At 33.2% G+C, this 71,022-nt stretch overlaps 3 protein-coding genes and 1 long non-coding RNA gene across 5 annotated transcripts; 1 reads left to right on the plus strand and 3 right to left on the minus strand.

Moving 5' to 3' along the window:
- The first annotated feature begins 14,800 nt into the window (after window positions 1–14,800).
- LOC131169692 (uncharacterized) lies at window positions 14,801–16,106 on the plus strand. The gene is made up of 2 exons (XR_009140583.1): window positions 14,801–15,424; window positions 15,493–16,106. It is a non-coding gene; the product is annotated as an uncharacterized LOC131169692 (long non-coding RNA).
- A 305-nt stretch (window positions 16,107–16,411) lies between these two features.
- On the minus strand, window positions 16,412–17,282 carry LOC110650099 (uncharacterized). Its single transcript, XM_021804913.2, has one exon. The coding sequence runs from the start codon at window positions 17,280–17,282 to the stop codon at window positions 16,662–16,664; it is 621 nt and encodes a 206-aa protein (XP_021660605.1). The 3' UTR covers window positions 16,412–16,661.
- LOC110650101 (uncharacterized) lies at window positions 16,412–31,781 on the minus strand. The gene is made up of 18 exons (XM_058128782.1): window positions 31,155–31,781; window positions 30,885–30,933; window positions 29,827–30,225; window positions 27,181–27,569; window positions 26,908–27,102; window positions 26,636–26,833; window positions 26,342–26,416; window positions 26,197–26,263; window positions 25,012–26,074; window positions 24,878–24,934; window positions 22,739–22,850; window positions 22,619–22,633; window positions 20,588–20,719; window positions 20,165–20,508; window positions 19,803–20,055; window positions 18,949–19,719; window positions 18,441–18,687; window positions 16,412–18,105 (listed from the first exon to the last, which is right to left on the minus strand). The coding sequence occupies exons 1-18, from the start codon at window positions 31,599–31,601 to the stop codon at window positions 17,675–17,677; spliced, it is 5,244 nt and encodes a 1,747-aa protein (XP_057984765.1). The 5' UTR covers window positions 31,602–31,781; the 3' UTR covers window positions 16,412–17,674.
- A 383-nt stretch (window positions 31,782–32,164) lies between these two features.
- LOC110650100 (ABC transporter B family member 26, chloroplastic) lies at window positions 32,165–39,753 on the minus strand. Of its 2 annotated transcripts, none has more exons than XM_058128956.1 (18): window positions 39,158–39,753; window positions 38,548–38,675; window positions 38,124–38,166; window positions 37,832–37,876; window positions 37,588–37,710; window positions 37,403–37,506; window positions 36,872–36,926; window positions 36,703–36,773; window positions 36,455–36,557; window positions 35,415–35,625; window positions 34,749–34,822; window positions 34,294–34,350; window positions 34,130–34,204; window positions 33,832–33,906; window positions 33,470–33,751; window positions 33,265–33,329; window positions 33,134–33,194; window positions 32,165–32,627 (listed from the first exon to the last, which is right to left on the minus strand). In XM_058128956.1, exons 1-18 carry the CDS (start codon window positions 39,611–39,613, stop codon window positions 32,547–32,549), a joined length of 2,109 nt encoding a protein of 702 aa, XP_057984939.1. In that variant the 5' UTR covers window positions 39,614–39,753; the 3' UTR covers window positions 32,165–32,546. The 2 variants fall into 2 exon arrangements, with proteins under 2 accessions (XP_057984939.1, XP_057984940.1); XM_058128957.1 differs by having other exon boundaries at window positions 38,537–38,675; window positions 39,158–39,300.
- Between the last annotated feature and the right edge of the window lie 31,269 nt (window positions 39,754–71,022).

Here is a 71,022-nt window from a genome sequence, read left to right on the forward strand (position 1 = left end):
ATGATGATGAATGTTAAACTATGATTTCTTGCTATCATTCATTCTGGATGATTCATGTGGATTTCTTTCAACACTAGCTATTTAGTAAGAATCGGATATTGTTTCTTTTCCATCAAGAATATGAATGGCTTGTTGGACCACAATACAAACCAATGAGTTGGCTAAGTCCGATCGGGTTGCAATCGTAAAATCTCCACCATGGGCCATTGATTCTGGGGTTTGGGTAAGACTGCAGCTTGTCTTTTGTTTTGGTGTAAATGGGTAGCATATCTTTCCATGAAACTAAAATTGCTGCCTCTCTCATATTTGGTTGAGGAAAGATTATATAAGTTCAATTGAGTATTCTTAAAATTTATTGGCTGATAGGGCATTAAATTTATGGAGTATTGTATTCTTTTTCTTAACTTCTTCCATAGAGGGCACAATGTAGAATCTAATTTGCCTTTTCTTTTTTGGATGTAATTCGTAGGTTGTTTTATACATGAAATCTTTTCTGGTATCAAGTTGGGTAAAACAGAGGAGTTGCGCAACACTAGTTCCATTCCAAAGGTTTTATCTGTATTTGAAACAATGATATTATTAAATTCTTTCTGGTTTTTGTGTGGGGTTTACTGCTTTTTTGTTGGTTGCTTTGAATTCATCTCAGGACTCATTTCTATTACATGTGTGTTTCCTTTAGTCATTGCTTCAGGATTACCAGCGGCTCTTGAGTTCTATGCCCTCTCGCAGGATGAATACATCAAAGCTTATAGAAAATAGTGGTGAGTTCTTATTTTGGGTCTATTGTATATTTGTATTTCTTTTCATTTTAGGAACTTCATAGCAGTACCAAGAGTTACTATGAGATGGGGTTTTTTGTCCATGTGTTTGTCTATTATAGTCTTTGTTATATATGGATTGCTTTGTATTTGTAAGATCAAAGGCATTGGTCATTGTTAGATTGTTATGTTATTTGCTACTTTCTAGGTTTCATAAATTCTCTCATTAATTATATGAGTTGTCTGATATTTGAACATTGTTTCAAGTGTTGTTTCTATTGTTTATAAAGGTTCTCCTAAGAAGTCTAAAGAATGCTCGTGAAACTATGAAAAACATTGGCTCAGCTTTTGGTGTGCTACACAGCCATACCAAACCACATGTGCGATCAAAGGGAAGGAAGTTTGAGAGAGTTAGAGGGACGAGGAATAGCAAGGGATTTAGTGTTTGAGCTATTTTTAGTTCCAAATGTCAGGCAATTATTTTATTTTTTATTATTATGTCCTAAATTTTGTTAGACGCTATGTTCTAATGAAAATTGTTTATGTTATTAATAATTCCTAGCTTGAATTGTTTATGTTATTTTATTCTTATAATATTTTATTTTTCTATATAGTACATTACCGTCATAATTCTTTACTATGTTATCTATATATAATATTGATTGATATCTAATATCTGATACCCCTATATTGTAAATATTGTGATATTGAGCATTATTATATGCTTCAATATAAGAAATAATATATTAAAAAAATATAAAAAAAAATTTACAATAATTTAAAATGGATTGCATTTGGTTTTAAAATAGAAAGGATTTTTCTTTTTATGTTTAGAAACGGATTTGAAACGAAACTTCCGATTCTATTTAGAAACCGAATGTATTTCGGTTTTAAAAATGTTTGATTTTTGTTTTATTAATATTACAAGTTAGAAACCGATTAGAAACGAAAATCCATTTCAGGTCAATAGAAACCAAAAAGTGTCAGTTTCTAACTTGAAACAGATTTAGAAACCAAATTAATTCGGTTTCTAATTTTAAAACGGAAATATCTGTTTTAAAATGGTTTCAGAATTTGAAACGGATTTCATAATCCGTTTTTAATTTATTTAGAAACCAGCAGATTGTAAACCGAATATTTCGGTTTCAAATCGGTTTCTAATTGCAATTAGAAACCGATTTTCATTGATTTAAAACCGATTTTTCGGTTTCAAATTCCCTTTTTTCTTGTAGTGTGAAAATTCTGCTTGAGTTGAACTCATTGGCGGGTCTTAGATTAAGAGAGTTGGATAGAAGATCAACTCCCATAGTTATGTGTGAAAATGCTATTATGAGTGCGTACATAGCTCTAAATTATCTTCTTGTGCAAGAATTAGGTGAATTTCTTGATATAAGTGCTTGGTGTGCATTTCATATTTAGGAATGCATCAGTCTTAGATAGTAATAAAAATTATAATTATAATCAATAGCTAAATTCTCTAAGTTAAACGCTCACCCTTATTCAATTATTTTTTTCTAAGTGATAGGTGAATGTTATTTTTGAGTTAACCTACTTTTTTTCTCATAGAAAACTTGAAATAGTTAATGTAGTAATTGTTAATTTTATTATTCAAATCTAGAACTCTGTAGTGACTGTAATGGTATTCTTGTATTGTAAAAATAATATATTTGACTTATGATGCTTTTGTGATATTGGATTTAGAGTAAGTTGAGCTCCCCATTTTGATATTGGATGTTGATTTGATTTGTGAGGGTGAGCTGAGTTTTTCAATTGTGGTTTTGTTTGTAATACAGGTCAGGTGAGTTTTCTCTTTGTTGGATTGTTCATTTTATAGCCGGACTTTGTCCGTTTGTTTTCTTGATGTTGGGCCTTCCTTTTTAGGTTTTTGTTATTGGGTTATAAACTGCTTAGACTTACTACGAGTTTCGGGAGCCTTATGCCGACCCAAGTCCTAGTGCCAATCCAGCTCAGAAATTAAATCGTGACAAAACTATTATCTTATCTTACTATACTTTACTTTACTATACCTTATTTTACTAAACATTCCTTCATTCCAAACAAAGTGTAAGTGTTTCTAGCATAATTCAATTTTATTTCCAAGAGGAGAACCATGACTATGTAGGTGGGGCTATTATAATAGGTGTCAATATATGATTGGATATGGATGGTTGTAATTTATGAAAAATAACATAATAGGTTAATGTCTTCTTCTTCAGTCTTCACCATGAGTATTGGATTATACATTACTGGAGTGCCCTGTGGTCCCTTTTGTATGGAGAAGTGTAAGATCTTGAGACTACCAAAGAAGTTGTAGTGTGTAAGCTTGGCCCTATCTATCAGTGCACTGGTCTTTTGAAATCTTATATTCATCGTGGATGAATGAATGTAAACTTATCAAAATAAAAAATTATCATAATTTTATTAAAAAAATATATTCCTTCTCTGAATCTATATGCATATTGTTACGCCCTACTCCTTCGTAAGGCATAACATGATCCCGTAGTACACCTAATGAATTATCATACTTCGCCTGAAGGAACGGAAGCGTGAAAAACACAAGTTTATACCATTGAATTCAAAAATTTTTACCTAGGGTCACTTGCATCATGCAAGATTTATTTTTATCTATTTGATTTCAATGATAAACAACATATTAAAACTCTTTTAATATGTTTTTGGATCTGTATTTGCCATTTAAGATTTTAAAATTAATCAGATTAATTTTAGAACCCTAGATTAAATCAAGAATGATTACACTAACCTCTTGATGCAATCGCGCGTTCTGCGCTTTGAGATTCGTCTTCAGGACACCAGATGTTGTCCCTCTAGCTTGTCCACACCAAGAACACCTATGGCAACCCTTGAACAGCTTCTAAAGTTTTTTCTATTAATTAGAAATTCAAGTTCTGCCTTTTAAGAGATTAAAGATGTAAACAGGACACTAGAAACAATTTCTAGTGTTCTTAATTCAAGAGATTGATGGCTAATCTCTTTGAATTGATGAGAGATGAAGAAGAATAGATGAAGAGCCACAAAATGGCGTGACAAAGGAGAGGAGTGGCTGCTGGTTGTTTTTCTTTTTCATAACAACACTTATATAGGTAGGTTAACACATTAAACCCTTGCCACATGTCACCCTTTGATTAGCTTTAGGTTTAAGTGACCCAATCACATTGTGCCAAGTGTCAAACCTATATTTAATCTTGATTTTAATCATCTTACATGATTAAAAAACATTTGGCAAGCTTATGTGTAATCCCATGTGTTACCATCTCATGGTCCCACGTGTCACACTGTGAAATGACCAAAATGCCCCTGTGTCTTAATTTTGAGTTCTCAACCCAAAATAATTATTTCTCTTCTTCAAATCAATTTATATCAAATATAAATTAATTAATTAATCTCTATTAATTAATTTCTCATTAATTAAATTCATATTTAAACACTTTAAATATAAATTTAACTTATACTACACATCCAATAATCTAGATTTGGTTTCAAGTCATGCTATGACTTTGCAATTTAATTGCAAATCAAACCCATTTAATTAATCAATTAAACTCTTTAATTAATTAACTAAATCATATTTAAATAGGTGATAACTTGTGTATGTGTGTGACTTACTAAGCTCATCACTAATTGGCAATGAGACATGATGTCAACTCTTAATATCATCAAAACTCTTTCTTACCATAAATGATTTCTCTAAATCATTTTATGAACCTCATAAACCATGGTTAACACCTAGCATAGCATGCCATGGCCACCCAATTAGTAATAAGGTTTACCTTAAATGAACCTATAATCATATGTTACCATGCACTAGAATCTCTTTGTTACAAAATCCCAACTCAAGCTGGAGTCATGGTTTATGTCAAACTCCATTTGCTATGAATATTATGTTCTCTTTTAATTCCAGTTCTTGATTAAAAAGAATTTTCTCATCAGAAACTCTTTTCTGAATAAATCTATCTGTCCTGGCCAGGAACTTGAAACATCAAGAACAATTAAATGAACATAGGATTTTATCTCTATTTACTTAGAGGAACAGATTCCATCTTGATCAACACCTACCTTCATATATAACTAGTAGGAGCCAACAGATGCCCATATACCCATACATAGTATAAGTATGAAAGTAGTATCAAACTCAAACTACCTATATACAAGATAATTGTGCTATCTCAGGTCTAAAGATTATATACACTGATATGATTTATGACAAAACATTGACAAGAGTAAACTCCATGTGCTTGTCATAAGTGTCACTGGTTCGGCCTATTTATCATTTATAAGTGCCTATCATGTTTGTTATATGGCATGAGACTCACCATTCCATCTTATTTATATCTCCTCATATAAATAACTTGGGAACAAACATGAATACAATCTTTCTGGATAAGTCATGTCCTTATTATGAAGTATCATCGATTGTGAACCTATTTATGATACTTTGTGCTAGAAATATTATCACTCATATTCTTAACAACTTAAAAATAATATTTCTAACAAAATATCAATGGAACTTTTCTATTACACATAAATATATTATGTAAACGGAAAAGTGGAAATGCCTTTTATTAATAAAAATATGTACAAGATATATACTAAATGATATGCTCTAAGGCATATTACTAACATCGCCTACCGGTAACCTATTAAATATACAACAAGGGATTTTAAAATAATTTCCGAAACATTTTTATAGTAGTGGAACGTTGAATATTTATTAAAAATTCTTTATTTGAAATTTTGGTCATGGATCAAATCCTCTATTAAAATCTGGTGTTACGAATTTTTTTCAAAATTTCGGCAGAGTGCCAACTGTATTTTGAGAAAATAGTTCTTCAAACCTGAAAGAAAAAATACTTCCAATATATTTTCTCAACCACAACTCCAATACAGATCATTTTCATATCCTAATTCCATAGAAGAACGCAGTTCGCAATCAAACGCAATTTATTTTAAACCAATACTGAAACATCTCATTTCAGTCTCACAATGTTAAATGTAAAAGAAATAATTGATCATTCACAAATACAAAAATTTAAATAATCACATTCATTGGGTATTAAAATTGGTATAATAAAACTTTGTAGGGGAAATAAAATCTCAAATTAATATTACAATAATTTTCATTCCATTACATATCAAAATAATATTATAAGAATTTTTTTGTACAACTGCTTAAATAATTTATATACATATAATTACATGCATACATCAAAATCTAATGTACAAGGGTATACCTCTAATATACTCGAAACTAATCCCAATAGGTCTTCAAGGTGTAGTAACCGAAAATCTCACTCAGCTGCTTTATCTTTACTTTCACCTGCGACAGCATACAAAGCTATCGCTGAGTGGTGAACTCAGTAGTGCACAATTATAATTTAAAATATAATATGCAATACCTTGCCAAAATTTTAGCAAAGAATTTGGAAATCTTTAAATTCAATCAAAATTTCAAAAATCAAAATATTCGTTGCTAATAAAATAAATCATTTGTTAAAATGACTCTACTCAAGAATTTTAATTTATCAAATCATAACTGAATATTTAAAGTAATTCCAGTAATTTATGGAAACAAATCTTAATTTTAATAAAATTAATTATGCATAAATCTCATTTGAAGCCACAATTCTTAATATTTAAAATCCATTCTTTATCTCACTAACTATGCAAGACTAATCCGTAATGGCCATCTTCGAGGCGATTCTAACTCCCTATGGTCAGAGAGATTGAATCGAGATTCTAATTCTCTATGGTCGGGGAGGTCGAATCATCGTGCACAATACACACCACAATAATGAAACTTCCGAAAGGGCCAATGAAAAACTTAGATCTAACCTCTAATAAGAGAAGAATCTAAGTCTGTGCACGTACCATGGTAATCAAAACAAAGCTAACTCCATTGTCTCCTCAACAAATGAGAGAGACGGGTAATAACCTAGTTAAGCATCTATAGTGAGATATAAAACAATATCATGAATCTGTTTGTCCTTTTTGTGAGCATAAATCACAATACAATTCCATTTAAAGTCAATTACAATATCCAATAATTTTTTTTATGCCCATCACAATTCAAAATATAAATCCGCAGTTTTTTCTAGGACTGCGGTGTCACAATGTCCCGTACAAAATTAGGATTTCAGTTGACTTCGCAGTCACTTCTCGGTGCGGTCACCCATCATATTGACCTCCGGCTCATTTAACTTTTTATGCTTTATTTTTCTTATTTATATTTTTTCTTCTTATAATTGTTATTTATTTTTATCTATGACTTTTCCGGATGTCACAGATATAGCTCCAGATGTCTTAACTGTCCGGATAGACATTAAGTGTCGGAACAATAGACTATACAGGAGTATCAAATGTGAGGGCTTTACACATATTATCTTTAATAAAACAAAATGTGTAAGCTTAGGAAATATCCTAACAGATTCTCTTGCATTTTTTTAAAAGGAAATTTTGAGTCAAGCCATGTCACCTCAATTTTTGTTTTTTGTTTTTTTTTTTTAATTAGAGAAACAATGTTAAGATATTTTATTAATCTTCACACTCTTATTTTTCCATTTTCCATTGAGAAAAATGAGGTTGTGGTCCAAACATCTCCTAGCTAATATCCATAATTTCTCTTGGAGACTAAAAAAAAAGAATTACAATATTTTTAAGTTTTGTTAATTCTGAATTTGTTTGTGATTTTTAACTCTTTTACTTATTATATTAATTCAATTTTTAATAAATAAAACATTTTTCTAGCATAAATAATATATATATATATATATATATATATATATATATATATATATATATATATATATATATATATACACACATAGTGTTGCTAGAATTGATGCAGTTATAAATTTAGGTTTTGAGTTGAAGTGTTTATGGTGGGGATTTGGGATTCTTTCAAATATGGTTGAACATAATGGAAGTAATTTTTTTGTCACAAGTACTATCTCATTTTATTTAATTAAAATAATATTTTGAAAAATAATAGTTTTTATAAAGTCTATTTATTGAGTGAAATCCCCACAATTTGTTTAAAAGAAATTCACTTATATCTTTATGAGATTCAACATAATTTATAAATTACTAAAACCCCTATTTATAGCTTTAAATTCAAGATCCTATATGAATTTTCTAAATTAATTTAATTATATATATATATATATATATACAAGATGTAAATAAATTTGTTTCTCAAAACTTGTCCACTATTGATAACAATTACATTCAACTTAAACATTTCATTATGCAACTTTCATTGGCTAAGATTGAGAATTTGTTTTCATTTTATTAGAATATTAAATAAGTTGCATGTGCAAGGGATATGTTTTTGTTTTCTTTTCCTGTAACGCTTCACATCTTATAATTAAGTGTCATATTTTTAAATATAGAGTAAAACCAACCGATACTTACTGTATAGTCCATCATATATAGAATTATCAAACCGAGTCTGAAGTGGGTTGAATCTAGGGACGAGTTTATCAAAATTTGATGATCTGGCCTCAGGCACATTTGATCATTATTGAGCTCAAAGAGATTGAGATCGGTTGGTCAAACTACAATTTGGATGATGTTAAATCAATTAAGATAGAGTTTGGCATGATGTTAACTTGACGAGACTGAATTTGATATGATGTAATTTAAAACCAAAAGCAATTGACAATGTTAAGTATAATTTCCATCAAAAAATACACTGACACAGTATAGTTCGATTAGCATAGAAGGATGTGTGTATGAGTATGGAAGCGAGCAGGAGTTTTGTTAGTAGTGTAACAATCAGAAAAAAAAAAAAAAGATGTGACTTTGGCCTGTGACAGTGGATTTCCACTGTCACTGCCAACTTAAAAAAAAAAAAAAAAAGTCAAAAATCGGGAGGATTCCCCCCCCCCCCCAATTTCTCTTATCTCCTCTCCTCCCCTCTTCTTCTTCTTTCTTTCTCCGGTGACTAGCCGGTGACCTCTAAGTGGCTCCCCACCCGGCCGGCGACCCTCCGGCGACGGCCAGACACCAGAAACGGTGACAAGAGAGGGAGAAGAGAGAGAAAATGCGCGCACAGTGGGCAGCGGCTTTCCGGCGCGATTCCGGCTTCATCCAACGTCCGTTCGAGGCGATTTAGGTGGCATTGGAAAGCTTGTTCCGAGAGCTTTCTTGTGATACCAATTTTGCAGCAAATGGAGGTCGGATGAGTGAGATATGAAGGAGAGAAGTTTTGGGTTTTTCAAGCTTTTTTCATCAGATCTAGGACAATCCGACCGTTGGATCGACGATCCGAGACCACCTATGGACTGAGGAAAAGGAGAGGAACATGGTGGTATGATTGGATCCGACAAATGTCGCCGGTGACCGGCCACCGTGCGCGGTGGCTCCGGTGGGCTACGGAGATGATTCAACTTCCAGAGGCTTCCTCATAAATTTTTGGAATTTTTGAGACACAGATAAACTTCGGGTAAGACAATTTTTATTATTTCTCTGTCTGTGGAGCATAAATACAGTGTTTCTTAAACAGGAAAAATTGGAGAAAAATTCTAAGAAAAATATATGATGAAAGTAAAATTATTTGGAGATATTCTATGGTGTTTGTTGAATTTTTGAGTGATAGTAGAATATTTTTGAAAAAAAATATAGATGGATTTTGGTTAGATTTTTAGCATATGAGCATATAAGATTATTTGAAATTAAGATATTTAAATTTTATATAATTGGTTGAAGATTGAGGATGGAGGTTTAAATATGTGAATATTGAATTGGGTTGAATTAAGAATATGTTAGCTGTTGGAAACTTATGGAATCGAGTAAAATTCTTGAATAAAATATTCATTGGTGATTAAAAAATTACAATTAATCTTGCAATAGCCTTATAATATTATTGAGGACCACAGGACAAAATTTTAGAATTTTTAGAGAATGTTTGAGTGAATTTTTACAAAATGTCAATTATAGGGACTAAAACGTAATTTTTAAGATTTTTTTGTATTGCTTGGTTTGGAGAGCCCAGGAGGGGCCATATAATGATAATGAGATATGAGTTGAATTTAGAAGTGTTATTTGAGCCTTTTTGCAGGTTAGGTAGGTCCCAGGTATAGAGGAAATTCTGCCGAATTTCTGGCATAAATTAGGCTGTCTATTGCCTCTCTAGAGTTTTATTCTTTCTTAGTACTAATAAATTTATAATTTAATTATTAGGTGATCGAGATCAGCTATTTTTCTGCATCCAGCAGCCACAATAGTCATCGATGTACTGTGAGTAAAATATTAATTTTAATTGTAATTTCGATATTATTATATATTCAAGCATACCCATGCATCACTTATATGTATATATTTATGTAGTTAAACTCTAGGCACGTTTCATGTTGTATTCACAACTATTAAAGTGCCATGTATGTTGTTGTGGTAATTTGGAGCAGTGTGCGTGCGTTGGTGTGTGTGTGATGTGGTGTTGACTATGGATAGGACGGGTAGACACGGCTTGAGATCTTCGCTGGGACCCGGTCCTTCGGGGTAGACACGGCTTGAGTTCTTCGCTGGGACCCCGATTTGGTTTATTAAGCGAAAGTCCGGCTTGAGTTCTTCGCTGGCACAGGTTGGATTTAAGAGAGTCAGATAGGGATCGGCTCCATATATTATGATTGATATTATTGGGTGTGTGAGTGCTCCAAATTACCTTTTTGATGTTATGATGTGAAATTATTACTGATGTTATATTTCACTCTACAGGGTACATTAGTTTTAGATAGTTATAGAGATTATGGTTAAAATTGATATTTTGCTCTCTGAGTCGAACGCTCACTCCTATTCACCATATTTTTCCAGGCTACAGGAGAAGACATTTTTCAGAATAACCTGTCCCTTTCCTCTCAGGTTATGAAAAGATTACTTAATTGTATTATTATTCTCCAAATTTGTAAATTAGGACTCCGCATGTCCTAGTAGTAGTATTAATCCTGTCAGGGACTGCGTGAATTTAAGTTTTTGCATTAATAAATGAAAATTTTTTTATGAGTTTTAAATAGTTTGTAAATGATGTAACAGGGTTGAGCTGGGCTCTCCTAATTTCAGTTTCTGATAATTACTGGATTAAGTTGGCCCAAAATGAAATCATAACAGTTTGATTTAAATTATTTTATATGCATGTTGGGCCTAAATTGTGGGCCTGGTTATGGATTTGAGAACAGTAAGGCTTACTACGGGTCTCGGGGGCTTTATGCCGGCCCAGGTTCTAGTGCCGGTCCGGCCCATAGGTTGGGTTGTGACAAGTAGAATCTCTAAAATAGTGTTAACGGTTTCTACAGCAATATAAATAAGTCAGATATGGGTGGCAATTCAGGTTGATCAGTCGTATTCGTATCGTGTCAACATACAATACGAATATGACTAAAATTGACACAAACACGACAGATTAATAAATCGTATAAAAAATTTAAACACGAATACGATCATTCTATTTTACGGGTTACACAGTACGACATGATTAATATTAAATTGTTTTAGGTGTATTCAACACGACATGGTCCATTTAACATGAAATAATCCATTTAACATGGTTTGACACGACTTAACCCATTTAACAAGTTATATAAGTAGGTTCATGAGTCATAATGAGTCAAATAGGTTAGTGGATCATGGATCAATGCATGACACGAATATTAAATCATGTCATAAACGTGCTAAGTCGAATTAGCATGTTAACCCGTAACACGACACGATTATAACCGTGTTATAAATGGGTCGATACGAATTTGACACAAACACGAATAAGCCTAATCCAAATTCAATATTTTTGTATCGTGTTCGCATCATGATCGCTTGTCATATCTAAAATTGTCATCCCTAAAGTTAGAGATGCTTATCAAGATATATTTTTTATACTTTGAAGCACTCTATTTTTTTTGTTTTAATTACTTTGAATTTTTAAAATATTCTCTAACTTGAGCGTTGAAATGGCTGTTAACATGCTGACAATCTCACTATTGCTTTGGTTTTAGACAATTCGTGATTTATCTAGAGGTTTGAGAACTCACGGACTTACATCAAAATATTAAACAAATTACATACTAATGATCAAAGCACACATAGCCACTCTTTCCATCTTATCACCAAAGAAAATTTAATGTGTGATTTTTAATGTAAATTTAAGCTTTTGTAGTTAATTGAATGTAGATGGAGATTTAAATCAGTAATTTTATAATTTTAAAAGTAATTAAAATATCATTGAGGCAAAGACTCTTGGCAAAAGATATTCAAGAATCTTATCGCTTGGTTGTTCCTCAAACTAAATATATCAGCGGCTAAGTTGAGCATTTGAAGAATGACAATAGCTATTAATTAAAGGAATTGTTATCATCATATTATAGCCACTAAGTAGCTGTGTCACCAATCCTTAATTATATCAATTATTATAAAACTATTAAATATATAACTATATATAAAAAGTTTGCTAAATCACAATCAAGGTTCCATGCATCTGATGACTAAAATCAATATACTTGGTGGAGGGATTTTGTTTAATGATGATCTCTAGCTGCCTTTTAAGGATACTTCCGCAGTCTGGAGGAGGTTAGGCAAAGCTAATGTAAGATAAGCTAAGCATCCACTTAATTTTTGTCGTTATTGGTAAGGCTATGTAATCAAATAATCCCAAGAGAAAGAAAGTACCTGCGCGCGCTGCCTGTGTGAAGAAGGCCATTCGGGTCCTACATTTTGGTTCAATTAAAAGCTGGGCTGCATATCCCAAAATTGTCTGTATTGTAATTTTCAAAAGGTGATGAACATGCCAAGCTTTATCTCCTTATCCTTTTGATGAGAGAATCATGCTTTTTTTTTTTTATTTTTTATTCGGAGGTATATCTCAATTATTAGTGAATGGAACTAATCACTTCTTAAATCTTCATAATAACTTAAAAATTATAAAAATTAAATAATAAATTATAAGATTTTAAATTAAATAATACACTTAAAATCCCTAAACTCGAATATCAAATCTCTCCTAAATCCACTAGGCCAATGAATCATTAGTCTCTTTGCTTGGTTCACGCACAATACATATGTCATCTCCGTATATGGAGCTTCATTATATGGAGTACTATACTAGTATTTTTGTAGGTCACATATTGGCAAAAAGGAAATATCCTACCACGTGGGTGTATTTTCTTGTGAATTTTTTAGTTTTGATATAATATTAAAACAGTCTTTTTAATTTAACAAATATAATAAAATAATTTAAAAAAATTATAAAAAATTTATATCGAATATATAATATGTATGAGTGTAAATTATATATTTATTAACAAAAAGAAAAAAAGATTTTTTACATGCTCATTTTAACAAATATTTTTTACCTTTTTACCGTACTTAAGGGTTGAATATGCGCTTACAGATTTAAATTTAAGACTTCATTTTTCTTATTTTTTTATAAAAAAAAATGGATATTTGATTAAAATACTGACCACATAATCTGCTTTCCACGTGGCATGAACCCAACTCGTCAACTTGCAACAGAAGATGAGGAGGCCTATTCTGTCCAACACGCAACCGCGCAAATTGGCTTGCTAAAGAAGAAGAGGGTCGGTTGTCGTTTTGTGGTATTTTTCAAGAGCGTGCGATGCTACACGTGTCAACACAAAGGCCAAGTTATCTTCGATTCAGGTATACTTTTGGGAATTCATGGTCATGCAAAAGTGGGGCCCTGTGTGGTGGAAATATAATGTATGAATTGGAGGTACCGAAACATTTGGTGTGCGACACAAATTGTCCCCACATGTCCCACTTTCTTCTACTGCTGCCTTACCTTCCACATGACTCTTGCCGTGGCTGGCTGGTTTGAGTTGGACGTCCCATCACCGTCCGATTTGGATACCTTAACTGGGAGTGTCTTTATCATTGATCAAGTCCTACATAGCTATACGTTTCAAAGTGGCTATATATGGTTCAACGAAATTGGCTTTGAAACAAGGGCATTTTAGTTGTGGAGGAAATTAGAAGATTGTTGCTTGGTTGAATCATATGAGAGAAAGAACAAGCTAGACTAGGTCTTGTGGGGGCACTTTGGATCTTATTTTTAATTTTCATACAAATGGAATGAGATTGTTGGGTAAGGAAAATGAAACAATTCAATTCAATTGATTTTTTCATCTTATTGGAGATGTGGACACTGATGGGATTGAGACAGGCCCAATCTCTCATGGATGTGAAAATGGGCAGGATGGACCTCTATTCCATTGGTTGAGACTTTAATAGGCTTCATTAAAATGGAGCCCTTTTTATAGATTCATAAACAAAATAGAATAAGGTTTAATTTATTCTCTGTATTTATTGAAGAAATTAAATTTAATTTTTTTTAATTTTTAATTTAATTTAATTTATAAATTTTAATTTATATTTAAATTAATTTAATTAATAAAAATATTATTTTTTTAATTTTAAAATATAATATAAAAATAATATTTTAATATCATTTTTAAAATATTTAATTATTTTGTTTAAATAATATTAAAAAATGAATTTTTTAATATTAAAATATAATTTTTATATTGTATAATTAATTAATTAATTTGTTTATATATCAAATAATTTATTTAAATAAATTATTTAATATTTAATTATTTTTTAATATTAGAATATTATTTTTACATTGTATAATTAATTAAATAAAAATATTATTTTTATTATTTAATATTATTAATTAGAATAGTAATAATTTTTACTTTTAATTAATTATATGAAAATATAAAAATATTTAATATTGAATAATAAAAATAATATTTTTATTAATTAATTATATAATATAAAAATAATATTTTAATATTTTAAAAAATAATTAAATAATTACACATTCTTATTAATTTAACTAATTTAAATATAAATTAAAATTTATAAATTAAATTAAATTAAAAAATTAAAAATAAATTAAATTGAATATCTCCGATGAATACCGAGCAAATTGAACCTTATCCCTCAACAAAATGGGGACAAAAGTTGCCCATTGGGAGAGTTTCTTGAATTGAAGACTGGCGATGGTCAACCAACCGATCGAGCACTAGCACGGACTTGTGAATTTTCAGTGCTTTGATGGTGAGAAAGTCGAATATTTTGACCATAACGTGGGAAACACGTTGAAACCTTTTTCATTTGGACCAGAATTCAAAATTTTGAATTAGACTTTAGGCCCAAATTATAAAGGGAATGTACATGTATGGACTTTAGGATTCAATTCTCTATAGAATTTCTTACAATGCCGTGTCCGGCAATCATCAAACACAGGATAAAGCTTTCCTTCCATCATAACAACAACATTGGCTGCGATCCAGATCGATCTTCGCAGAGTCCGTTCACCCAGTTGCTGAAAATAAAATTCTGCTATGATTTTGTACTGAAAATACAATTACTTCCGATTTGCTTGTGAGAAAGCTGCAAGTTTTGATTCCTCCCTCAATGCTCCTTTCCTTCTCTACACATTTTATGTTGTGCTCAAAATATACATCTTATAACTCTCCATAGGAATTTCATAAGGTTCTTTTCTTTTAAATATTTAATACTCTTGTGTGCTTGGATTAGGCAGGAGGTCTCCAGTCATTGGGATGCTTGCTCTGTGGCAGGATTTTTCTTTTAAGTGGCTTGAGCTTGAAATCCTGAGTGCCTATCGGCTGTAACATGTATTCTTACTTGATTTTAATCCTATTACATCATGTTCTAGGACTAAGACACATGTCATAATCCACAGGAACAATGGACCTCGGCTCAATGTGGGATATGGATAGGTTTTGTGAAGGATGTGCATATGCAGCGTTCAGCAATTACCAAAAGAGGGATGGAATTTGGCATTGTTGCAATTGAAAAGAGGCCAAAGTACTGGCTTGATGAATAGTTGATAGGAATTGAAGAATTGGCAAGTCCAAAGCCGGGACTAGTGCTGTTTTCAGGTCGAATAGAGAAGATAAAAGATGCAGAAAAGAATTTTGCTGCAGCATCTGTGGTTTTATTTGCGTCGAAGCTGGGACTACCTATTTCAGCAACACACACTTTGGTGGGTACAGTCATGGGGGTAGGGTTTGCAAGGCGACTAAACAGTGTTGGAGCAGAGACTGCGAGAGGCATTGTAGCTTCATGGCTTGTGACAATTCCAGCTGGTGCTATGTTTGCAGTTATCTATACATGGATCTTGACCAAGCTTTTGTCTTCCATATTATGAGTGTACATTTACATGATTAAAATGAAACCGTTTGATTCAGAATCACTCATTTTTTTTCAAAAGAATTCTTGTAATGTTTGCAACTTTTTGAGCTAATGTGATTTTCATCGAGTGGAATTCATAATATGGAAGTGAGATTTCAAATATTGCTCGTTTTTTATGGCAACAGAAAAAAAAGGAAAGAGAAAAGATTCCCTAGTCTTCTCTTATCCCTGAATTCCTGAAACTGCCACACATTTCTTGCTTCCATTAGTGGATGGGGCTACTGTAAATTCTGTAAAGCAAGAGGACAGTAGAATTCATCCACAAAGTCTTAAATTATACTGTAGCAGTAAATTTGTTACAGAAACTAATGTGAAGCTATGACCAAGAAAACTGCGGTCACAAGGCAATTCTGAGTAATTTTATAGAGATCAGTGTTTGAGCAAGTTCGTTCTATTGACAGCCAATATTCAAAATTCATACGTAATAACATAGAGAATATTCAAATTCAGGAGTCTGAGATTATGGAAGAGATACAAATGAATTGTTCATGCAGCTTCCACAATCATGAAAAAGGGTTTTGAAACTTGGGAGCAGAACGCTAATCCATTTGTCTTGTACGACTAAACACTACTGTTCATAATAAAGCGCAAAAATAACTCTGGAAGGACCACATACCAGAATACACAATGATACAAGCCATAAGGTAGATCAAATTGTCATGGAGAGAGTTCTCGTACAGATGTCAAACTCGGTTCCCACCCAGGTCCCCGCAAAATCCTTGCCTTTGGGAGAGGGGGTACAAAAGGCTTCCTTGGTCTAAAACTCCTCCTTGCTGAACATTTTGAGTCTCTTGACCACCTGCCCTTGGAGGTATAAAATTCTTTTGCAGAAGAAATAGATTCCTCTGAAATGTCTCTACCCGCCTCCCAAGTGATATTTACATCTAACATCTCATCTTTACCTTCAGCATATCCTGTGACTTTTGCCTTCTCCATTTGCTTACCTTTCAATTTCTGAGCAGTGGTAGATGGGATTATAAGATATTTGTGACCAGGCAACAAATTCTCATCCGGCCACAGCAGGGACTGTCGTGGATTTCTGAAAACTTCTGGCCTGGCAACACACATCCCAGGATATTTTTCCATCAAGTGAGATGCAGGAACTGCATGTTGATACAACTCCTCTCGCCCACCAGCATGAACTATCCTGACAGAAAAATCCTTCGACTGTGAGCACATGCCAAATGATAAAGGAGATTTTCCAAATTCCTTTTTCCTTCCAGACTCTTTGTGAGAGCCTCGACCTTGGCCTAAAAAAAGAACACAGGCCTTCAGCATGGCCAGCAATCAAAAGCTGTTAGATGCAAATATAGGGGATTATTGTGCCGGCCAGAGGTATTTCAATATTATTATCTGTTGCCAAGGTGGATATCTTTTGTTTTTCATGGCCGGCTCTTTCTAATTTAGTATTCTCCCATTGAAACCAAGATTAAATCGAGGCTTAGGATACTCAATAACATAGAAGAAGGGAATAAGTTCTTCTCTTCTCATCCACGAGAAAACCAAGGTTACCCATGGATAGAAGACAATAAAATATCAACAAAACAGTGAAAAGATCTCAAAGACACCTAGTTAATTCAGCACTGTGCTACCTCTGCAACCAAAGTTACCCATGGACAGAAGACAAGAAAATATCAAAAAAACAGAGAAAAGATCTCAAATACACCTAGTTAATTCAGCACTGTGCTACCTCTGCAGCAAATTCTTTTGCTACTATCATACTCCCATAAACCTGACAAAACCTGGCGTTCCAGCTTCTTTGCCCTTCCACTAATCCAATTGTTATGAAGAATGAGACAGCCCTTCTTTGCACAGGCCTTTTTCACATTTTTCTTCTGCCATAGGTCTAAGTATGCACCATTAGGGAAGAGGTTTCTATCCAAGAAATGAACAGTCAAATTTGTTTCAGGTTCCACACATCTATCATCACCAATGCGATTGGACCCACCTTCCCCACATAATGTGTCATAGAAGCTTGGCTGTTCAGACAGGCCAGAAGTTGTAGCATGCTTCACCACCTTCTCCATAGCAGCAATTGTTGAACCATCAGAATGAGCAAAGTAAAAGCCAGAGTTCAAACGCCTAGGCAAGTTCACTGGACCTGCAGATGCGAAAATGGCATAAAAGAGTTAAGGGATCAATGTTATATTATTAATAAGTAATCTGACTGAGTGGAGTTGAGAAACACTAAATTATCCTTTTTTTTCCTCCCCTAGAAAAAGAAAAAAAAAGCAGCATAGCCTTTCTTTTACAAATACCAAAAACAGAACAGGATTGTGGGAAAGACATAATGAACTAGTAAATTGCACCAAACTTCAACAAGATATTCTTATAATTTAATCTACTGTTTTGATTGTGATCATTGATCACAGGTGGAATCCATAATTCCTTGCCATTGGGAATTAGTCATTAATAGCTTCATTCTTAGAGTAACACCTGTTTTATTGTATTCATCAGACTGTGCCACAAGAACAGCTGGACCAAAAGAACAAAGTATTGGCAATGGATTTGCAAACCAATACACATCTACATCACTCAGAAGCACATTGTACCCCAGCTTCAATATCTTCAGAACCATTCTGGACTTAACTTTGGTTACCCTCTGAAAGCATTTGGTTCCAAAGTGGCAATCATCAAAGCTAATGTTACTTAGGGCTGATGGATCACGGAAAACAGGCAAGCCCTAGCAGAAAAAGGAAATGTTTTAGTTCAAAGACAGAGACAGCCCACTGGGGGAGAGGGAGTCCCAAAATCTTTAAGATCATCCCATAAAATTACAAATTACCAAAACCTTCAATAAATCTGAAATACACATATAGGACTCTATTATTTAATTCATTAATTGTGCATGTTCCTATTATACAACCGAGAATAACCCAAATTTTATAGCAATTGGGATAGAAAATGAGACTCAAAAGAAACAGAAAGCAATAATGCAAAATACCTGTAAGACGGAGAACTCGTATGTTTCATGGTCAAGAGCACAAATCAAGAAGTTCGTAACCTGGAGGTGGCGCAATCTGCACACCCAACTCATTAGCATGTCCTTGTAACTATATCCAGCAACAGCAAGCACAATTGTTTTATTCTCATCTGCAGTTCCTGAAAGGAGTGATTCTAAGGAAAATGGAAATTCTAATGGTGCCAAGTCCTTTAACTGATCTCTAAGTGAGCAATTTAACACTCTTTCTTGAGATTTGATATAGTTAACACAAGCCATATTTTTCTTCTTTGTACTGGAATGCAGAACTCTTCTATTCCACGGGTTCAGTCCCTGGTCCATAAATGTATAAGCAATATCTTCTGTTATGTCAACAAATAGATATTTCCCACCACACTTTACCAGTTTTACTAGGCTAGAATAATTAATTTCATGAAAAAACAATGACCCATATGTAGCACCTAGATGGGAATTGCCAACATTCTCCCAGCTTTTATTTTTAGCATCTGAAAAACTTGAGCTTTTCACTGACAGAATAGACTGATGTTCGTCATCGTTCGGATAGAAACTTGAGATGGTCAAACTTGCATCAAACACAAACCTGAATTCGGATGACACAGCCTCATTTATGACCCAGTGGTTGTGAATCCCCTTGCCGTACAAGAAAGGAGGAAGCACTGCATTATGTAAAGGCACGTTCCTGCTGTTCCATGCCATAAGCATTCTATCATCACAATGATTCCACAGCAAATTCTGACTAAGCATCTCCTGCAACTGATGAAATTAAGAATGATGTCAATGCTATCGTCCCAAATAGGCGATCAACTTTTAGTCTCAATAACTAGTTTCCTCCATACCTCCTGGGGTTTCATCCATTTGCCATCCTTTCTCAGCCAGTGCTTCCCAGAATCATCCAGGTGAAAAGGGAAGTAAGAAACATTTTGCGATGAAGCCACGAGAAACCAATCGTGGTCAAGTTTGTAGGCATAATTTATGGTGGAAACGAAATCAGGCAGAAGAATAGTTTCCGGGTTGATAAAAACGGATATGTCTGTTGTGAACGCTCGCGATCTTTCCATCATAGAATGAAAGAATGGGGTACGAAGAAACCTGTAAACACCCAAAAACGAATTCCCACAGTAAATTGGACTAGGATTGACAAGTATAAAAATAAAAACTAAAGAAATTCAATGCAAGAAGCAAGAAACGGAATGCTCACGTGAAATCGATACTGGGATCGACCAGAACTCGCGAACCAAAGGCAGAGGCGAAGGAAACAGCAGAAGGGTCTTGTGTGAAAAGAATCACCCCAATGTGAGAAGACAAAGCAAGCCAAGAGCGAATGGCGAGACTCTGCCTAGCCCCAGCTGAACCAGAAAAAGGGGCAGGAGCTGAGAAGATAGTGATTTTGGGATTTCCCACGTCGCTGAAATCGTTGTGATTGAAATTGGGTGTTCTCTGGATTTCATCCTTAAATGAAGGTAACATCTGAGTAGCATACAAGGAAAAACAAATAAGCACCAATCCATAAAGCCAAACCGACCAAAGCCCACCTCGGGTCACCTGCCATTGGAATTAAAACAAGAATTGAGAGAAAGTAATGAGAGAAGAAAAGAGATGAATCAAGAGAAAAAAAAGGGACCTTCATTGATGAGTAGTTGAGAAAGAAGAAATAAGGTGTTGTAGTTGAAAGTTGAAATGGAGACGAAGGTTTTATGCGTGAGACAGAGAGAAAAAGGTGAAACTTTAACTGAAAAGAAATGGAAGAAAAACACTCACAAGGCCGCCACCAGCAGCAGTCAGCACCGCCGAGACGGAGGAAGGTCAATGGGCATGGCGTCAAAGACACGTCAGCATTCCATTAATTTCTCCATTTTCAGATTTGAATAATGAAAGTTTGCCTCCTAACTCCTACCAATGTCAAAATCAGAAAGTTAAAACCGGAGAAAGAGAGAGAGAGAGAGAGGATGATCGTCCACAGACAACCTCCCCGTTGAATTCGTTTTAATTTTTATGATAAATTATTATAAAAAGGTAATCAGTGGTTTAAGTTTATATATAATTTTGCGTGGCTTGGCTTTGTGATTCTGTGTGTTACACAAACTATAGTAATGTGATTTTGCTTTTTAAAAAAAAATGGTAATTGGTTTGTGATTCTCTGTGTACTTTTTTTTTTTTTAAAATTAATACTGTGATATTAATTAAAAATATTTTATTTAATTTAACTTAATTTAATAATTAAAATTATATTTAAATTACATAGTTTGGTTAGAATGTCATTCTTTTGGTTCTCTTATTAAAAAAATAAAAATATTTTTAATTGTAAATGTAAATTTCATTTAAAATAAAATTAAAAATAAAAATTAACAATTATAACTATCATTAATATAGAATAAAATTATATTATTATTAATAATTTAAAATATAATTATTAAAAAAATAAAATATGATTAAAAGAAGTAAAATTTAGATTTTTTTTTCTTAAAAAAAAAATTCTTAACAAGAGAAAAAAAGTTAAAAAAAATAAGCTCATTGTTTACAAATAGTTAAAAGGGCTTAAATTGGAATCAAAATCAACTTGGATTACTTTATGTTACCCAATCCAATTGAAGTCGATTAATCAACTTCTTTTTTTCTCTATTTTAGATATTACATTTTAACTTCACAATAATAATAATAATAATAATAATAATAATAATAATAATAATAATAATAATAAAAAAATCACCTTTACAATCTCCACCTCACATTAAAAAGACATCCATCCCTGTAAATATGGAACTTTTTTTTAGAGAAACACTGCATTTATATTAAAAAATTAACTTTTATTTTTATAAAATTACACCTTTTAAAATAATATTTTTTATTTAATTAAACATGATCCATTGCTTTTCATCCCCAAATAACAAATGAAAAAAAAAAAAACGCTACTTTTTCAAATACAAGATTATTTAGGAGACTTTATTCTTTATATTTCAAAACACACCAGCCAGCTTTTTAAGATGCTAAAGAAATAGGCCCCTCCTTTGGGTATTGAGTAAACACAGCTGTCCAAACACTCAAACAGATAGCTCATGCCTCATCATAATCTTGCTCCCAATCATTATTAGCTGCCAAACATTTCTCAATCCAAGCTCCACCATCAGAATTCTTTGAGCAATAACACTTTTGATTTTATATTTTTCTAAATCATGAACAACTTCTGCATGATCAATCACTATGAAACAGTGGATAGATATTAACGGCTGTCTATTTAACTCTTAAATGCTAATCCAACAGAACTTCATTCCTTGCAAAGGCTAAATCATACAACAAATAACAATACTACTTCCTGCTGTTCAACTACACATGACATGTTTCATTTATAGAACAGACTAAAAAAGGTATCACTAATCCCCCATCAAACAGAGTAACAATCTGGCCCTCATAATTTGCAACAAGATTCTGCAGGACCCATTGAACCTCCTGGAGCAGACTCAACCTCAGATTATACACGTACCTCCATTTCTAAAATTTGCTTATAGACCATATCTCCACTTAGGGTCTATTAGGTAAATTGACACCATAATAGATCTTTGCGAACCTGACCAGAATGCCTTTCATTTCTGGGCCAGTATCATTCCGAGATATCCTCCCCTAGAATCATCTGTGCCGCCTTGCAGGTGATCTGGACCTTGACCTCCTTCCCCTGCAAGAAATAAGTATAATTACTGAACCATGTAAAGGTAAGAATTTTGTAAGCCTGATGCTTTCACCTGTTGAGTATTCGGTTGTGTATGTCTCAAAAACATTAATACAATCTTAATCTTAAAGATTGCAGGGCAAAATACCTGGTAGTCTCAAGAGAAGAGTAGGGAGAATGCCTGCGCTGAGAATGCTTGCTATGAGGTGACCGCGAAACTTGTCTAGAAATGAAAACACCCATCATACTTATTTGGTGAGTTAAGACATTCATAACTCAAGAGAGAAATTCTTAGCCTTGTACAGAGTCAAACTTGATAAGAATTGTCCTGAGCATAAACTTCTCTGATACTAATGGCATAATAAAGCATCTATATAATCAGATACCACCAAGTATCCAAATTGGTAAATTCAGTCCAAACAAGAGTGATTTTATTCATGAAGTATCAACACATATCACACTAAACCCATGGAAAAATGTAGCGCTTAATAGATATGGAGGACATGTACATGATACGTCCATTGCAGTCATTTATTTTTTGTAGATGGAGAAGGGAGGATTTGAACCTTTTTGGAATGGAGGTGTTGCTACCAGCTAAACCATACCTTGACCTTCTAGTTCTTATCAACCTACTATATTATTTCCAAGAGCAAAAGACAAGGGAGAAAAAGATAGGAAAAATAAAATGTGGGGTACTAAGGACGAACATAGAGTGATATAATAAAAATAATATACGAGCATTTTGAACCATAGAATCTGTTTGGCCAGAAAGGAAAAGAGTGCATGGCACTCCCCCAGTGGTTGCAAATTACAACTAGTTCAAGATATTTGTCATATTTCATCAACTGTCAGACTTTTGTGGATGTAACAGATCACTGATAAACAAAAAGATTAGCCTATTTATCCAGATACAAAGAAAAAAAATTGCTTGAGAAAAGTATTAAAAAATAGATCAGGGCACTAAACATACACAAATAAATGTAATCAAGAAAGCATTATGAGAGATTCAAAGAGAAATTCAAGTCATGTATCTTGCAAATACAAAGAGAATCACTCTTGACCTGAAACCTCACAGATAACAACAATTTCATATATATATATATATATATATATATAAACAACAATTTCATTCCTATGGCAGCTAAAAAGCATCTCCACCAATATTTGTTTTCTTACTTCAAAGGATGAGCTTGGCAAGTGACTTTCAATGCAGGCATTTGGAAACAGAAACAGTATAGCAAGAAAAGTAATTCAAAATTTGCACCAGGAACAGAAAAAATAATATAGAATTTGAAATAAGAAACTACCAAATTGATCTATTCATCATTGACCAAACAAAAAGCGCCCAAACAACATCAGGTTCACCAAAACCACCCCATGAAGCCACAAACAATTTTACAGGAATAGGATTATAGACTACATGCCTAAAATAAGATATTTACATAGTCAGACAACAGTTTAACAGGATTTCAAATAAATCCAGGCTCCATTTGTATAGTGAGATTTGAAATTAAGAATTTAATCAAGTTTTTATTTCAAATTGTCTAATTTAATATGTATAATTGTAAATAAGGAAAACCCACGCTTAAACTAAATTTCGAGAGTGTATTTGAAATTACATCCTTATAGTAGGTGCTCAAATTCTCATTCAAGCAAGTAATCTTTTACAACCACACATTCAATGAATCTACTCAACCAAACACAATCTACATGATATAAAGTTAAAACTCATGTATCAAAAGCAAATCCTTCATTTCAATTGACTGTATATCCAAATGCAACCTCATTTGATTTCTCACCCAAGTACGTGAACCTAGTTGCTTGCTAATATTCAAAAAGAAAACCAACTAGCAAGCAACCTTAGCAAGTAGTTAGTAGATTAAGATAGATGTATGGTATTATGATAATAGATAAGACAGTGTATGCAGCACACATTAGGGATAAATGAGAGAGGACCGATTAAGATGGCTTAGTTAGGTCCATCATAGAGCAACGAATGATCCATTTCAAAAATGTGATAAGTTAGCAGTGAATGGAGTAAAAAGGGAAAGAGAGAGACCCAAAATGATGCGAAGGGAAATAGAATCAAAAGACTTACAAATTTTGAATTTTGATGCGGAATTGATATCAAATGAAACTAAATGGCAAAACAGGATTGATATAATCGACTTCAACTAGTTTGAGATTGCCTTAGTTGTATATAAAAATTGAAGAACAAAATAAGAGAAAAGAAATGCTGATAAGGGGTACCTTCTCCTAGACCTGACGGGTGAAGGTGATAAGTTCCGCTTTCTTGAATGTAGCTTTCTGCAATACAGAACACAAAATCAGGACAAATAAAAATAAGGAAAAAAAGAAGAAATATAAAGATCTCAGATACAAACCTCTTAGAATCATCTGATACTTCAGCGCTTGAATCATTGTCCTTGCTGTTTCTACCCCTACTGCTGGTTGAAGAGGAACGTCTTCTCTTATGCCTGCTTGAGTCACTAGCGCGTTTATGTCTTGCTCTATCTTCCTCCTTATCCTTCACTCGTCCTCTTTTTCTGTTATCCTCTTTGGCACTTGATCTTTGAAGTTTCTCTGCTTCTTTCCTATCCTCCTTGACATCAAGATGAGAAGATCTTTTTCTTGATTCAGATTCCTTTGCATTTTCTCCAGTCCTATCACCTCTCTCTTTCATTCTTTCTTTTGAGCCATTTTGGTTATCTGTCTTTTCCTTTCTCAGATGCATTTCATCTTGCCTCCTACGATTGCCATCTCCTTTCTCATCTACCCTACTCCCATGTTGTGCCTCCTTAATATCTTTTCCAGAATAACTTCTTTTATTTTCATGTCGGTTATCTTCATTTGATTTCATCCTCGTTTCCCTAACTTGAGAATCTTCTACAACATTTTCTCCAAGAGCAGACCTCATTCCAGACCCATTAGTTGTATGTATGGTTTTTCGACTATCAACATTGATCTCAAGATCCATGGCTCCAGAAGCCACCTTGGGCTCACTTAACTCACTAAAAGCAGCACTGATTTTACTTTTGGATTCAATTGAGTTGGTTTTGCTCAAATCATTCTCCAAATTTGTCTGTCCTCCACTGTTCATTCCAAGTTCCAGGGGTGAGCTGCCATTTTCAGCCACATCATGCATATCTTGTGAAAACTTTGGAATGCTATTGCTAGATTGTTGAAGCAAACCATTTTTCCTTAAATTTGACATACTGGAACTCTTGATTTCATCATTATCTTCTTCTTCTTCTTCATCATCAGATGCATAGTTAGCAAGACCCAATACATTTCCTGGGGCACCAGAACTGGATTTTTCACTTACATCTTCAGTTTCAGACTCTCTTGCTTTAACAGGAACTAGAACCTTTGCAGATGCCTTCAGAGTTGGGACTTCTGGAGGAGATGGAGCTGCCTTATGATTTGAAGTGACAGTATCGTGCTCAACTGAAAAATTAAAATGTAGCATTGCAGATGAGATCTTAGAGTAACAGAATGGATTAGTGAACCGCAGCCATTGTGCCAACAAATAGATGGGAAATAATGACCAGAGGTCAATGAACAATCACCTTCAACAGTCAGATCATCTTCGTGAAGAACTTTTGTAGCAATTTCATCAAACAGCTCATCAGTAACCTATTATTCAGAAATATGAAAGTTACAACTATGATGGGAAAAAGTAAATTAAGGATCATCCGATTTTATGCTGCTAACCTTCAGAAGAACTTCTGTTAGAACACGTTTTATTTCTTGATTAATGGCTGCATTTCTAGCAGCTTCCTCATCATCCTGCAGAGACAAAAAGACAAAATAGGGGGAGGGGTTTTTATTTCCCAAAGTTAAATGGAAAGTAAAACATGAGAAGAAAACTCAGAAATTTTGTTAATAAAGAAAAAAAAAATTGAGGGCTGGGTGGGTGTTTCACTTTTGGGAAAATAGAACATCAAAATAACTTAAAAAGCTAATAATGTTAGCTTCATCACAGAAATATCAGAACAAAACAAGAACCTCATCTTCATCCTCTTCTTCAGTCGACCTAGAAGAATCGATACTTTTGCTGTCTGCTTGATCACCCTTCCCAAACGATTTATCAACACTTTCATCGTCAATGGATTGAGTTTCCTCATTGGGATGCTCTAGAGAAGACCTCGTGATAACAGATGCGTTCTTAATTATTTCTTCTTTAAGCCAATTAGGCACAGAAGCCTGAAAATTTTCAAAATGACAACTTAATAATGATGATTTTTATTAACAGGAAACCAGTCTATACAAGTACTCACCTTTTTAGGGCGTTCAGAAACATTAGAAACACCATAAGCATCACCTGGGAAACCTGCTGTAGGATGAAGTGCAGTTCCTGGACCAAGAACATATGGCACACCAGCAGATGGAATTGTTGGCGGCCCAGGGAAGCTTCCAAATGGTGGTGCAGCATGTCCAGAAACAGGAGAAGGTATGGCTACTAAAGGATCATGCTAAAAAATGTACCAAATATTAGCATGTTACTAAGTCCATAAAAATGAAATGACAATCCACACTGCCATAATCAATACCTGAGGCCCTGATGGAAGACCTGGAGGGATTGGAGGATAAACAGAACCAGTTGCAACAGCAGGAGTCCAGGAATTAATAGAAGGTAACGGTGCAACATGGCCAAGACCTCTTACATTTCCGGCTGAATCATGATGAGCAGTATAACTGGATTGCACGTGTGGATCATGATCACGACTAACACCGGATGCAAAATCTAAAGGCTGATTGCTAAGGTCCACAGTCAAATCAGCTCCTTGATTGCCATATGCAAAGGGCTGTTCGTTAAAAATTGATCCACCACAAGCGGGCAATGATGGTTGCACATGATGCTGTCCTTCTTGTGATGATGATAAGGGCAAAGGCAATGATTTGTACAGCTGATCCTTTTGGTCTATAATCTCTTCTTTACCTGTCATATAGGTAAGTAGTCAAACAGTAAATTAAAAAATGAAAATGAAATATAAAACCTAAGGACATATAGAAGTTCAACTTGGCCACCAATAATCTCACTCTTAGTTAATATAAAAGCAAAACTTGATTTTCAATACAAATTCCAAAGACCATCCCAACTTCAAAATATGATAGTAAGAATGGAAATTTTATTCTTTGGAAATCTTGTACAGATGGGAGTTTTGGTCTTCTTTTATGTACTGCAGAAACTAATTAGGTGGAAAGAAAATTTTTATGCATCATAATTACAATTTATTTAACAGCCATTGCGTCTTGCTTGCGTCCAATAAAAAGCAACTGTGCCAACATATGCCATAAAAAAGACATAATAAACATACCACATTTCCATCCCTTTCACATTCATTGGATGTAGCTCAGTTATTCATTTGGATTTATAAGTAACAGTTGATGAGTTACAACAATATTTAAAAACGAATTTCATCTCTTTGTGGTCCGCATGTATACATTAGAAAAACAAACACAACAAAAACCATAAATTGTGTCTGCAATCAGTCAATTTAAACATTAAACTGGGTTATTGATCTCATGAGTGAAAATATTTGTTCTGGCAAACAGATGGTCAAGATGGTAATGGTTTATCCCAATTTCTCATTCACTGACACACATGCTTATAACTATACTATAATTCTGTGGCACAAACAATTAAGCATGGAAAAGGTCATTGCCCTAACATGGTACTGTCTTCAGCTTAGAGCTCAGAAGCATCACTAATAATTTTCCAGCGATGCACCAGTTGATTCTTTACTTTGTTTGCAAAACTTTTTAACCAATTGATTCATACAATAAAAGGAGATAGAGGGACACATTTCATACTCTTGACACATCTGCAAAGGATCCAGTATGTTTTAGTGAAAAGCTCTAGCTCAATCCTACTCAATTAAATGATTGACTATTGAAAATGTTGTGCTAATGAGAAAATTAATAAAGCACTGCCAAATAAATTATGGTCAGTTGAGTCGGTATACTCTTCAATTGAATTCTTGAACCGGTCTATGAGCATCTTCATATATTAAACACTTAAAGCATGCAAAGGGGCTTTCTATTGAGTAATATTAGCCAGGAGTACAATATTATGAAATTATCAACTGATTACAATTTACAATTGCCAATCTGAATAGAGAAGCATAGACTTGAAGAAGGGCATGCTGACAATATACATGAATATGGCCTTAATCAAAGGATACCATGTTTGTAAGAACTTAACAATTCAATCAAAACCGTTATCATTTTTGAGAAGTAACCAAAAGGAGTAAAAGTTACACATTTCTGAGGATTTAACCCAAAATCGTTCAGAGTGGAGAAAGCGAATTCATATAGCCGACCCCAAATTTTTGGGATAAAGGCTTAGTTGAGTTGAGTTGAGTTGAGTTGAATTTTAACCAAAAGGAGTAAAAGAAAAAGAAACAAGTAATAGGTAGGCTAATTATAAAATATGCAATACTACTTCATGTGACTTTATATCCAAACATGTCATAGTTATAATAATCTGCGCAATACAGTTAATTAAAAATTAGAGATACAACATTTTGCAACAACATTTGCTTTCAATTTTTCATCTTTCAAAAATTTTCAGTGCACAGTGGCAGTGCACTCCCTTAAAATCTAAGTCCATTGTCTATGCCCATCATAGTTTCCAAACCAATTAAGTGATGATATGAAAAAAAATCAGTACAGAAACCAATAATATTTTACAGCATAAGTTACGTGCTTGCATACGGATTATAATTCCAAAAGCAAATGCAGGTATCTCATTCAATTCAATGCAATTATTGCAAACAGTAAGAAAATTGTATGCGAGAAACCATGATTCAAATGGAATTTCAGAAAAATCACTTTTGCATGTCAATGCCAATTGCCATGTAAGTCAAAGAAATTGCCCACTAATATACAAATTGATTAAAAAAGAAAAGGTACAATTTAATAAAGCCTTAAAACAGGAAAATAAACCACAAATAGAGCCACCCTGAGGAAAAGCAGAAAAGTTTCCTACTCAGTCAAATTTCAGTAACATCCAGACCACTTTTGTCTGAAATGCTTAATCATAAGTTCCATCTGAACGGTATTCCTAAAAGGTCGCTGACAAGAATCGACATAATTGAAAAGGTAGAACCTATTAAGAACTGTTCTTCTTCTAGAGAAGTAGTTCTTAAATAAACGCTTCATATGCAAGTACAATATGCTAAATGAATTATTACCTGTAACAGAAGAATAACTAGAAGGTACCTCCTGCTGAAGAACAGATGGACTTGTGGTCAGTGCTCCAGATGAAGTTCCACCACTAACATTGTAAGGAAGATGCCCTTCAGGAACATTAGAAGATTCCCCAGAGTTGAAAGATGCATTCTCCTGCGAATAAGCTATTGGTTGCTGGTGCAAAGTTGCAGCTGAAGCTGGAAACTGTTGATAGCCTGATGAAGGAAATGGATGTTGCTGAATATCTTGATAATGAGAATCAACAGTTTGTGGAAACCAGTTTTGTTCTTCCGTTCTGCCAACTTGTGTAAATTGGGGCTGAGGATGGTGATCCTCCATTGCAGCTTTTTGTGCAGCCCATGCTCTGGCTCTAGCAGCCCAGTCCTCCGCATTGTTATGGGCTGCAAATACACATATTATCACAAAAGATGAACCCAATAGCCATTAGAAATTTATAGACAAAAAGAGGAGCTTAGATTAAGATAAAACCTAAGAATGTTCTGCACAAAGAAACATACGAAAGTGCTCACAAAAGAAGCAGCAAAAAGAAAAATAGAAAGTAATTCCCAGATTACAGGTCAGAACACTCAATGTAATGATCAATGCTACAATAAGAGCCAGTTACGGGTAATTTTTCACCATCAGCACCAACAGTAAATGCACAGGGTCACTTTCCAAAAGTAAGTTAGAGAAGCATCAGGAATTGGATGTGAATTATCATTCTGAAACGTTGCTTGCTTTCCATAGCAATTAGTAGTTTAGCTGTCAGAAGGCCACAGCTAAAAACCTTCTTGTTCCAAGTCCTTGGAGTGAAGCAGTCATCAGCTTTCTTATTCATCATTGAATTACTAGTTTACTTTCATTAACCCGGTTGTCAAAAGATACAAATAAATCTCCCTTTAATAAACAGGTTCACTTTCAGAATTAATGAAAAATTGAAAGGCGCAAAACTATTCATTCAACAGAAATCAACATGAAAAGTTTGCACATCCAGATAATACTTTGTCAGTAGGGTCATGAAACAAACTTCAAGTATAAAATGGACATATATATAACAAACCTTGGTAGTCCCAGCTTTGGTGCTGCCCCCAATTTGGATTTCCCCATTCCTAGAATCAGCAGGGAAATAAGCAATTAGTCACAAATTAAAGCCTACAAAAACAATGCAATGACAGAACAAAATACCTGTAAGTAACCCTAGTTCTACATAAATCAATTCATCAACATTGAAACCAGTAGGCAAAGTCGAGATCCTAAAAAAATCCTGATCGCCAAATAGTACATTCCATCAAGAAAACAGAAATAAGAAGAAAAAGAAAACTAAATTTACCTGATTAACCTGAGAGTACGATTGGGGAATCTGAGAATGGGAAGGAGGAGCAGGTAAGTGAGGGCGAGGAGGAGGGGGAGGGGGAGGGGGAGGGAACTGGTGGTGTGGAGGAGGAAGTTGAGAAGGATAAGGATGCGGAGGTGGTGGGGGATGAGGATAGGCAGAGGGAGGAGGAGCGGGAGCGATGTGGTCGGAGTGAGGAGAAGCCGCCCACTGCTGAGGAGGAGGAGGAGGAGGAGATGGAGAGTGCGAAGATGGTGGTGGTGGTGGTGGTGGTGGCGGTGGTGGTGGGTGGTACTGGAATTGGTTGGAGTACCATGTGGATTGTGGAGGAACGGGAGGCCTTCCCTGGTGGTGGAGATAGTGGTGGGGATCTGCAGACGACGGAGGCAGCGGTGGAGTTGGCGGTGGTCTCATGTATCTATGCTGCTGTTGGTAAGCATCCATGTTGGCCTCTGCGCGTGCGGGTTTTGATCTATACAAGTAGAAAAAAGAAGGGTTTGGGTCTTTAAGGGAGATTTTCCGTTTAGGTGTTACGAACGACGGGAACGCATTGTAGTCCAGGTGAGGCCTATCTCTGCGAATCTATTGAAATATGGAATTGGAAGCGTATGCAAGCGTTCGTCAAGAACCCGGTTCCCGCACCGCATGGGCCTTGGGCCTTATACAACTTCATTATACTTTACTTATCTTAGTTAAAAGGTTAAAATCATTTTAATATTTTTAAGGCGAAATTATAATAAAAATTTAAACATATTTGCGTTTTAGTGATCTAATTTAAACATTTATATACAGATATGATTATTCAAAATTTCAAAATTTATAGAAAAATATATATGATTATTCTAATATTTGGCCCCCTCACTATACATGCTTTGCTGCTTCTAGCATGTATTTAACCACCTAATAGTCCTAAAAAGGAAACAGAAAACATCAGCCAATCATCCAAACTTCTGTAGAATCGTGAGCTATAAATTCTTCATAAATTCCAACAGCAATAAACAGCTCAATACAATCATAATCAAGGATGTAAATTAAAATTATCATGAGTTTCAATGTAACATGTGAATTAATTTCATTCTGCATCACTGTGAACTATATGCACCGTTTAATATTACATTTCAGGCATTAGGGTGGGAAGAAAGAACAAAAAAAGGTGAACATTCTTGTTTTGTGCTGCGTTGAATACTCCACATCACACTGATAGAGAATGAAGAAATTTCTTTAGTGATTCCTTTGTTGTCAGCTTTCTCATCCCAAGACATTTCATTTCATATTTGGTAGAATGTGAGGAATGCACGAGTCAGCAGTTGAAAGGCTCCTTCAGCCCCAATACTATATATGAAGTATGATTGAAAGGAATAATATCGAACATGTGAAAGCAGTATATGATCATGCCACAGCATCAGCCTGTCTTCTAGTCAATCGTGCGTACAGGCCATCTTGATGTAGTAGTTCCCTGTGATTGCCCATCTGTGTGGTGGAAAAAGAAAATTATGTTCATAGTAATTCAGGCTAAAATTACTAAGTATGCTCAACAAGTAATTCATCGGCCCAGATTCAACATATAAACTATGAAAGTTGACTTGTTACACTATTTCAGTGTTACAAGTCATAACGCAAAACCCATTATCTAACCAGCTACTTGGCTCAGTTGGTACAGTTGAAGGTAACTGCAAGTGGGGTAAGGTGTTCAATGTTCAGACGCTTCCCCTAAGGTGCATTACACTTTCAACGGGACAGGGTCCACGAGGCCCTACATCAACAATTTCTGTGTAGAAAAAAATAAAATCTCCACTGTATTGTAATAGATATTGCGGGATAAAAGCCTTCAAGGTTCTTTTACCCAAGTGGGCAAAGTGTGATGCTTATTCGAGCAGCATTTTGAGTGAGCAAGTATTGCTTTGAGAGCAGAAAATACAACAACAGAATAAAGGATAGAATATATGTTTAAGAGTTCCAAAGAGAAGAGTACCAACCTCAATGATTTGACCACCATTCATCACCACTATCCTATCAGCAGCTTGTATTGTAGAAAGCCTGCAGAAAATGAACGTGTCAAATTTCAACTCACACAACAGATACCCGAAGGAGGGTAGCAGAGACCTACCTGTGTGCAATTACTATGACAGTTCTCTTTGTCGTGAAGTCACTTCCAATGGCACGAAGAACACCCTAGACATGGTGGCAAATGGCACAATGAAGACAGCAAGTCATATTACTTAAATTATTTCTTTTTTTTTCCTCCCTTTCCATCCTTTTTGTATGCAGAGAAAAGGAGCAAGGGAGATGTAAATATTTGCTGATGTAGATACCTTAATATTGTGCTCACTCTCTGCATCTAGAGCACTAGTAGCTTCGTCAAGGATCAAAATTGCAGGGTCCCTAAGAATAGCCCGGGCAATGGCAATTCGCTGCTTCTGACCCCCACTGAGCAAATCATCATCCACAACTGTTTCATAACCATTGGGCAGAGAGGAGATGAAATCATGAGCATATGCCTGCTTGGCAGCCCACTCAACATCTTTCTGGCTTATATCACGTGTACACCCATATCTAATATTTGAACTGATATCCATCCGGAAAAGTTTTGGTTCCTGTTCAAAATTCTTCTTTTTTAGAGAGGAAATCTGCTGAATTTACAGAAACCCATTAATGTTAGAAGTTAATGAAGGACCTGTCCCACATATCCAATTCTTTCCCTGAACCACTTGATGTCCAACTCCCTAAGAGGGAAGCCATCAATTAAAATCTGCAATAAACAACAAATACTTAGAAAAATTCAAATAGTAGGCATCCACAGGCACTCTCCAAGAGGGAAGCCATCAATCAACAATTAAAATTAGAATGACAGTAACAAATTTTTTCTAAACAACTTTTGCTAACTTGATTACACAATTATAAAGCATCAAGTCCTTCCATCTGAGGCATTAATTGAAGTTGTTAAGGTCCAATCAAAGGTCGAAAAATTTTACCTGACCGTTAGTTGGTTCATAAAGACGAAGCAAAAGATTCACCAATGTGCTTTTCCCACTGCCACTGAGACCAACCTGAAAATTAAAATTAAAGCAAAGCTGAAAGTAATTTCCAATGATCACTGTTGAAGCAAGATATTGTATAAGAGAACTAAAACACTTACAATTGCAACCACTTGACCTGGATGCACTGAAAGGTTTACATGTTGCAGTACAGGTATCTGTCCAAATGTCATACAATTACAGATTTTAAAAACAGAAAACGGCATCATGAATAATGTCCACACCATAAGTAACCAAGCTATTCACAGAGGAACTGAGGAGTGAAAAGCAAGCTACAACTGCTCTGTGCTGATTTTATCACTCCCAAAGTTATAATGTTTACCCCTTAACTAAATTGTTCATTGCAATAAGGGACAGGAAAGAGATGGAAAAAGCACACTTTAGTTTGCCAAACTGGAATTAAAAAGATTGGGAAGAAACCATTGCTGCATGCACACACACACATTGATGGGTCCAGAACTACTTTAACCCCATCCAAAGGTAGCAAAAGAGCGTAAATTAGCAAAAGAAGAGGGGTACGATATCAGGAACCAGATGATGAAGATGAGAAACGTACCGCTGCCCTTGATGGATAATAAAAGGATACATTTACAAATTCTATCTGTCCCACCAGCCTCTGCAACTTCAAACCTATAAAGCAGTAAAACCCAAAATTTACGAGGGGAAATTCCTGAAGTTATGCATGTGGAGAATCCAAAAAAATAAACTAGTATGAAGAATAAGAAGTGCAGAAAGTAAAACCCAGAATTCATCCTCTAGGAAGCCAAATTTTCCTTTTATCATCACTATAACATAAACTTGCTTTAAAAATCATTAGGAAAAAAAAATCAACTGTTTCACAAAACCAAAGCAAATGCTATAGCATTTTCTTGACAAACAGCTAAGTTGGTGACAGTTTTATAATCAACCAATCCAGCTTTCAACTAAGGTTCAAGCAGCCAAACCAAAGTGCACAGTTGGAAAAACTTGAAACCATCATAAAATGTTTGCAGGCATTCATTAAGAACAAAATAGAACAGATGCACTGTCTTCGAAATTGTGTTCACTAATTTGGAAGACCTTCTAAAAACTCATAGGAGGAAATGAATATGCATGTGCATTTTAATGTTGCAATCTCTAAAGAGATTTAATTAAGCCATTAATCAAAAAGCATGAAAAGGACTTCCTCAAAATAAAAGAATCTAATCATCTAAAACATCTGTAGAGTTAGTGAAATACTCGCCTTTTGATATGAATTGGTCACTTGGCAAGAGATCCATCAATTGGAAGACCTTCTCACTTGCCCCAACAGATTGCATAAGAGAAGATAAATTATCCCCCACCCACCATGTAGAATATATCAGCCACTCACTATATAATATAAACTTTGTAAGTTTCTCAGCTGTAATATGACCACCCAGAATAAACGTTCCTCCGACTAGCACAGCAATGACCTAAAAAAAAAAATCAAATGTGCCAATATAAGCAATATGATGTTGCATAACTCAAACAAGACCAAAGAACCACTATCTAAAACCTAGACTTCAAATAAATAAGTCTTTTCTTATGCTCAGTATGATATAAACGAAAGTGTCTAATTCTAGAATTGTATGTCAATGAATTCAAAAAGATACACGCATGACAGTTGACTCATTAATCCAAATGCAACATATTACAATATATCAATAAGAAATAAAGGCTTGTATCACAATTCACAATTAAATGGTTAATTAGCATCTGCAGCTTCAGAGATCAGACTACAAATATAGCAGGACAGGTCAGGTTGAAGGCCAGTTCAAGGCATAACATACAGGATAGAACTTGCTGCCCAAAAAAAAAAAAAAAAAAAAAAAACCTGAGGTGCTCCAAAAGCATCGAGCTAGGACAGAATGGTCAGTTGAATCAACTAGTATGGCAAATCTATCTCTGGAATAAATTTCATAAGCTAGCATACTAATACAGATACACCAGAAAAAATTTCTTGGTTCAATGAAGGATGCACTAACTGAAAAGGAAAAGAGAACAGAAAAAAAAAAAGACGAAAGGAAGAGAACCAACCAAATAAAAGTATCATAAAAGCTGTTAGACTATACCACAATATTTAGTTTGCTGACAAACAATATATCTTATAAAATTAAATTAAATATCATGAAATATACTTCTAATAACTACTGTGAAATAGCTAACCAAATGCAGCAAACAGAAGCTACCTCAGTCTGGAATACTCAATAACTTTTAACATTTTGAGAATAAAAAAAAAAATTAAAAAACAAAGAGCTGAACCTGAGTAGAATGATAAAGTGTGTTGAAACTCAAATTCCAAAATCCATATGCTGCACTTTGTCGCAAACTTATACTAGCTAATTTCTCCAACCACAGTTTGTACCTATGAACAGAAGATAATGTCTTTCTATCAGAACTAATTTAGGTTAGCATATATGCCTGTTGGCATTTGCTTGCCACATATTGTGGTAGAAGTGCTCTTATAAAGATTATTATTGAGAAAATTTACGGTTCTAAATAACATTTACCTTTCAAGTTCTAAATTTTCTGTACCATAAATGCGGACTGTTCTCATCAAAGAAAATGCCTCTTGTGCCACCTAAATAAAAATGATGAAATTTTGTTTATTTTCCAAAACCACTGAATAAAAAAATGGTATTTTATCCAACAACTTAGAGATAAATCATCCTATTCTACTTGATTAGCAGAAGCAGTGAACTCTTGAGTTAACTTTGCGGCCTTCTTCTGGTACCTGAAAAGTAACAACAAAAACATAATTAAATAAGGACCCAATAAAACAGCAACTAAGCCTTTATCCCAAATAAGTTCACAAATAGGATGCATAAGTTGACATCAAAGCAATAAATTTTAAATTTGTGTATAACTGTATATGCAAATATGCAGCAACAAGTCAAAGTCCACACAATTCTATTCTACAATGTTTTCTCCAAACATCAAAGTCAAAGCACTTTTTTCATGAGATTCAGAAATCTATTACTTAAATAGTCCTTTCTTCAGTTGAAATTTACTTAAACTACATCAAACTTAATCAAATCAAGCATTATTTCCTACATGAACATTTTTGTTTCCAATGTGTCCTTCCTTGTTTTGCAAGGAACCTAACAAACATTCCCATTCCCATCAAACTCAATTATGATGGTGCCCTTTCAATAACGCTCCCTCAAGTGTAATGGAGGAACAGCAAGGAAAAAAGTAAAAAAATCTTACATGCCATATATCAGCATTACAGCTGCTAAAGTTGAGCATATTATCAATGTACACAGACCAAGTGGCCAGGACAGAATTAACAAGTAGATCAAGGCACCTGTACCCTAGAAGAGGCATAAAACAAGAAGTTAATTTCTCATATTGCAATCAAACAAGTGGCATTGATAATTTTATCAGCAAACAACCTGTACAGCATTGCGTAGAATCAAATTAAGATCATTTCCAATAACCCGAGACACTTGCTGACAATCTGATCCAAGCCTACTTGTCAAATCACCAACTGTTTCATTGTCAAAAAAAGATATATCCTACAACAGACACCAATATAAGTTAATCCATCCATCATAATATTAAGGCAACTATAGCTTGGAGTAGCATTTTCAAATGCCAATAGCAACAGATTAATAGAATGATCAGAGTAAAATGAACCTGAAGAAGAAGAGCAGAATATAGTGTTTCCCTCATTCGCTTTACCTATAAATATTACAGGAACACGTCAGCATCGCAGTCATCCTTCCAAAGGGGAAATATTGTTTCAAATAACATTCCCTTATTTACCATATGTACAAAATTGAGTCAACCTGATTTTCTTTAACTCAGACATGATGTTTGTGTAAAGCAAGATTGAAAACAATACAGACAATGGCAGCAACCAGGAAGCAAAAAATAGCATATGATAATTCTATTAATTGAAGAAGTAATCAATGAGAGAGCAACTCACAAGAATCATATTTGCAATGCCAAAAAAGCAACCTCGTAGACCACTGAAGTTCATATAAACAGAAAACGAGTTCAGTAGGGCAGTCATAAAGTTCATTAAGAAGGATCAAGTTCCATACACAAAGTATAGAAGGTCTCATTGAGGCACAAGTTCAATACAGTGAACAGAAAATGATATGATATTGCATATAAAACTGAATTGGTTCTACATTTTCAGTAAGATAACAAATTAATGGCACATCAATAATATGAAACAGTGAACAATTTTTTATTTATGAAAATGCAAACAAAAAAAAATCTCATATAAAATGATCGGATTGTAAATTTTGTTCACTTCCAATCAGTCCTATGGTGTAGAAAAAGGGTTGCGTGTTGTAGTTTACAACTTAAAGAAGAAGGGACTTTTGACCATACAAGATTTTGACCTGCATATTCCTGCTATAACACATAGCAACACCAAGAGTCGCACGTTTTGATGGAATAATGCAATTTGAGTACTCTGGGCAGAAAAGATCGACGCTGTCAGGAAATGTGGTATTGAGATCTCCGAAACCTGAGCCAAACGCATGACGAATTTAGTAAAAAAAAAAAAAATTAAGAAAACTATATTATGACAGCTTATCTTCAAATAAAATCAGACACACAAGTTACTTCAAAGTTCAGCAGTATAAACCCCAATGCAAGACCAGCACCCGCAGCCAAAAATATAACCTATAAGGGAATCTTCTGTAACTGGAGGTTTTACTTCAACTAATTATGTTGCCTATGTTTCAAGAAAATGAAATTATGCCAGTATTGAATTCCACTAAATATTAAGTTGCAGCCTTGGTAAAAACTGAATCCACAGCACAAAGAAAAGACCAAAAAAATCCAACCTCCAACCAAAAAATAATCATGCAGTGATATCATTACCCCATTATATATATATATATATATATATATATATATATATATATGTCCGTTATGCAATTCGAATCACATAAAGGGTCCCATAAGTGGGGAAAAAAAGATAAAAGAAAAATTCAGAATACTCACCGCTGCAACAATTAGAGCAGAGAAAGCGGCGAAAATAACCCAATGATCATGGGCAACCAATTGCCACATCCGACCAAGCGCCCGCCACATGGTCACGGGTTTGGCCAAAAATTTAATCTCCACGTCCTCAGAGAAGCTCCACCAATTTCCGCCAGGCAAAATTGATGGAAGAAACTCAAAAAACTTCCTAATTCTCCCATGCAGCTCAAAATTTTCTTCTCGCTGCTCTCCTTCAAACTGCTCTACATGATCCTTTTTAGCGATGGAAAATCCGTTAATTGAAGAAGACTTCAGAGGACAGAAACAACGTAGTCCACTGCTGGGGGAAAATTCAGAGGGAGAGAATCGGAGTTTAGTACTGGCAGCTGGGCGGATGCTGAGAGGTCGTTGATTCTTGCAGTGAAACGAAGAGAGTAAGCAACGCTGTGCTAAAGGGTTGCACAGCAGCAGAGCCATGGATTCTGCTCTGTTTTCAACTATTCTAGTCCCTGTGGTGCAGAAGATTTTGGGGGCATTTAGAGGGGGCGTAAGAAATTTGCTTTGTCAGGGACGAAAGAGCTCCAGAGAAAATGGGACCTATCGAATTTCGTTTTTTTTTTTTTTCGATTTTTATTGTTTAAAAAATTGATGGTTAAAAATAGGGTGGCTACGGTTCGGTTTTGAATTGGAACCGAACCGGAATTAGTTCAGTCAAAATCAGATTAAAATTGATCAAAATCATAATTGGTTTTAAATCAGATCAAAATCATTCTTCTTCAGTTTGGTTCAGATTTATATTTTTTAAGAACTGTAAATAGACAGTTCTGAATAGAATTGAACTGATGATTTCAAATCGGACCAAATCAGTAATTTAAATATAAAAGAATTCAATAAATACTTCACCCACCAATATATATATATAAAGCATACAGGTTTTCCCCTGATTCTGCCATGTAGAATTTCAAAACTTTCATATTTATGTCACGTAGTAACATTTAAAACAATCAAGTTTTTTCCTAAATTATCATACAAGATTCTACAACTAATAAATTTATGCCAAATAACAATATTAAATTAAATTTATTGCATTGCCACATATACTAATTATATTATTATATATTTATATCTCTATATATATATAAAGTAAAAAAATTTCTCACTATTACTATGTGACATTCTAAATTTTAGTGCCGACACGTGACATTTACTATATAAAAATTATTATACTTTACATAAGTAAATATTATTTTTTAAATTAAGTGTTTAATTCTATTTTTTATTTAATTCTAATTTTCTTTTAAATATCTTTACTATTATTATTATTACTATAATTTTTATGACTAACTAATTAAAAATAGCAGATATATTTCAAAATTTTATATATTTTTTATTTAATAATTCTTAAATTTTTTATTATTTCATTTAATTATAAAAATTTAAGAATTATACATCTTAAAATTAATAAAATAATTTAAAATTATACTATAAAAATTATCATATGGAATTAATATTTTGTCTTCTTATCACATAGAGTTAAATAACTTATCCCCTCTCTCATTTTTATATATTTAATAAATTTTAATTTACCTTTATTTTATTTTTTTTAACACATATTTAATAAAAACATATTTTTAATTATATATATATATATATATATATATATATATATATATATATATATATAAATTATGAAAAAATGAAATAAAATTTTATTTTCATAGTAATGAAAAATAAGAAATTTATGTTAATATTCAATTTTCATTATTTTTTTGATATTCTTTATAGTATAATTAATAAATAATTAATATTAGTATTAATCATATTATATTGTTTATTATTATTTAGAAAAATTATATACATACATACACACACATATATATATATACACAATATATGCACACCTGCCCCTACTTAAAGTTTTATTTTTATTAATTAATTGTATAATTTTTTTAAATTATGATTAAGTTATTAATTTCTTAATTATACATATATAAATTACAAATTATTTAATTATTACACTTTAATACTATAATAAATAGCTATTATTATTATTATTGTTGTTATTATTATTATTATTATAAATACTTAAATTTTCAATTTAATTAGAGAAAAAAAATTAAGAATTAATTGAACTAATTTATTAATTTTACATAATGAAAATATATATTGATTTTATATGTGTTGCATTTTCATTTTTTGATAAAGCATGGGTCTATATTTTTATAAAACAAATATATATATATACATAAAACAAACAGGTTTTCCTCTTGTACTACCACGTAGGATTTAAAAACCTTCATATTTATGTTATGTGGCAACATTTAAGGCAGTCAAATTTTCTCCTGAACTGCCACATAAGATTTTAAAACTAATCCATTTATATCAAATGGCAATATTAAATTGAATTTATTACATTGCCACATATACCAATTATATATATATATATATATATATATAAAGTAAGGAGGTTTTCTCTTAATATTATCATGTGACATTCTAGATTTTAGTGCTGACACATGGTATTTAGTATATAAAAATTATTATATTTTACAATTATAATAATTAATGTAAGTAATTATTATTTTTTATACTAAGTATTTAATTTCATTTTTTATTTAATTCTAATTTTCTTTTAAATATCTTTACTATTATTGTTATTACCATAATTTTTATGGCTAACTAATTAAAAATAGCAGATATATTTCAAAATTTATAAATTTTCCATTTAAGGATTCTCAAATTTTTTATTATTTCATTTAATTATAAAAATTTAAGGATTATATATTTTAAAATTAATAAAATAATTTAGAATTATACTATAAAAATTATCACATGAAGTTAAATATTTTATGCTCTTATCACATAGAGTTAAATAATTTGTCATCTTTATCTTTTTTATATATTTAATAAATTTTAATTTACCTTGATTTTATTTTATTTTAATACATATTTAATAAAAATATATTTTTAATTATATATATATAGAAAATAAATTATAAAAAAAATGAAATTAAATTTTATTTTCATAGTAATGAAAAACAAGAAATTTATGTTAATATTTAATATTAACATAAATTTCTTGTTTTTCATTACTATGAAAATAAAATTTAATTTCATTTTTTTACAATTTATATATATATATATAAAGCAAACAGGTTTTCCTCTTGTGCTGCCACGTATGATTTAAAAACTTTCATATTTATACCACGTGGCAACATTTAAAGCAGTCAAGTTTTCTCCTGAACTATCACATAAGATTCTAAAACTAATACATTTATGCCAAATGACAATATTAAATTAAATTTATTGCATTACCATATAAACAAATTATATATATATATATATATATATATATATATAAAGTAAGGAGGTTTTTTCTTACTATTATCACGTGGCATTCAAAATTTTAGTGCTGGCACGTGACATTTACTATATAAAAATTATTATATTTTACAATTATAATAATTAATGTAAGTAATTATTGTTTTTTATATTAAATATTTAATTTCATTTTTTTATTTAATTATAATTTCATTTTAAATATCTTTACTATTATCATTATTACCATCATTTTTATGATTAACTAATTAAAAATAGTAGATATATTTTAAAAATTTATAAATTTTTCATTTAAAGATTCTTAAATTTTTTATTATTTCATTTAATTATAAAAATTTAAGAATTATATATTTTAAAATTAATAAAATAATTTATAATTTTACTATAAAAATTATCACATAGAGTTAAATATTTTGTCCTCTTATCACATGGAGTTAAATAATTTGTCCTCTATCTCTTTTTTATATATTTAATAAATTTTAATTTACCTTGATTTTATTTTATTTTAACACATATTTAATAAAAATATATTTTTAATTATATATTGAATGTTATATATATATATATATATATATATATATATATATATATATATATATATATATATATATAAAATAAATTATGAAAACATGAAATGAAATTTTATTTTCATAGTAATGAAAAATAAGAAATTTATGTTAATATTCAATTTTTATTATTTTTTTATATTCTTTACAGTATAATTAATAAATAATTAATATTAGTATTAATCATATTATATTATTTTATTATTATTTAGAAAACTTATATATATATATGCACACCTGCTCCCACTTAAAGTTTTATTTTTTATTAATTAATTGTATAATTTTTTTTAAATTATGATTAAGTTATTAATTTCTTACTTATGCATATATATGTTACAAATTATTTGATTATTACACTTTAATACTATAATAAATAGCTATTATTATTGTTGTTATTATTATTATTATTAAAAATACCTAAAAAGATCAATTTAGTTATATAAAAAAAATTAAAAATTAATTGAACTAATTTATTAATTTTACCTAAAAAAACATATACTGATTTTATATGTGTTACATTTTCACTTTCTGATAAATAATTAGTCCATATTTTTATAAAACAAATTCAAGAGAAGGTAAAATTTTAAATCTATCATATTTATACCAACTGATAATTTTTAATTAAATTTATTGATTACTATTTTGCTATATTTCCTTAAAGTTGTAATATATAATTATTATATAATTTAATTTTCTAAATACAATCCTCTTTTATATATATATATATATATATATATATATATATATATATATATATATATATATATATATATATATATATATATATATAAAATATGAATGTATTTACAGAGAAATGACATGTAACACTTTCCTTTTAAATATCTTTATTATTACCATAATTTTTATTGCCAACTAATTAAAAATAGCAGATATATTTTAAAATTTTATAAATTTCTCATTTAAGGGTTCTTAATTTTTTTATTATTTCATTGAATTATAAACATTTTGGAATTATATATCTTAAAATTAATAAAATAATTTAAAATTATACTATAAAAATTATCACATGGAGTTAAATATTTTATCCTCCTATCACATAGAATTAAATAATTTGCCATATCTCTCTTTTTTATATATTTAATAAATTTTAATTTACTTTAATTTTATTTTACTTTAACACATATTTAATAAAAATATATTTTTAATTATATATTGAATGTTATATATATAAAATAAATTATGAAAAAATAAAATAAAATTTTATTTATAGTAATGAAAAATAAGAAATTTATATTAATATTCAAATTTTATTATTTTTTTGATATTCTTTATAGTATAATTAATAAATAACTAATATTAGTATTAATTATATTATATTGTTTTATTATTATTTAGAAAAATTATATATATATATATATATATATATATGCACACTTGCCCTCTTGAAGCTTTATTTTTTATTAATTAATTATATAATTTCTTTAAATTATGATTAAGCTATTAATTTCCTAATTATGTATATATAAGTTATAAATTATTTAATTATTACACTTTAATACTATAATAAATAGTTGTTATTATTGTTGTTATTATTATAGTAATTATTATAAATACCTAAAAATTCAATTTTTTTAGTACAGTCGTGGATAAAAAAGATTGATGTAAGAAAAATTTGAAGTTGTTATTTTTTTGATACTGAGTGATAAAATCAGTATCGAAATATTAGAGGGTCATCTTATTTACATCTTATTTATTAGATAGACTAAAGAATTGTCGCTGTAATTAATTATGGATATTCTAATTTAAATATTGAAATTACGTAAGGGATGACAAATTTTTTTTACATTCCAAAAATAGAAACAAAACAAATGTGTTAATAAAAAAATGCTAAAAATACATACATATAAGCATTTCTTCGTTTTTTGAGTAGTTTATTTGACTCGACTTGAGTCTTTTTTAAATTTTTTTCTAAAGTAAAGTGAATATGATATATGAATCAACCCCTGTCTCCATTTTTAGATAGATTTAGAATTCTTCATTAAAGTTAAAGCCAAAGACAAAATATCTGAAAATAAAATGAGGTTAGTTAAAAGAAAATATATATCTATATATTTTATTTTGTTTGTTAATGAGATTTTAACAGGCGTAGGCGTTAAAATTGATATCTTCCATTACTAATGAACTCCTATTTACTTCCCAAATTATATGTTATATGAGGGATGATGAATCAAATAAGGAAGGATCTAAATTTTTTATATTTTTTTATATTTTTTTATATAGAATAGCTGGGACGGAAGGATTTGAATCTCCGAATAGCAGGACCAAAACCCGTTGTCTTACCGCTTGGCCACGCCCCATTTATATTTTCTATTCAACACTAATAAAAATTAATACTGATATTAGTTCTTTGTCAATTCCTATCAAAAAATTTAGAAAATATATTATCTTGTTATTCAGATGTTGGTATATGTAGATATAGAATTAAACTGAACTAATTTATTAGTTTTACCTAATAAATATATATACTAATTTTATATATATTGTATTTTCAATTTATGATAAAGTAGTGGTTTATATTTTTATAAAACAAACTTAAGAAGATGTAAGATTTAAATCTATCATATTTATACCTATTGGTAATTTTTAATTAAATTTATTGATGACTATTTTTCTATATTTCCTGAAAGTTGTAATATACAATTATTATATAATTTAATTTTCTAAATACAATCCTTTTTTATATATATAAAGTAGGAATATATTCACAGGAAAATGACATGTAACATTTTCCTTAAAAAATTTATCACGTGTCACTTTTTATAAATACTCTCTTTTATATTAATTATTATTTAATTTTTTATTTATCTTTTAATTATCATTATTATTTAAAATACTATATTAAAATTTATGATTTAAATTATTTTTTTTAATTTAATTTTTTAAAAATTAAGACATTTTATAGTTAAATACAATATTTATAAATTATTTATATAATTCCGTAAATACTAATTATTATTTAATTTTTAATTCTTCTTTTAATTATTATTATTTTTTATAATACTACTTTAACATTTATTAGTTAAAATATTAATTTCTTTAAAATCTGATTTTTAAAAAATTAAGACATTTTATGATTAAATATAATACTTAAAAATTATTTATTTTATTTTTTTATAAATTTATTTATATAAAATATTATTTATCATATGTCACGTTTAGTGGTAATAATAATAATAATAATAAAAGTAATTGATGACCATTAATTTAAGGAATATTGACTATTAATTTATAAATTCATAATTAATCATAAATACTCTTATTTATATTAATTATTATTTAATTTTTTTATTTTTCTTTTAATTATCATTATTATTTATAATATTACCTTATCATTTATGATTCAAATTACTATTTTTTAAAAAATTAAAACATTTAGAAATTAAATGTAATATTTACAATTTATTTATATTATTTTATAAATACTAATTATTATTTTTTATTTCTTTTATAATTATTATTATTACTTACAATATTACTTTAATATTTATGATTTAAATTGTTATTTTTTTATTTTAATTTTTAAAAATTAAGATATTTTATGATTAAATATAATATTTAAAAATTATTTATATTATTTTTTTATAAATTCATTTTTGTAAAAATATTATTTACTAAATATTACCCTCTATAATAATAATAATAATAATAATAATAATAATAATAATAATAATAATAATAATAATAAATCATTGATGGTCATTAATTTAAAAAAAAAATAATCATTAATTTGTAATCTAATAATCAACTATCATATAATTCAATCTTAAATTATTTCATATCTTTAACAAATATTTTTATTGCATTGTTATATTTTTTATTATAAAATTTTTATTAAAAAGTTTAAGAGATAAAAGTGTATACATAAAAGTTATAAAAATAAAATATAGAGATTGGAGTTATTTATAATTAGTATATATTATTTTTTATGTTAATAATTTAATATTTGTTATTTTTCTAAAATTAATTAATACTTTTTATTATTATCATTATTATTATGATCGTCATTATCATTATCATTATGATCAACTTATGGCCATTTAATTGAAATGGCCAAGTAAATAAAAAATATTTTACTTTTAAAAATTTGAATTTAAATATTTTTTTACCAATTTTTAATTCACTAATATTTAGTTATAAATTATTTTTTTATTTAAATGATTTTCATTTATTTGTCAATATATAGTATCATATGAGATTTTTGATACACATCAAGCACTATTCTTTCACAAAATATTTTTATTTAACCTAAGTGTGCTTAAATATTTTTTATATTTATTATTTCTTTCAAAGTTATTAGTTATGATTCTCAAAATTTATTTATTTAAATATATCTAATTAATATTTATTTAATTATTAATTTTTTATATTTTCTTATTTAATATTTCTTAAACTTTGGATATCTATTTTCATTATAATTATATATCGAATAAAATTATAATTAATATTTTGATTATCTATATTTTATTATAATTAATTTTCATCAAAATTATTTTTAATTTTAATTAAATATCTATGTCTTAGTATATAAATTATCTCTTAATTATATTTTTATATAGAAGTAGAATTTTAAAGATAAATTGCAAAAATAATAACATTGAAAATTTAGCTGTAAATAAAAATAATTAAAAATAATTAAAGTTACAATATTATAATAATGAAATCTGCCTTTTGAAAAATAGTATGTATTTATTGTATTTATTTTAATAATAAAAAATTATGATAGTTTAAAATTATAACTTTTATGAAATGTATTTATTTTATATTACAAATTTATGTAAAGTGATAACTATTTTTATCAAATAATTATTTTATAGAAAAAATTGAGATTAATAAAAAAAAATTTACATTTAGATGTAGTAATTTTGAAAATAATATAGTAGAATGTTATTTTTAATTTATAATAATATTATGTATTTTTATTATTACTGAAATTAAATAATTCAATTCATCATTGACAATTTGATAATTTTTTATTATATTAATAACAAAAAATATTATATTTATATATTTTTAAAATAATATTATTTTTTCATTAATTTAATATATTTTGTATAATTTATAAAAAATGAATATCGATTTACATAAATTATGAGATAAAATATAAAAATTTTATGAAATTTAAATTAATTTTTAAATAAAGTACTTTAATTATATTTTAAATAAAATAATCAATTACTCTTAATAAATGTATAAAAATAATTAAATAGGTATTTTAATTAATTATAATATAAATTAATTAAAAATTAATTATTATGATAGGTAAAAATTTATTCAAATTAAATTAAATAATAGATAAATTTTAATTTAAAATTAATTTAATAGTAATAATTTATTTTATTTAAAATATAATTAAAAATTAAATTAAAAAATAAAAATTATAAATTACTCATGCATAGCATGGGTATTATGCTAGTTTATTTATATATATCAATTATTCTTTACACAATTATTCTTTACACTCTTTTTAATTCTTAATATTTTTTCAATTTTTCTCAAATTCTCTAAATATTTATTTTTTACACTCCTTTTAATTTCCAATACTCTTTTAATTTCCCTACTTTATTATTTTATATGCTCAGTGAAAATTTCAACATTATATCAATTACTTTGTTATTATTTTATATCCTCAATAAAATTTTCAATGGCCTTTATTTTAATTTTTTTTCTCTTTTATACTTTTTTAATTATCAATTATTATATAATTTTTTAAAAAATACAAGTAATAGAACTATAAATTTTGATTTCTCTAAATCTTAAAGGGATACATGGGCAAAATTAAGTTCATACACCTTTTTCTAATTTCTTTAAAAAAATAATAATTTTATCTCTAATTTTTTAATCAAGTTCAAGTGTTTGCTTATTAATTTTTTTAAAATAAATTATTTTTATTATCTTTTTTCTTATTTTATTTTATTGAAAGATTTATAAGGAAAATTAAAATATTTTTACAAATATAACTTAAATTCTAAATCAATAAAATTTTTTTTTCTATTTTTTGTTATCTAAGTCACTCTTAAATCGTCCCTAAACCGCTTTCAAACTATTCTCAAAACTATCTTGAACCATCATTTTTCGAACCGCCATTCAAATCATTTTAAATCAAGGCTTGAACCGAAACTCAAAGTTTAGAAACCGTATATCAAACTATCTCCTAATAGTTTGGTTCAAGTTTATAATTTTATTAAATTTGAATCGGCAATTCATAAACTATGATAATCTCTAGTTAAAAAAAAATTAAAGGCATATAAATATATTTTTATTAATTATTAATATTTTTTGTAATTAATTTAATTTAATTTGTTAATAATAATAATAATAATAACAATAATAATAATAATAATAACAACAATAATAATAATAATAATAATAATAATAAATTAATCTAGTTATTGATATGAAGGTTTGAATTAAAGAAATTACTCATGAATCGATTAACCAATAACGTTTCACTCCTAACCATTAAACGACATCATTTTCTTTTGTTTTTTTGTCTTTTGACCGGTGGAATATTGTAGTGATGCGTTTGGTACGAGTACACAAAATCAATGTTCCACTTCCGTGCGCTAATTCACGGATTGCAACAGTTTCCAGACACGGCTCTCATCTATATAACGCCACGTTCACATTTGTCCAGACGGAAGTACCGTCTTAGATTCGCCACATTGTTGCGGTTGCGGCTACGACAAGAATATTTTAGTCATTACACATTTAAACTCATTAAATACCTACACCATAGTCCTGTCAGCTATAGAAACTCATAGCACACTTGTCCTCTCTCTTCGTCTGTTCTCCAGCAACGCCAACATGGCCAGAGTTGTTGGAAATTTAGCTTTATTTCTAGACTTGGCCTCACCTTGGCCCGTAATTCCGGATCGGAAGACCTAACCGGTAATTGTAGACTTTGTTTTGAACCTTCCGACGAGGGATCCTCACACCTACACTACTTCTCTGGCCAACAAGAGCTTCAAATCGGACGGCGAAGCTGGGAGACAGAGAGTGGTGGCTAGAGGAGAAGCGAATTCAAAAGTGAATGGCGTGGATTTCGGAGAGAGCTAGAGAAGAAGGCCGAGGAGTTGCTAAACAAAGCGGAGGATAGCGAAAGTGAGGATAGAGAGGAAGCTGAAGAAGGGAAAAAGATAAGAGTGGGAAAAGAGCTCGCAAAGGTTATGTTGTCTTAAAACAGTATAAGAGGGGGGGCTAAATTGAATTTAAATAATTTTTCGGTCTTTGCTTGTAATTTAATGAAAAATTATAATTTATTTAATTAAGTGATCTTTTATATATAGTGAAATTGATATGTGTTTTCAATAATGTGTTTCTAAATTGCAATTCAAGTTTCAATCAATATTTATAGTAATTTTTGACATAACATGCATCACAAAATATTCAACTAATTTTTCAACATATTCAATACATTTTCAAGTATATCAACTCAATCTATTCAATCAACATTTAATATCATGCATCCAAATTAAATTACACAAAAGTAAAGAGATTAAGGTTAGAGAAATCAAACACAATGATTTTTATGGTAGTTCGGTTTAACTAGCCTACATCCATTCTCTCAAAGAACCCTCTTTGAGTATTCTCTCCACTATTTGCTCTTTTTAAAGGCAAGAGATCAAAAATCCTTTACAACTTTTTCAATACTAAGCTTTTACCAAGGTAGCTTGAACCCTTGACAAGTGTTATCTCAAGCACTCATGTAACACACCCGTTTGCATAGCCTGGTAGATTTCACTGTTCCGGTGACCGGTGTCGGTCCGGACAATTAAGGAGATTAGAGCCACACTTAAGACAACTTGAGAAGCCATAAACACAAATAATTAGTAATGTTTAATTAGTTAACTATAAATAAGAAAAACAGAACATAAGAGGTTAAATAAGCCGAGAGTCACAGCGATGAGTGACCTCCTCTGGAACGACTGCGAAGTCGTTTTAAACTCAAATTTCTGTCACACCTTACCCCTCTGTAAGGTATAACATGATCCCGTAGAATACCTAATGAACTACCGAACTTCACCTACCGATAACTCATTAAGTACCCTACAAGGGATTTTAAAACAATTTTCTTACTTTTGTTAAGTGGTGAGCATTTTCTAATAGGTATTTAAAACATATAATTAAAAGTAAATTTAGTTAATATTTTTGGTCCATTTTAGTTTTTGGCAAATTTTATAAAAATTTTGACAGAGTTCTGTCTGTATTTTGAGAAACCAGTTCTTCAAATACCTGTAAAAAGCACTTCTAAAAATTTTTCTCAACAACTGCTTCAATTTCATACTCAATCTCAATCAATTTCTCAATATATTTATCAACTTTCAAATTTCAAATCCACTATCCAATGATCATCAAAATACTAGCAATCCATTTCGTTCAAATTAAATAAAATAGTTCCATTCATATTTCATTAGAAACAAAACACATCATTACAAAATTTACAATAAGAGAATTTCAAACTACAATATATATTACAACTTTATATAAATTTTATACAAACTACTCAAGACCCATTTTTACATGTCCATACATTTATGTGCAATATATACATCAAAAGAAATATTTACAATTAGGGTATAAATTATACCCGAAGACTTCAAGCTGAATGATCCTCAATCTTTAGCAGCTCAGTCAGCTGCTCCCCTAGTCTCAGTATCTACGACAGCAATAAAAGCTATCGATGAGTACTAGGACTCAGTGGTGCACAACATACTAAAATAATCTTTATGCAAAACTTAAATCACATTTATTCAAAAAATTTTGACTAAACATGAGCATTAAACACAAAACATGAATTATGAGATTTTAATCCAAACAAAGTTCATTTCAAAGTATCAAAACACATTTCATAAAACCCACAGTTAGATCATGCCATTCGAAATAAATAGAATCTCAATAGCCAGAGGCTAAAGAGAAATCACATCACAAGGCTAGCTAGCTCAAATATATGGATATCCATTCACATCCTCTTCTACTGGCACACCTCAACACTTCTCCAGAGAAGGAATCAAAATTCGAAACTAATTACCCCCACTAGTCGTGTTAGTGAGGTGTTCAAATATATGGTCATGATATTGTGGTTTCAAAACTTATCTTAACAATTTGCTAAATATTGTCATTTCAAATATACATAATAAATTTCAACAATTTAGATCAATCATAAGAATGCCTTAATCCAATATTTCACATTATTCAAAACAGTATGCAAAAGATGATTATAAAAAGTATATGTTGTTCACAAATCTCAAGCGAGTCGCCTCTTGGCCTCGACTCGGTTCCTAGGGTTCCTTCTCGGTATTCTTTTCAACTGAAACACACAATTTTACAATGTTTCAATACTAGAACTTAACATAAATCAAAAATAAATTTAGCCTCATTTTTACCTAGCTCTAACATACTAAACTCGACGTTCTTAAAATTTTGTGTTTCGGGTTACTATTCACTACACTATTCAATTCAAATTGTTGACTTTCTAAGGCTTAAAAGGTATGGGAACTCCAACTTCACCCACATACCACATTTTGGTCACTAAATTTGTTGGTTTTGGTCATTTTCTCAAAACTTAGGTCTTCTAGGCAAAATTGCCAATTTTCGGTTTTGGAGTCCTATGTTGCACTGTTTCATTGGTCCTTTTACTGTTGGAATTTGGCAAAACTTTCTTCATAGAAAATGTTCCCTATTGTCTTAAGTTTATTCTCCTTTTTGAATCACCCCAATTGGAGTTTTGTAGCTCTAGTTATAAGCAAATTACGTTTACTGTTTATGCTGCAGAATTTGGTTTTGCAGATTTGTTGATCCAACTTCATTCAGTAATTTGATCAAGTTAAGTTCATAATTTGGTCTAATTTTCTTCATATGAAATGTTCTACCATATCTTAGGTTTCCATCAGTTCAAGAATCGCCTAAATTGGAGTTTTCTAGAGAGAGTTATAGCCATTGAAACTTTACTGTTCAAATGGCAAATCTGCAGTCTGCAGATTTAGTGACCCAACTTTGCTCAGTAATTTGATTTGGTTAATGGCATAATTTTGGTTTGTGTTCTTCATGAAAGTTTTAGATCTATATCTCATCTAACCACTGGTAAAATTTCAGGTCATTTTGACCTGCCTAGCTCGAGTTATGACCAAATGAACAGATACTGTTCATTTGGTCAGTTTGTGCAGAGGCAGCCTGCAATTTTTCAACTTTGATCAATTTGTTCACTAGGTTTTAGTCACTTTTTGGGCATGCTTCCTAAATGAAAATTGTGTCATTTAGTGCCTATTTTCATCCTCAATTGGTCCCATATCCATTGGACTTGTAAAATTTCATTTTTGATTCCTCAAAGTAGATTTTGGTTATGCTGCCAGCACATGACTTTATTCAATCCGAATTGGCTTTTAATTCCAACACTTCTAACACACCTCATTTGGTCACAAATGATCATTTTTCACTTCACATTAGGTCAAAGACACCATTTACAAGTTTTTCACATTTTTGGTCTCTAAACCCTAATGTCCAAACCCTAATTCACTAACCTCATGCATTTAGCTACCTTCAAAGCTTTTAATCCTAACCATTCAACTAACTAAAGTTCTTAAACCCATTCAAACCATTCAAATCATGCAAATCATCCTCGTAACCAAGCTGGCCAAAAATCAGTTTAGTCCCTCAACCAATTTTTCTTTTCATTTCAAGTTTGTTTCTATGCTCTTGATGCTATACATACACTAATTAAACTAAAAACTTGAAGTTTGCATTACTTACCTTGTTAGGTGTCTTTGAACTTTCACTTCCTCTCAATTTTCTTCAATTCTTTGATGACCAATCTTCCTCTCAAGTGATTAAATCAAGTTTTTGTGAAGCAAGTATGGGAGGATTTGGGGTTTAATGGTGGTTTCAAAGCTTGAAGCAAGCTTTAATGGAGGTTTACAATGGTGAGGGAGAGAGAAACGTAATTGGTGAGGAAGATGAGGCTTTTTACTTTTTTTTTTCTTTTCTTTTCTTTTGTTTTTATCCTTATGGAAGACTCAAAAATCCATTTAATTAATTTATTAATTATATGACTTATGGCATCATGCATGATATCATGCATAATGTCATCTTCCTACACATTTTTAACTTTTTCATTTTCTCTTCTTTTTTTTTTATTTTTCTATTAGTTCTTTAATTTAATTCTCGATTCCGAAATTTTCTTTTCTCCGATTTTATTTGTGATTAGGTCGAGTCACTCTGGGTCAATTGACCAAATTGCCCCTCGCCGGTTCAACCTGGTTTGCAAATAATCTAATATTTCTTTCAGCTCCCTGGCCTAATTATTTGACTGGCTTAACAGTTCTTTTTCGTGATTTTCTCTTTTCCACTGTGTTCATAAGAGTCCTAAGGACCGCGGCGTCACATTTTACTGTTCAAAATTTGAGTTTAAATCGACTTCGCAGTCGTTCCCGAGAAGGTCACCCATCGCTGTGACTCTCGGCTCGTTTAACTTCTTATGTTCTATTTTTCTTGTTTATACTTAACTAATTGGACATTACTAATTATTTGTGTTTATGGTTTATCTAGTTGTCTTAAGTGTGGTTCTAATCCCTTTAACTGTCCAGATCGACACCGGTCACCGGAACAGTGAAATATACCAGGCTATGCAAATAGGGGTGTTACAATTCTCCCCCCCTTAAATAAATTTCGTCTCGAAATTTTACTTGGTATCAATTTCTGAACAGCTGTGGGTGCTGTCTCCTCATGTCCTCTCGTTCCCAAGTAGCTTCTCGGCCCGAATGATGGTTCCACAGCACTTTTACCAACGGTATCTGCTTGTTCAGAGTCGCCTCACCTCATGCGGAATCTCTATGGGTTCTTCTTCATATGTGAGGTCTGGATTCACTTCAATTTCTTCTACTGGTAGTACATGAGATGGGTTTGATCGATACCTCCTCAACATAGACACATGGAAGACATTATGTATCTTCTCCAAATCTGGAGGTAGTGCCAACCGATATGCCAAAGGACCCACTCTTTCCAAAACCTCATATAGCCCAATGAAATGAGGACTCAGTTTCCCCTTTCTGCCGAATCTCATAATTCTCTTCCAAGGAGAAACCTTCAGGAAAACTTTTTCACCCACTGCATACTCAATATCCCTTCTCTTCAGATCAATGTAGGACTTCTGACGGTCTGATACAGTCTTAAGTCGATCTCGAATCACTTTGATTTTCTCTTCAGTTTGTTGAACAATTTCGGGTCCAATCATCTTTCTTTCACCCACGTCATCCCAACATAACAGGGTTCTACATTTTCTGCCATACAAAGCTTCATATGGAGGCATCCCAATGCTTGATTGGTAACTGTTGTTGTAAGCAAACTCAATCAAAGGCAAGTGTGTATCCCAACTACCCTCAAACTCAATAACACAAGCCCGTAGCATGTCCTCCAAGATCTAAATTACCCTCTCAGACTGGCCATCTGTCTGTGGATGGAATGCAGTACTGAAGTTCAATCTAGTTCCTAGGGCTCTCTGAAGACTACCCCATAATCTAGAAGTGAACCTAGGATCTCTGTCTGATACGATGGATACTGGCACTCCATGCAGTCTCACAACCTCATCAATGTACAACTTGGCCAATCTTTCTAAACTGTAATCCATCCGAACTGGCAGAAAATGAGCAGACTTAGTCAGTCTGTAAACAATGACCCAAACTGCATCATGACTCTTCTGTGTCCTCGGAAGTCCCATCACAAAATCCATCATTATTCTTTCCCATTTCCATTCTGGTACTGGTAGTGGATGTAACAACCCAGCAGGTACTTGATGCTTTGCCTTTACTTGCTGACAAGTTAGGCATTTAGAAATAAACTCTGCCACATCTCTTTTCATACCTATCCACCAGTAATGCTCCTTTAGTCCCCTATACATTTTTGTGTCACCAGGGTGCATGGCAAAAGGAGACTCATGTGCTTCCTTCAAAATGATCTGCCTCAAATTAACATCATTAGGAACACACATTCTGCCCTGGTGTAGCAATAGACCATCATCTCTGATTGAGAATTCTGGTTTCTTGCCCTTTCGGACTTCTTCCATCAGCTTCTGATACTTCTTATCATTCTGAGCAGCCATTCTAATTTGATCAATCAACACTGGCTGTACATGCCATGCAACTGCTGTCTGCCCATCATCATTAATCTCTAAGCTGGCATATAATGATCTCAACTCATGTACTAAAGACAAAGGAGTAACCCGTAGACTTGCCATAGTCTTGCTACTTAAAGCGTTAGCCACAACATTAGCTTTCCCTGGCTGATAGTCTATCAGACAATCATAGTCTTTTATCAACTCTAACCATCTCCTCTGTCTCAAATTCAGCTCTTTCTGGGTGCCCAAATACTTCAAACTCTTATGATCTGTGTAGATGTAACACTTTTCCCCATACAAATAATGTCTCCAGATCTTAAGAGCAAACACTATAGCTGCAAGCTCCAAATCATGTGTTGGATAGTTCCTCTCATGCAGTTTTAGCTGGCGTGATGCATAGGCAATGACATTTTGATTTTGTATCAATATACAGCCTAACCCATTGTGAGAAGCATCACTATAAATGGTGTATTCTTTACCCGGTGTAGGTAAAGTCAGGACTAGAGCTTTAGTCAAACATCTTTTCAATTCATCAAAACTCTGTTGGCATTTATCCGTCCACTGAAATTTCACATCTTTTCTAAGCAGCTTAGTCAATGGAGATGCCAACATGGAGAATCCCTTCACAAATCGACGGTAGTATCCAGCTAAACCCAGAAAACTGTGAATCTCTGTGACATTCCTGGGTGGCCTCCAATTAAGGACAGCTTCAATCTTACTTGGATCTACCTTAATGCCCTCTTCTGATACTACATGCCCCAAAAAGGATATCTCCTTCAGCCAAAATTCACACTTCGACAATTTGGCATATAGCTGTTTCTCTCTCAAAGTCTGCAGTACAATCTGCAGATGTCTATCATGCTCTTCTGCATTCCTCGAATAGACCAATATATCATCTATGAATACCACAACAAACTGGTCGAGGTATGGTCTGAAGATAGTGTTCATCAGATCCATAAAAGCAATGAGCATTAGTTAACCCAATGGCATAACCAAAACTCATAATGGCCATAGCGGTTCTCAAGACGATTTAGGAATACTCGCTCTTGTACTTTCACCGATAATAACTCGATCTCGTGTCAATTTTGAAGAACACAGCTGCACCCCTCAACTGATCAAGCAAGTCATCAATGCGGGGCAATGGATATCTATTCTTTATTGTCACCTTATTCAACTACCGATAATCAATACACAAGCAGAGAGTGCCATCCTTCTTCTTAACAAACAACACTGGCGCTCCCCAAGGTGACACACTAGGGCGGATAAAGCCCTTGTCAAGCAGTTCTTGCAACTGCACTTTCAACTCTTTCAATTCTGCAGGTGCCATTCTATATGGCGTTATGGAGATTGGATCCACACCAGGCATAACATCAATTTCAAACTGCACCTCTCTTTCTGGAGGTAATCCTGGCAATTCATCAGGAAATACATCCGAAAAGTCACATACAGTAGGGATGTCTCTCAGTGCTGGACTCCCCACTTGGGTGTCTATCACATGTGCTAAGTATGCTTCACACCCCTTTTTGATCATCCTTCTAGCTAGTATAGCCGAAATAATGTTTGATGGCAGTAAATGCCTCTCCCCATGTATTACCACATCACCGTACAAAGGGAGACCAAAAGTGACTGTCTTCAGTCTACAGTCAATCATGGCGTGATGCCTGGCTAACCAATCCATGCCCAAGATGATATCATACTCTCTGAAGGGCATTTCAATCAAGTCTGACAGGAAAACATGTCCTTGGATCACCAAAGGACAATCTCTATAAATTCTGTTGACCCAGACCTCTTGTCCTAACGGACTAGTTACTAGCACTTCAAAACCCATTTGCACACATGGAACATGTTAAGTGAATCGACTATGATAGCACTAACATATGAATGGGTTGAACCCGGATCAAACAATACAAATACTTCTTGATCAGAGATAGAAAATATACCTGCTACTACCTCAGAAGTCTCAGCCTCGTCTCGTTGTCTCATTGAATAAAACCCCGATCAAGCACTTCTGTCATCGATTGACCAATCGTGCTCGATCGCTCAAGCGGTGCCTCTACCTCTGGCTAGTCCTCTGCCAAATGACTGTGAACCTCTGGGAGCAGGACTCTGAATAGATCCTTCAGCAGTAGTAGGAGCTGGACCATATCTCAGAGCACTAGTACAGTCTTTAGCTATATGGCCCTTGCCTCCATAGTTAAAACAGGCTCCAGTGGGCCAATAGCATTCCCCCCCATGAATCTTGCCACAAGTCTCACAGGGGCGGGTAGAATGTGAACCCCTGCTCGACTGTTGACCAGACCTAGGGGGTCTCTGTGCAGAAAATCTGCCTCTACCAAATCTTCCACCTCGACCCCTGCTGGGTCCACTAAACTTCTTTTTCTTTCCAGAGGTAGCACCAGAACTCTGTTCAACTGATTTTTCTCCCTTGTCTTTTTTTGATTTCTCAGCTTTTTCTGATTTTTCTTTCACTGGGGTTGCTTCTGATTCAATTCTCTCCGGTTCAAGTGCTTGAGACATAAGCTCTGAGAAGTTGCTGTGTCGAAATCCCACAACTTGCATCCTTATGCTGGGCTTCAAACCCGTTTCAAATCTCTTGCACCTTGCCTTGCTGGTAGTAAGGAGACTCCTTGCATAATGACTTAAGTAGGAGAACTCCCTCTCATACTCTGTCACTGATCTGTTGCCTTGTTTTAAACTCAAAAACTCTTGTAACTTCTGATCAACATATGCATCTGGGATGTATTTCTGTCTGAACTCTCTGATGAAGTCATCCTAGGTCAGCACTGGTGGTTCAGCCAAGCTGTGGGGGATGGTCTTCCACCAATCATACGCATCCCCTTGCAATAGCGACACAGAATACTCAAACTTCAATTCATCTTGGCAGTGCAACTTCTTAAATACTCTGTCCATTCTTTCAAGCCATTGCTCTGCCTCCAAAGGGTCCACTGTACCCTTAAATTCTGCAGCCCCATACTTCAATAACTTATCATACTGTCTGGCTGGAGGCAGTGGTTGTGCCACAAGTGGTTGGGGTGGAGCTTGAACAGGCATACCCCCAGCCATTTGTTGAAACATCGTAGCCATCTGCTATGCAAACTGTGCAGGAAACTGCGGCATTTGCGGGGCTGGTGCTACTGACCCACTGACATTCGATAAAGCTGGAGCTTCCCCTTGTGCCTCAACTTCAATAGACTGCTCAACTGAGCGATCCCCTTCTTCCATAATAGTCTGGAGTAGGGTATCTCTTGAACAAGTAACATATGGAGATTCCCTCTGTTAGTTCATATTTATGATGTAATGCACTGTATGTAACAAATATAGACATTGAGCAGTTGTACTTAACAAAGAAAAGACACAAATTCATAAGTTAAAACATACTTCAAAAAATTTGCTCTGATACCACTAAAACATTTCACACCTTACCCCTCTGTAAGGTATAACATGATCCCGTTGTCGACACCATATTTTGGCCGACCCCTAGAATCAATAAAAATTCTTCTTTGAACAGCTAATCACGTTTCCGATCCCTCTTTGATAGGCGGTCACATTTCCGATCTCTCCTCACAAAGGATTGAATCAATGCTAAGTCCTCATATTCATTAAAGCCTTGCCGATCTCTCAAATCATTTACCGACCTCTCAAACCCGTTGTCGAATTTCCGGACCTGTCAAGTATATTCCTGATCTCTGTTGATAAATAAAATGAACTGGCACTAGATCTTTTCCTACCAGTTTTATTGCCGACCTCCTTTCCGAAGGTTTAAGAGCTAAAGTTTTAGTTCGATTTAATGAGGATTCCGATCTTAAGTGTTCGAGTTAAATTTTCAATCAAGTTCCGTTCAGCATTTCTTCCCTACCGATCTCATGCTTAAAGTGCTTTCCGATCTCTCATACTTAGATTAATAATCACATTTAGTTTTTGTTTTGCTGTGCTCATACAATCAAATACTCAGACAAACAATGGTTTAAAATTTTCCGATCACAATCATTCATTGAACAAAGAGGCATTTCATTTCATGTCATAATCAGACAAGTTATTCGGGGGATCACCCCACCTGATCTACATTTGGATCACTCTCCTCTCTCCCTCACCTTGGCTTCCTCCTCACTATCTTCGCCGCCGCCTCGGAGCTAGGTTATCCATCCAGAGAAGTCCTCTTGAGTAGCGCTTTTGGAGTTCGGCCAAGAGATCCTTATGAGCATTCACATAGGCTCCGGCTATTCCTGACACCATCTCTTCATCTTTTTCCTTAAGCTCTTTGCCTTTCTCGGTAAGCTCCTTATCCTTCGCGTTAAGCTCCTCTATAAGTTGAGCGACCTGAGCGGCTTCGTTGGCCTGAAGTGCCTGGACTTCTCTGAGAGCCCGTTCTCTTTCACCAGTCACGAGACTTCTCGCCACCGGTCTTCATGGTACTTCGCCTGTCCCTCGACTTGAGATATATAATCCCGGCGGATGAGAGTTGGGATCGGAGGAAGCCAATTCCTGATTTTTCTTCCCGACCTCCTTACCTGCACGTTGAATCTTTTCCCGAACCATGGTCCGGTTCACTGCACTCCACATTCAAGCTCATGGTTCGAGTCAAGATATCATCGAGACCATTCCGGATAGCTGTCCGATCCTCTTGAAAGAAGATGGTAGATCCCGGACTTTGGCAAAATCGGAGTTCTCCCTAACGATCCGGTTATTCTTCAAGCGATCAAGATTCGAGCGCCACGAGAAGAGGTCCTCCCGGAAGATTGAGAAGGCTCCTTTCCGTGCTTGGAATAATCGAGAGAGGCGGGGCCGCTCTTCCGATCTAGGATGAGATCTCGACAGCCTTCTGGTGGCGGACCGAAGGTTGAGGTGGGTCTCTTTGTATCTCCCGGTGTTCGTGGATCGGTGTTTGAAGACGTTAACGCTTCATCTCCTTTATCTTCCGAGATCTCTCTTCCTTCTTCCGCTTCCTAGAACCCTCACCACCCGCCATACCCGCACGTAAAAGAGGTTAGTGAGATCGCTAAGGTCCCGAACCGAGATATAGAAAATACCAATGCCGAGGTCGAGAGCTAAGTTCGCGATCTTGGCCGGTGATCGATTGCATGGTCCAATGGTGCGATTCGGATCACCGCATTTGGACAGAATATTTTAGAGTGGCGGCTGACTTTTCAGCTCCATCACTATTAAGCTTTCCTCTTGACTCGTGGTAATGTGCTTGAGCGAGGGCCCTGGTACCACCACTACGAGGAAAGTCCTCAGCGGCTCGGATCTTTACTCCTCGGAATGAAGAACCTGTTCTTCCAATTCTTAAGGGATGAGGCAGATCGGAAAAGAGTCAAGAATGAGGCTTCACTGAAAGAACCGATGTTCGTCATCCTTTCTACGAGTTAGTGCATGCGGCTCGGCGAACACCTTAGCCGTAGGTCCGATTCCCTTAGCTCGGCATAGACCTCGAAAGCTACCAAGATCCGCCACGAGTTGGGGTGAATTTGAACAATGGATGCTCGGTGAAGTTTTAGGACCTCCTTATAGAAATCGGCTAGAGGGAACCTCGGACCGCCTTTAATCGTTCCTCGTACACCATGACCATGTCATTCTCTTCAAAAGAGTGATCGACACGAAGATCGCCATGGCACTTGATCACTCATATGAATCAGGACAAATATTGTATTCTTGAACAAACGATTGCAGATCGGATTCTCGAAGAACCGACGGAAGCTCGTCTATAGGAAGGGTCTCTCTCCTTGAAGAAGGTGCGAGCCTCGATGGTATGACCCGCCCCCGAGTTGGAGCGGAGGCCCTGGGAGGTTCTTGTTGAACGCTTGGCCCGACTGCCTCTTCTTCAGACGATGACCACGAGAACTGAATCGAAGGAGGGCTCGCCGCTCTCTGACCTTCGGCACCGTTCATTTTCAAAAGAAACAAAGAATTTAAATTAAAAAGAGGATCAAAGCCCTTACCGGAGTCTGATCGGCGTCGGAAGAACTTGAGAAAATGAGAGAACTTCGAAGTTGTGAGCAGAGGATTGAAAATGGAATGAGAGAACAACTGGCTAACCCTCCCACCCCTATTTATACTAGTCCGAGCATTTAATGCTCGCGAGGTTCTAGGCAGCGCATCGATTGGTGGAACTCGACAGCTGTTCTGACACTTCTCTCAAATATCTGAATGTTCAGAGATCGGTTAATTAGAGATCGGCATAATGAGCTAAATATTTTGAATAAAGGATCAGTTAAGTGTCATTCAGGTAAAGAACCAGATCGGATAACCACATTAGAGATCGGAAAATAATCAATGCAAAAATAATAAGATGATAACCGACAAAATAAAGTCTTTATTTTCAAAAGTTCGGATTACATCATTTGGGCGATCTCTAGGGATCGGATTACACTAACATTGGATCACATCATTTCTGTGATCTCTAGAGATCGGATTGCATTGAAAATAAAATACATCATTTGGGCGATCTCTAGGGATCGGACTACAATAAAGGTCTAACTACATCATTTGGGCAATCTCTAGAGATCTGATTACATTTCGGGATTACATCATTTGGGCGATTCGAGAGACCTGGAACATCCTATCTAAAAGGCCTATGTCAAAGCCTAGTCTTGTGGTGAATCAAAAGATGTGTTTGACCAGAGACCTACTGTTGGCATCGGATAGATGTGCGGCTCGGATGGGGTGACTATGACTCCCATGAAGATGAGAGACATCGCCACCGATGTTACCACTCGAAACCGACCATTGCCGAACACCCAATGTGGAGGAAAGACGCCGGAACACCCAATGCGATGAGAAGCGAATGAACTCGGTTGAGCGACTCGAGATCGGTACAACCAAAGTCCGCAATACAGATCGGTCAAATCCAGTCCTCTCACCATCATCAAGAAGGTCATTCGATCACCGGATCGTGAATTTTCGATCGGTAAGTAAAGAAGTTCATCGGAAAAGATCAAAGCCACGATTATAGCCGTAACTTCCACCGAGCAATAGAACAGGAAAGTAAGAAAAGAAGAGAGGAAAGTCGATGAAGAAAATGTCTCCGCGATGTGGGTATATATAGGGGAAATGGGCATTTAATGTCGAGCGGAAAACGGGACACTTCGAGAATCGAGATGTAATTAATGCTTGGACCGAATCCGGTCGATTAAGGGATAATAGAGATCGGAGATAGGAGATCGATGAGAGATCGGAATAGGAGCTAGGGAGGGATCGGAAGACAAAAAGAATAAGACAAATCCCAATAACCGCCGCCGAATCGTGAGCCGAGGTAGTTAAAGCGTGGCGCACGAGATCTCCACCGCACGCCTAAGAATCGCCGCACGCCGACAGTGCCAGGGTATGTCATGACAGTCCTGTACATCCCAATCTCCACCGTTGATCCCACTTGTAAGGACAAACCCGGAACCCTTAGATCAAGAGAGAAGACGACAATACCATCGTCTTTCACTCTTAGCCCTCGGATCGTTCCGGACAAGGAAATTTGGGACCGTCAGATGGAAAGAAGAAAAGGACAAATATTATGAAGAGTGATCTCAACCATTCATTTCGATTCTCTTTAATTCCTGAACCTCCGATCATGTCCTTCGAGATCTCGACCCTCCATCTCCTGACCCTTCACAAAGAGCACCCGATTCCTATAAATATCGGCATAAAAACTGTTCAAGGACGGACGGAAAAATAGACGAGAGGCTGTTATTATAGCAAGAGGAACTCTGAAAATTCATTTAGTTTGTTACTCTACTATTTAGAAGTGTTGATTAAAAGGACTTTGGAAACTAGTTTTCTGAAGTGTTTTCTTGAAGAGATTTTGAATACTGGAACCCTATATTTCCAGTTTGTTCATTATCTGGTCGTACTCTCACTTTCTGTCTTTTATCATCTCTGTTTTCACTGCCCAAGATCAACTTCATATCACTCATTTCTTTAGCTAAGTACCCTCCAGTTCACGAAGAACACCACGCTCAGGCTAATCAGTCTACTTTCTCATCCCTGTTTGCCACCCCGTAACTATTTTAGTAGACCCGGCTCCTCACAGGTAAGAGTTCATACTGCTGTTTACGTTTATTTTCTGCACTTCCTTTGTTCTTCATACATCTGCAACTTTCTTCAAGATTATTTTGTACGAGAGAACCCAAGAAAAATGTTGTTGTAAGAGTTCATGCTACTGTTTTATTAAGTGTCTACGTTTATTTCCCGCATTTTCCTTGTTCTTCTTACATCTGCGATTTTCTTCAAGACCATTTCTGCACAAGCAATCCCAAAGAAAGTCACTCTCAAATCATCTTTTTAGTGATCAGTTCATTTTATTGATCTCCGTCATTTCTGAAAACAAGTTTTCTAACTCCTAGTAGTATGTAAATGGTTGGGTAAACGTAGGTAGCTGCAACTTAGAGGTCTCCTTTAAAAGAAAGGACCTGAATAACACGTCTGGAAGATAGCCAAACTATTAGGTTGACGTAAACAGCCACTCGACAAAGATGTCATAGAGTGGAATAAGACCAAAGTAAACGAAACAGAATAGGTCGGGCGTCAATAGATACTGGTAAAATGAATACATGGGAGGTCGGTAAATCAAGTCTAGTTTTCCCCATCTAGCCAAAAGGTATTGAGAAATCTTATCCTCAACATCTTTAAACTTCAGGACCCTTATTTTTAGGTTCTTAGGACACCAAAATTGGGACATCTAAAAATCCTTTCAGGCTCCTTTCTAATTTAAAAGAGATCGGAGGAGAGTTCTTGTCTGGTCTCAACTCAAAATAAAAATAACTATTAGATAGGGATCGGAGGAGAGTTCTTATCCGGTCTCAACCCCAAATTTTAATAAACGTCTAAAAGAGATCGGAGGAGATTTCTTATACGGTCTCAATCCATAATATTAATAAATATATAATAGGGAACTGAGGAGAGTTCTTATCCGGTCACAACTCAAAATATAAATAACTATTAGATAGAGATCGGAGGAGAGTTCTTATCCGGTCTCAACCCCAAATTTTAATAAACGTCTAAAAGAGATCGGAGGAGAGTTCTTATCCGGTCTCATCCTCAAAACTTCAAATAAATAACTTAAAAGAGATCGGAGGAGGGTTCTTATCCGGTCTCCCCTCAAAATTTTAATAAACAACTTAAAAGAGATTGGAGGAGAGTTCTTATCCGATTCTCACACCCATTCACTGAGGTTGTCTCATTTACTTATGTATCTGGGTGATCCAAATTTAGTGAAAAATCAAATATTCCTTCTACCAAAAGGATTAACATTGCCGCCTAAGCCCTCCTAACTAATTTATAAAGGACGCAGAATTAAATCTACTTACCCTTATTAAGGGACGAGGTGGGGTGCCTAACACCTTCCCCCCCGTTTACGGACCCCGAACTTAGAATCTCTGTTTTGAAGTGGTTTCATTTTTAATTTAACTTCTCAAATGGTTTTCTTTAGTTTCCCTCAAAACTAAGGTGGCGACTCCTCACTTTTTCCCACTTCGGTGAGTGATCGTCCAGGCGACCGCAAAATCTATTGCGACACCCGTAGAATACCTAATGAACTACCGAACTTCACCTACCGATAACTCATTAAGTACCCTACAAGGGATTTTAAAACAATTTTCTTACTTTTGTTAAGTGGTGAGCATTTTCTAATAGGTATTTAAAACATATAATTAAAAGTAAATTTAGTTAATATTTTTGGTCCATTTTAGTTTTTCGCAAATTTTATAAAAATTTTGACAGAGTTCTGTCTGTATTTTGAGAAACCAATTCTTCAAATACCTGTAAAAAGCACTTCTAAAAATTTTTCTCAACAACTGCTTCAATTTCATACTCAATCTCAATCAATTTCTCAACATATTTATCAACTTTCAAATTTCAAATCCACTATCCAATGATCATCAAAATACTAGCAATCCATTTCGTTCAAATTAAATAAAATAGTTCCATTCATATTTCATTAGAAACAAAACACATCATTACAAAATTTACATTAAGAGAATTTCAAACTACAATATATATTACAACTTTATATAAATTTTATACAAACTGCTCAAGACCCATTTTTACATGTCCATACATTTATGTGCAATATATACATCAAAAGAAATATTTACAATTAGGGTATAAATTATACCCGAAGACTTCAAGCTGAATGATCCTCAATCTTTAGCATACTCGATCTGCTCCCTAGTCTCGATTCTGCAAGAATAGAAGCTATCGCTGAGTACTAGGACTCAGTGGTGCACAACATACTAAAATAATCTTTATGCAAAACTTAAATCACATTTATTCAAAAAATTTTGACTAAACATGAGCATTAAACACAAAACATAAATTATGAGATTTTAATCCAAACAAAGTTCATTTCAAAGTATCAAAACACATTTCATAAAACCCACAGTTATATCATGCCATTCGAAATAAATAGAATCTCAATAGCCAGAGGCTAAAGAGAAATCACATCACAAGGCTAGCTAGCTCAAATATTGTAACACCCTCCCTGTACCAACTCCGTACATTCTACTGTTCCGGTGACCGGTGTCGGTCCGGACAGCTAGAACGTCCGGAAAAATATTTAAACTAAAGTCGGGAATCATAATTAACTCAAATATTAATAAGAAAAATTTAGTAAAAATTTTAGAAATAAAATACAACCAAGTTAAACGAGCCGGTGCCCTAGCGATGGGTAACCAGAGGGAAGTTACAGTTTTCGCAACGAGGAACCCTAGACCGGGGGGAAAAATTATAAAATAATTTTTGGAACTCCAGAGAAGGGTTATTGAGGTTCCCATGGCATTAGAATGCCAAGAAAATATCTAGAAAAATTTTTCAATCGGTACAGACAATTTTGACCCGTTAAGCCGAACGGAGGGCATTTTGGTCATTTCGCCTTCAGAGGTGATTTTTGGCCGACTTGTCCAGTTGAGTAAATAATTAATATGACATAAATATGAATAAACATTACTAGAAATCAAATTGAAGATGAGTAGTGGAGAAAAGAAAAGAAAACGAATGAAAATGGGACTTATGACATCACCATGATGCAATTAAAACCTCTTCCACCAATCACCTTTCACCAAATACACTTAAAACACAAAAAAGGCTGAAAATGAAATTAAAAATCTGCACATCTTCTTCCACAAAGAGCTTATCCGAAAATCTCTCATCTCTCTCTATGAAAATTTTCTTTCTTCTCTCTTTCATTCCCATGAATTCTCACCATTAAAACCTAAATTGCCTTCATTAAAAATTATCTACACCTCTTGGGGAAGTGTTTGGTTACTAAGAAAAGTTAAGAAAGTAAAGGAAAATTTCAGATTTGATGAGAAAAAATTCTGCTCACTAAGAGGTTAGTGCTATCCTTTCACTCTCACTCCTTTAATCCTTGTTAGAGCATCATTTTAAGTTAAGAAATTGTAAGAATTGAAGTAAATTACATGTGTTAGGGCATCTTCAATTTTTGGCAGCCCTAAGGAAGGATGAGGTTGATTGTTTTAATGAATTTAGAATGGATAGAAATGATGTTTAAGGTATGAATATGCATGGATGTTAAACTAGTGTGCTAATTGAGGTTTATGGGTAATTTAAATTGGACATTAGGGTTTTGAGAAGTGAAACTTGGATTTAGCTTATGAAATTGTGAAAGAACATTATAAGGGTCAATTAGTGACCATTTTAGGCATGTTGACCATGAATTGGACTGAAAAATAGTATAGCCAAGTGAATGTGTAGGCTGCCTTGTTAGTGCAGCAGAGTGACTAAAATTTCAGTCCACTTGCACAGCCATAACTTTGGCTGTGTAGGTCCAATTGATGTTTGGCCAATTGGACATGAAACTAGGCTTATAATGGCACATTTTTGCTGAAGAAACCATGCCCAAAAGACCAAAGCAAGAGGACCAAAACTTGGCCCCAATCCGGACACCCTGCAACAGCCCCTGCAGAATTGACCAAATGAACAGTAACTGTTCATTTGGCCATAACTCACTGTAGATTTAGTCAATTGACCTGAAATTTTTACAGCAACAAGTTAAGACATAGAAAAACAACTTTCATGAAGGAACCTACCCCAAATTATGGCCAGAACCTAACCCAAATGGCAGTGGAAATCACTGTTCATGTTACTGTAGATATGGTAATTTCTGCAGAATGGGAATCCGGCCAGCTGTGGTTTTTGGACCATATCTGGAATTACAAAACTCCAAATGGAGTGATTCAAAAAAAGAAATTCAACTAGACAAAATAAGGAACAACTTTCATGTTTTACATTTCTTCAAATTCCCACAGCAACAGTGTCCAATGGAACAGTGAAGTTGACTCACAAAAACTGAAAATTCTGCTTGTGTTGGTTTAAACTTTGAAATGGTATAAATGCTTAATGCCAACAAGTTTGGAATGCCAAATGTGGTATGTTGGGAGTGCCAAAGTCAATGTACATATTTTTATTCTAAAAGTCAACATTTTTGTTGACCAATAAGATGAATAGTGACACTAAAAAAATTGAAATTCACAAATTGATGAATTTAAAAGTTTCAAATGCCCTAGTATACCTAACAAGATTGGTTTGGATAGTTTGGCATGCCAATAGGGTTCAGTTAGCAGTACTGCACATGGCAATATGCCATTCTGTGATTTCATGGCTTATAGCCATTCTGACTTTGTATTGAGACTTGGCCTTGTGCCTGACATTATTTACAGCTTGTTAGCTGTTCTGTTGCACACCGGGAGATGCATATGTGACCGATGGTGTGACGGCCCGAGGTACTAGGTACCCAGTGCCAGTTTACCCATTATCCAGTCCAGTTGTCTAGTGTAGGTTACTTGGGGCAACCAAATGAATAAAAGTGAACAACGTTAACGAAATAATGGATATACCAATACCAAACAAAGAAAGCATACACATTCTATACACATTCATTTTCTTGCTATTTTCTTCTATTATATTATTGCACCACTAAGCATTATTGCTTAGCGCGTTGCTTTTGCCACGCGTAGGTACTGGAGATCCCGATCGTGAGCCCAGTAGACCACAGACTGGGTGAGTCCATCCTGCAGTTCTGCACAGTGTCCGTGTCACCTCGTCACTTGCAGTGCATTGGTAGGACACTAGATGTCATTTTGTCATTTTGTAATTAAAATTTTATTTTCTCATATGTATTTGGGATTTATGTAACGTATTTTGCGGTTCATGTAAATAATAAAGATTTATGGTTATGTATGGAAGTAATTGAGTATTAAATTGTTGTTTATATATGAGAACCCTGAGAAAGGGATTTTTGAGAAATGAAAAGGTTATTGAGACCTGAAATTAAAAAAAATGGTTGAGATCTTGATATTGAGTTTTGTGATGATATTGGAGTTGGGAATGAATGAATTTGTTTATTGGAAGTGTTTTTAACAGGTTCCGAAGAACTGTTTTCTCCATTTTTAGCCGGTACTCCGCCGGATTTTCTATAAAATTTTCGGAACCTCAAATAAATAAAAATTTTGCTAAATGGCTTAAATAAAGTATATTTCATAAATTATATGCAAAAGCATGATATAAATTAATTAAGGTATATTAGAGTGTGCTGGTACACCGTGTGGCATTACTTACTCGGGTATACTGTACACGGGTAAGGGGTGTCACAAATATATGGATATCCATTCACATGCTCTTCTACTGGCACACCTCAACACTTCTCCAGAGAAGGAATCAAAATTCGAAACTATTTACCCCCATTAGTCGTGCTAGTGAGGTGTTCAAATATATGGTCATGATACTGTGGTTTCAAAACTTATCTTAACAATTTGCTAAACATTGTCATTTCAAATATACATAATAAATTTCAACAATTTAGATTAATCATAAGAATGCCTTAATCCAATATTTCACATTATTCAAAACAGTATGCAAAAGATGATTATAAAAAGTATATGTTGTGCACAAACTTCAAGAGAGTCGCCTCTTGGCCTCGACTCGGTTCCTAGGGTTCCTTCCCGGTATTCTTTTCAACTGAAACACACAATTTTACAATGTTTCAATACTAGAACTTAACATAAATCCAAAATAAATTTAGCCTCATTTTTACCTAGCTCTAACATACTAAACTCGACGTTCTTAAAATTTTGGTTTCGGGTTACTATTCACTATACTATTCAAGTCAAATTGTTGACTTTCTAAGGCTTAAAAGGTATGGGAACTCCAACTTCACCCACATACCACATTTTGGTCACTAAATTTGTTGGTTTTGGTCATTTTCTCAAAACTTAGGTCTTCTAGGCAAAATTGCCAATTTTCGGTTTTGGAGTCCTAAGTTGCACTATTTCATTGGTCCTTTTACTGTTGGAATTTGGCAAAACTTTCTTCATAGAAAATGTTCCCTATTGTCTTAAGTTTATTCTCCTTTTTGAATCACCCCAATTGGAGTTTTGTAGCTCTAGTTATAAGCAAATTACGTTTACTGTTTATGCTGCAGAATTTGGTTCTGCAGATTTGTTGATCCAACTTCATTCAGTAATTTGATTAAGTTAAGTTCATAATTTGGTCTAATTTTCTTCATATGAAATGTTCTACCATGTCTTAGGTTTCCATCGGTTCAAGAATCGCCTAAATTGGAGTTTTCTAGAGAGAGTTATAGCCATTGAAACTTTACTGTTCAAATGGTAAATCTGCAGTCTGCAGATTTAGTGACCCAACTTTGCTCAGTAATTTGATTTGGTTAATGGCATAATTTTGGTTTGTGTTCTTCATGAAAGTTTTAGATCTATATCTCATCTAACCACTGGTAAAATTTCAGGTCATTTTGACCTGCCTAGCTCGAGTTATGACCAAATGAACAGATCATTTGGTCAGTTTGTGCAGAGGCAGCCTGCAATTTTTCAACTTTGATCAATTTGTTCACTAGGTTT

The sequence above is a fragment of the Hevea brasiliensis genome, chromosome 10, assembly GCF_030052815.1.
Source record: "Hevea brasiliensis isolate MT/VB/25A 57/8 chromosome 10, ASM3005281v1, whole genome shotgun sequence".
Lineage (NCBI taxonomy): Eukaryota > Viridiplantae > Streptophyta > Magnoliopsida > Malpighiales > Euphorbiaceae > Hevea > Hevea brasiliensis.

Excerpts from the sequence above, each read along its gene's own strand:
- LOC110650099 (XM_021804913.2), bottom strand. The coding sequence starts at position 17,282 with ATGCTGAAGGCCTGTGTTCTTTTTTTAGGCCAAGGTCGAGGCTCTCAC.
- LOC110650101 (XM_058128782.1), bottom strand. The coding sequence starts at position 31,601 with ATGGATGCTTACCAACAGCAGCATAGATACATGAGACCACCGCCAACT. Across the intron at positions 27,103-27,180 it reads GTCTTCCATCAGGGCCTCAG|CATGATCCTTTAGTAGCCAT; the intron begins GTATTGATTATG and ends TACATTTTTTAG. Across the intron at positions 26,834-26,907 it reads TTTCTGAACGCCCTAAAAAG|GCTTCTGTGCCTAATTGGCT; the intron begins GTGAGTACTTGT and ends GAAAATTTTCAG.
- LOC110650100 (XM_058128956.1), bottom strand. The coding sequence starts at position 39,613 with ATGGCTCTGCTGCTGTGCAACCCTTTAGCACAGCGTTGCTTACTCTCT. Across the intron at positions 36,774-36,871 it reads TCACTGCTTCTGCTAATCAA|GTGGCACAAGAGGCATTTTC; the intron begins GTAGAATAGGAT and ends ATTTTTATTTAG. Across the intron at positions 34,823-35,414 it reads TGACCAATTCATATCAAAAG|GTTTGAAGTTGCAGAGGCTG; the intron begins GCGAGTATTTCA and ends ACTGCTTTATAG.